The sequence below is a fragment of the Siphateles boraxobius genome, unplaced genomic scaffold, assembly GCF_051911475.1.
Source record: "Siphateles boraxobius isolate OS27281-9 unplaced genomic scaffold, OSU_SipBor_1 204, whole genome shotgun sequence".
NCBI lineage: Eukaryota > Metazoa > Chordata > Actinopteri > Cypriniformes > Leuciscidae > Siphateles > Siphateles boraxobius.
The window spans coordinates 2,890,913-2,963,001 of record NW_027508816.1 but is presented as its reverse complement, the minus strand read 5'-3'; the positions used below and the strand labels follow the sequence as shown (position 1 = coordinate 2,963,001).

General features: G+C 40.7%; 3 protein-coding genes across 4 annotated transcripts in view; 2 read left to right on the top strand and 1 right to left on the bottom strand.

The window, feature by feature from the left end:
• The window catches only part of LOC143745493 (uncharacterized), a 14,811-nt gene extending 2,617 nt beyond the window's left edge, over positions 1-12,194 (top strand). For both annotated transcript variants that reach the window (XM_077237623.1, XM_077237622.1), the window contains exons 2-3: positions 1,464-1,509; positions 8,588-12,194. In XM_077237623.1, coding sequence (XP_077093738.1) covers positions 1,478-1,509; positions 8,588-10,283 — 1,728 coding nt within the window. In that variant the 5' untranslated portion in view covers positions 1,464-1,477 and the 3' untranslated portion in view covers positions 10,284-12,194. The remainder of the gene's footprint in view (positions 1-1,463; positions 1,510-8,587) is intronic.
• Positions 12,195-20,805: 8,611 nt separating this feature from the next.
• Positions 20,806-44,873, bottom strand: cutc (cutC copper transporter homolog (E. coli)). The gene is made up of 9 exons (XM_077237628.1): positions 44,666-44,873; positions 42,976-43,045; positions 42,766-42,825; positions 37,771-37,980; positions 33,992-34,027; positions 33,786-33,919; positions 32,465-32,492; positions 32,273-32,378; positions 20,806-21,092 (listed from the first exon to the last, which is right to left on the bottom strand). The coding sequence occupies exons 2-9, from the start codon at positions 43,043-43,045 to the stop codon at positions 20,981-20,983; spliced, it is 756 nt and encodes a 251-aa protein (XP_077093743.1). The 5' UTR covers positions 44,666-44,873; the 3' UTR covers positions 20,806-20,980.
• An 8,090-nt stretch (positions 44,874-52,963) lies between these two features.
• fbxo28 (F-box protein 28) lies at positions 52,964-70,723 on the top strand. The gene is made up of 5 exons (XM_077237626.1): positions 52,964-53,261; positions 58,771-58,880; positions 63,546-63,684; positions 68,567-68,762; positions 69,547-70,723. Exons 1-5 carry the CDS (start codon positions 53,073-53,075, stop codon positions 69,981-69,983), a joined length of 1,071 nt encoding a protein of 356 aa, XP_077093741.1. The 5' UTR covers positions 52,964-53,072; the 3' UTR covers positions 69,984-70,723.
• Positions 70,724-72,089: the final 1,366 nt, after the last annotated feature.

Sequence of the window (72,089 nt, the reverse complement as noted above, 5' to 3'; positions counted from 1 at the left end):
TTTTTAGATCAAAAATAGTCATAATTTAGAAATAAAAGGCATTTTTCCTAGCCTGATTTTAGCCTCTGATTTGAACACTCTGTTTGAAGGGGCGTGTCTGCTGTGGGATTCAGTGTAAACGCGGCCACTGCTGTGATTGGCTGACATGCGTGCATATGAAATAGCTACATGTGAAATTCTCTCGAATACCTTTACTACTGCTATTATACGTTTTTACTAATACAGCTATCGAGATTAACGAATCGTGAGATGTTTTTAAAGTATTTAGATCTATTCCCATCACATAAAATGTTGCTGTGATGAGCATTGAGCAAGCAGATGACAGTGTGTTGATCGCGAGACTGAAGATCTTATCATTGCAATGCAGTTTCTGCACTCTCTCTAATGCTTTCACCAATGCAAACACAATGATGTACATACAGTAAGAGCTTCGTTGTGCAGTCACATGCGTCATTGATTTCATAACGAGTTGTCCAGATAAACTTGCGCTGTGTGAAAAATTGTTCTTTGATCGATTTCTGTAAATAATTTGTTCACAATTTAAATAAGATTATTTTTATCCTACTAAAAGAAACGATGTGAAGGTGATATTTTAGTCACTGGCTTGACTTACTGATGCATTAACAGTATTGAACGATTTAGAGAGAAAGATTACCTTTCTGAACTTGAATTGTTGCTTGGTAGCTCGATCGATTTATTTTCGGACGTTCATCGAGGCCAGCTCTGTATTGGCCCAAGTTGAGGAAACAGTCATCGGTGAAATGTTTGGACCATCCAAAACTTTGGAAAGTTGTATCGGCACATTTCCAGAGAAAATAAAATGAACCCATTGTTTCTTCAGAGGCTCGGATGAAGGAACTAAAAAATACTTTTGTGTTCATTTGTACATCCGAACACTGATCAACTGCCATGCTTCGCTCGTTTTGCAAGCCATTAACTGTTATAGCTCTCTATTCAACTTGTGTGCTTCGATCGGTCACACGCCATGATATCTCTCGATGATAAACTAAAATCTCGCGCGCGCGTGTTCGTACTTCATAGCTCGTTTTCTCATGGGCGGGTCAAATTCTCTGGGCGGGCAAAGCAGAGAGGGGGGAGGTAACCTTTCCCCTATATGACGTCATATAGGGGAGATTCAAGATCAGCCCGTCTGAGATCTCATTTTCTCACAGGCAGAGAAAGATAGCCAAAACTCGGTTTACACCGACTGAAATTTCTAGACACGAGGGGACCAAATACAGGCTAGGGGAACTAATATTAATGTTAATCAAACTCAGAAAGTGAAAATTTCATGTCAGGGGACCTTTAAGGCTTATTTGATTTGCACTTGTGGAAAGCACTGGAACTCCCCTTTCTAAGGTTGAAACTAAAGTTAGAGTTAATAGTTTGTTTGTAATCTAATGAACAATTAAATGTTTTTTGTGTGGTTTTTAAGCACTAATGTAAACCATCATACCTTACAGAGACAGTTTCTACAATGACTGAAGAGCAACATCCACAGTGTAAAAGGTTAGTGTCAGCATGTGTAGCATAATCTATGATATATATATATATATATATATATATATATATATATATATATATAACAGTTTTAATTCTTAAAATACACTTTAAAAGATTTCTTGGTAAAAAAAACTATAATAATAATAATAAATATAAATAACATTAAAGGGGTGGTTGACTGCTTTTTTTCTTTGCTTGATAGTGTTTATGGGGTGCAATATAACATGTCTTTGTGTGTGTTTTTTTTTAAAGCCCTATTTTTCATAAATTTCACCTTTATTGTAAGCCGCTTTCTCCTCTGTCATTTGAGCGACCATTGACTTCTTGATTCTATGAAACCACTCCCTCAGAAACAGGCAATGGGCTCAGATTGGTTAGTTGGGCCGGTGTGTTGCAATTGGCTAAACTGCGTAGTGCACGTTTTCCAGAAACTTCACGCCCATTACCTTTACGAGCAAAAGTTGCATGTGCTCCGGTCAAATGTAAATAATGGTGTCAATACTGCCGTATCACCTTGAGCCAGAATCAGACCCAGAAAGCGGCAATGAAGAGAGTCAAGCAGAACCTCCCCAAACACGGCTCTTACAAAACGTTTCTGAATGGTACATTTTTGTATTATTATTATTCTATTCTACTATTATTATAAGAATTCGATATGCTGTTACATGAAAATGCTACTGCTGCTTGTTTGCTTTTGAGATACGGTTTTCTCCTGATTAAATATTTAATATAACTGAATAAATTACTGAGTAATACCATTTTTTAAAATCATTGTTTTATCGATATAATGAACAACCGTTTATCTATTCACAAAACTTAGTTTACTCGAATGTACAATTTATATCTATAACAGTAATAAGTATGGAGATAAACAATACATAAAACCTGTAAACAAACCATACTGTACATGTAAGGATTACTCAGAGTCGGTAAGATCCATTTGCAGCTTTTATTTGATTAGACAATAGTAGAAGGGCTAGGCAAAGAGTACTCAGATAAACAGGCGTTGGGTCCAGGTCAGGCTGAGATTCGAAGCACGGTAAAACAGTCCAGGGTCAAGGGAGCCAGAGAGTGATCGAAAGCCAGGAAACAGTCCAAGGTCTAGGTAGCCAGAGAATGATCGTAGAAATCCGCAACAGTCCGTGATCTAAACCAGTAAGGGGAAACACGAGAATAAACGCTCAGTAAGTAAACCAGGGCTCAATAATACTTCACACTGAATGAGGGTAGAAAGCTGGTTAAATACACAAGCAAATAGGATACAGGTGTGAGGGCAATCAGTGGCAACAGGTGTGTGTGTGAGTCCGGATGGATTGCATGATGGGAGATGTAGTTAATACTCGGGAGACGGCTCCCTATGAGGGTGTGAAGGAGGTGATGAAGGAAACTCCTGCGTTACAGTACACTGATAACTAGGGGTGTAACGATTCATCGATGCATCGATGTATCGATTTATATTCCTATGATCCAACTACATCGATCTGTGCTCGGCAAATTGGCATTCCGTACGACATATATCGATCTAATATCGTTTTAAAAGGTAATCAATCGATTGTATCGATACTAGGAAATAACGTATTAGATTTAAGCACGTCAGACTTTATATGGACGTTTTTTCTTAGCACTTTTAATGATAAAGGCGTTAAACATTACTCGATTTAGTCTGCCTATATGTGACGTCATCGCCACGCGCCAGCAGCGGCGCAAAGTCAAAACATAGCATGGCGGAATACAGAGGAGATGCCGACGAGCGAGAAATCATCAAGCCTCCATTGCGGTCCAGTGTGTGGATTCCCTTACAAGAAACAACAGGAATCTAGGAAACTTTACCTGCACTGTCCAGTATCCAGGTATTTATTTCAGTCACACTGGTTGCATTTTTGGCTAAAAAGTTACTGAATCGATTTCAAGTCACTGAATCGTTTCGGATCGTATCGTTCTAAATGAACCAATATCGTCCTTGAATCGTATCGACAACCACGTATCGTGATACGAATCGAATCGTTGTTAAAACGAATCGTTACACCCCTACTGATAACAGCCGCTGAAGTTTGCTGTTGCGATTACATATAATCTTTTGAACTTTATACTTGTCTTATACATACAAAATAGCATCGAACTAACTGGCTACTATAAACAAACAGCGTTGGCATTGGTTTACGTTCTTGATCAAAACGAAAAATTACGTCATAAAGTATACATGGAAAATACATTTACAAAATTAGTACATAATTACAAATTCAGGTCCAAAATGTTTGTACGCATTTGTCATAGACACACGAAATAGCATAACTAAGTGGCTACTAAAGCCAGCGCTGGCATTTGTTTATGTCCTTGATAAAAACTAAGACATTACGTCTAAAATTATACATGCAAATACATTTAAAATGATTAAGTCTTACTTACAGGTTGTGGCCCAACAACTGCTGCCTCTGGTTTTAAAGTTGGAACTGCTTCATGTTTTAGTAACAGTTTGTTGTTGAATCCGGCATTGAATTCGTGGAGATTCTGGAAGCTGTCTTCTGTAAAATGCGCAGCACAGAGAGCTAAATTACGATTGTAATTTTCTGGAACATAATCAAACATAAATTGTAGCCATTGTTGACGAACTACAGCGTCCGTAGGAAGCCCGAACACAGAAGACCTGACAGCTGGGTGAAAATAACACACTTTTGACGGCATGGCTACTGCTCTCCACTATAACTCTTCCTCTTCGACAAACAACAACAACAACCTTTATTAAAGCACATTTAACACAATACAAATTGATCCAAAGTGTTGTACATAGTGCATAGCAGAACTACGCTATAAAAACCACAATTACAAGTTTCCAAAAGCTAAAGAATAAAGATGTGTTTTCAGAGTAGATTTAAAAATATCCAATGAAGGAGCAGATCTCACATGATAAGGAAGAGTATTCTAAAGCTTAGGCCCAGTGACAGAAAAAGCCCGATCACCCTTTAATTTGTAGCGACACCGTGACACATTTAAAAGCAAGTGATTTGAAGATCTAAGTGCCCTAGCAGGACAGTATGGCACAATAAGATCATAAATGTACCTTGGTGCACAGCCAGACATCGCCTTATATACAAACATAAGGATCTTAAAATCAACTCTAAACTTAATGGGAAGCCAGTGAAGGGATGCCAAAACAGGAGAAATATGATCCCTCTTTTTAGACCCAGTCAAAAGTCTTGCAGCTGCATTTTGAACAAGTTGTAATCGCGATAGTATAGATTGAGGAAGACCATAATAAAGAGAGTTGCAATAGTCTAATCGTGATGTTACAAATGCATGAATTGCAACTTCTAAATCTTTGCTTGAAAGAACATTCTTCAACTTTGCAATTGATCTTAAATGGAAAAAACTTCCCTCTAATAACAGCACTAATTTGTTTGTCGAAAAGTAGTGAATAGTCAAAGATCACTCCAAGGTTTTTGATTTGTTTGCATACTTTTGTTGAGAGAGGACCTAACTGGGCTTTCAGAGCAGGAGTGGAATCTGCCGGACAACCCAGAATTAAAACCTCTGTTTTATCCTCATTTAACTGCAGAAAATTATTTGTCATCCACCTCTTAATATCATCTACACATTCCAATAACACATCAAATGAAGCAGTGTTGTCAAGCCTTACTGGAAGGTAAAGCTGAGAATCATCTGCATAGCAGTGATATGAAATGTTATACTTATGAAAAATGAGGGCCAAGGGGAGCGTATAAAGGGAAAACAATAAAGGTCCCAAAATAGATCCCTTGGGCACACCAAATAAAACAGGTGCAGATAGCGAGGAACAATTTCCTAAATTTACAGAAAAAGTCCTCTTTTCGAGGTAGGAAGCAAACCATTGTAATACAGTGCCCTTGACACCTACCATATATTCTAGCCGTTCAAGAAGAATGTTGTGGTCGATGGTATCAAATGCAGTGCTCAGGTCTAACAAAACCAGCACAACACAAGAGCCTGAATCTAAAGCAAGCAAGATATCATTCGTTACCCTCAACAAAGCTAACTCAGTGCTATGTAATGACCTAAAGCCAGATTGGAACATGTCCAAAATATTAAAAGAATTTAAATAAAACTGGAGCTGTGAAAAAACGACTTTCTCTAAAAGCTTAGAGATAAAAAGGCAGTTATAGAGATTGGTCGATAATTACTGCACATTTCTGGATCAAGTTGAGGTTTTTTCAACATAGGATGCACAATTGCATGTTTAAAACTAGCTGGAACGACACCTTTGGCTAAAGAGCTGTTTATGATAGCGGTTACCATATGACTAATGGTAGAAAAAACATCCTTAAAAAGATGAGTCGGGATGATATCCAACTTAGAACCAGAACACTTCATAGTAGAGATTATATCAGCTAGCTGAGTTGGAGAGACAGGTTTAAAGTTTGACAGGCAACTCATAGGACAGGGCAGTTGCAAGTGACATGGTTCAGAGGGAACAATGGAGCTTCTAATATCATACATTTTTTGAGTGAAATGTTTTAAAAATTCTTCATAAAGCTCAAAAGAGGCCTCAGATAAAATATTCGTAGTCGGGTTTAGAATGGAGTCAATCGTATCAAACAGGACTTTTGGTCACTTTGCGTTATCAGAAATTAATTGAGAAAAGAAATTAGATTTTGCCTTCTTTTGTTTGATAGTTGACCAGACTTGATTTTAAAATGTCAAAAGAAACGTCTAGCCTATTTTTTTCCCACTTTCGCTCCGCTTTTCGGCACTCTTGTCTGAAAGCGCGGGTGACATCATTTAACCACGGCTGACCAGCAACCTTCATCTTTTTACACTTAAGCGGAGCAACAGCATCCATAGATATAAAGGATGCTTTATAAAATATCTCAGTCAAGCATTCAGTATCTGTTTCATTCAGAAAATTATAATGTGAAGAAAAATGTTCAGAAAACAAATTTGCAGTGTTTGAATGAATAGCTCGAGAGAGACATGAAGGCTGAGGGCAAACAGAAGACAGGAGAAAGCACTCAGATTCAAACAAAATAGGATAATGGTCAGACACACATGGAACAATAACCTCCAGATTTGAAATCAAAAAACCACGAGACAGTACCAAATCTAGTGTGTGACCCAAATTGTGAGTTGGACCACATACAGATTGTACAAAGTTCAAAGACTCTAGAATAGTTACAAATTCTTTGACCAACGTTTTAGAAGGGCAGCAGAGATGAATGTTAAAATCCCCAAGAATCAATAGTCGATCAGCTCGAGTCACCAGATCAGAGAGAAAATCAGAAAATTATTGAATAAAATCCTTATTGCATTCGGGGGGTCTGTAAATCATAGTACATAGCATAGGACCATTTAAATCAACTTTCAAAACTGGACTTCAAAACTGGAAAAGGTGTCCGTAGGCACAAACTTGCATTTGAAACAGTTTTTAAAAATTGTTGCAACTCCACCACCATGTCCAGAGGCCCGTGGAGAACTGAAAAAAGCACAGTCAGGAGGAGCAATCTCGGCAAGAGGCATCGAGTCACCCTGTTTTAACCAGGTCTCGGTCACAAATAAAGAGTCTAAGAACTGAGATGTAAACAAATCAATTAAAATAAAAGATTTGTTCGATATTGACCTGGCATTCACTAAGGCCATCTTTACAGTAGCAGGGCAATCAGGCTGCCGAGAGCTGAGAGGCGCATGTGTATGAGCAAACTAATGTTTCCAAGATTGACACTCTGACTCTTACCATTTGATCTGATGGAAGAGCGGCGATGTGGCAACCAGATGACCGGGATGGGATAATTATCCTGAGACACAGTCGAAGTCCTCACAAGGGGGTCACTGCGAGATCCACGATGGATGGATCTGTGGCGGCGTGTAATTCCCAAAGCGGCGCAGCGGTTGTAAATTCCACCGGAGAGACGGCAGAACGAATTTAGTCTCTGTAAATCCACCGAAGAGTATTTAAGCACCATATTTGGAGAATTATCCACACCAGGATCGAAAAACAGACCCCACTTTAAAGTACAAACAGTCGAACTCCAGCACACCAGTATGCAAATGATATAACACCACATTTCAATCTGGATTCACTCCTTCAAGTTCACCAAACAAGTCTCAATTGTTAGATCCACGAAATTAGGTCCTCCGACTCATTCAGCCATAGCAAGTGATGAAAGAATACCCAACAATAATCAGGTGAGATCTCCTCGATCAAAGGGCATAAAATATCCTCAAAATGAAGCAAAAAATTTTTAAATAATAAAACAATAAAACCGGAGAGCAGCGGCAGCCAAACACGCCAGCGTTCGCTCAAACCGGATGTCGGTCATGGACAATTAGCACCATCAGGAAAAATATCAGGACAAAGCCGCAGAAATATGGCCATGCCCCCTTTTTTGCATACTCCGGAGGGAGGGTTGATGTAAATTTATGGGTTAGTTACGTATAAAACCCGAGAAGTATCTCGTTGTAGTCCCATTCGAGTCGTTTTTGTAGGCATTAAACTTCCTGATTTTTAAAAGATGATATCTCTGCTTACGTTGAACTTTCAGCGCAGCAACTTTGCAGATACTGTTCATGCACCAACAGCAACATTACACACTATTTAAAATGAAAAAAGTGAAATCGCAAATCAACCACCCCTTTAAAATAATGAAATTCCATTATTGAGACATTATCAATTTGTTCTTGCCATCATTTTTGTCTTACCACTGTAGTAAGTATTGTGTGAATGGATATTGAGTTAGATCGTTACATTATCATTGTTGTTAGGCAAAATATTTACTAGTCAGCTAGTTAGAATTTAGCATGAACAATTCTTTACAAACGCCAAAAAAATGACTCATTGTTGAAACAAAGAAACCGTTTTGTTGAGAGGACTATGCAGAAAGTTTGCAATCAAAAAGGGAAAGAAATGCAAACCACACTGGCACATTCTAGCTATTCCTCTGCCCTACTTCTTCTTTGGTAAATAAGGAAGTTGAATTCACCAACATGATTTTAAATAAAAAACAAAAACAATGATTTGTTTGTGATTTAAACACCACTAGCAATCATACATCATTGGTTAATTAATAGTGGTTGAAACCATAACAGTTTGATGGTAAATCAATTCTCTCTTTTGCAGATCATGTTATTATGATGTCACACCCATTGATTCAGGTCCTCCAGCACTTTACCGCCTGAACACTAAAAGAAAATATATTAATGGAAATCATAAAAAGGTCAGACGATGGACATATGGACAAAAAGATGAAAACAAGCCAAACAAAGTCATACTGCTGATGGGAGAAACTGGCGCTGGGAAAACCACCATGATCAACACCATGATCAACTACTTACTAGAAGTGAAGTTTGAGGATGAAGAGTTTTATCAAATCACAGAAGAAATTGAAGAAGAAAATGAGGACGAAGAACAGGATCAAACAAAATCCAAGACATCTGAGATCACAGTTTATGAGGTGTTTGTTAATGAAAACCCAACATCTCTGACCATCATTGACACTCCAGGATATGGAAACACTGACACTGAAGGATTCGAGAAAGACAGAGAGGTTTCTGAATATCTTACCAAATTATTTTCAGATAAGGATGGGATTCATTATATTGATGCAGTGTGTTTTGTGATGAAGGCATCTCTGAATCGTCTCTCTGGAAAAGAGCTTTACATAGTTCACTCAGTTCTGTCTCTGTTTGGTAAAGATATAGAGGACAACATAGTGTTTCTATTCACACAGTCACATGAAATACCTCCAAGAGATGCTCTCAATGCCATTAAGAAAGCAGAAATACCCTGCAAAAGAGATAGGGGGGGAAAGCCCATTTTCTTTTTATTCAACAACCAGCAGAAAGCGACAAGAGACACAAAATATGAGCAAATTTACAAATCAACCTGGGAAATGGGAGAGAGAAGCATGAATCGTTTTTTCACACTCCTGGATGAAAAGAACAGAAAAAGTGTTAAGATGACATTAGATGTTATGAAAAAGCAAACACAACTTGAGGCCTGTATCTCTAATCTGATGGAGCTAATCTTGGAGAAGGAGTCAAAAATGGAACAACTGACTAATATTCAGGAAGCCATCAAACAGAACAGAGAGAAGATTGAGAAATGTGAAAACTTTGAGTTTACGGTAACAATAACTGTTAAAGAAAAGGTCCCCATCGAAGGTGCATGGTGGAGGAACAGTAACGCAACCTGTTGCTCCGTCTGTAAGGAGAATTGCCACATTTGGGGCTGCTGGTGGGCAAAAGATCCCTCAGAGTGTTGGGTCATGAAAAACAGCAACTGCACTGTATGTACAAGGAAGTGTCATCACAGCAAACACCGCAAAGAGAATAAAATATATGTCATGAAGACACAGGATGTCATTAAGAAATTTGATGATCTTAAAAAGGAGTATGAATGCACTGGTGGCGTGAATTTGAAGAGCTTTGACACAACTGTCTATGAAAACACTAAAAAGGAACATGAAAGAAGTATCGAAGAATCTAAGAAAAAAACAAGTGTAGAAGATATGCTGAACAGTGATCTGGAGAACATTAAAAAGGATAAATCCACACTGGTGAATGAAGCTTATGTCACCATTATGCTTCTGCCTAATATAGCATTAAAAGCAGACAATGCTTTCATGCTTCAAAATCTGGATTTCTTGATTCCCAGACTAAAGGAGGAGGGAATGGATCAATGCACGAAGGACCTGGAGGAGCTGCAAAACGCTGGAGAAAAGCAGAAAAATAAGGGGGCTCTTCGTCACGTAATGGATTTTAGCAGGCAAAACTTAAACCGATTTTACAGTAAGGTAACTGGTAAAAATCAATAAATGCAGTAAGTTTTAACATAATGAAAAAGCAGAACAGATACTGCTTCATCTGAGAACATAATTCACTTACAAAATAATTTTTTGTAAGACATACACACACACACAAACACACATCCTGTATATATTTCAAGCGAATAACGAACTGGTGTGATGTAATTTTGAACAAAATCAGGCCAATTTTTGTAGCTCTGCTGATCGAGAATATTTTATTTCGTTCAAACTGTCTATTTTTAGTTAGTTACAACAGTTTTTTCCTTCTACATTTACCTAGAATTTTGCTGTTCCATCAATGTCAAATGCCAATAAACGTTGAAAAACTTTACTCTTCTTTACTGAAAAACGAAGAAGAATAGACAAATAATTGACAGATGTATATGGAAGTACATGATTACGCAGTGCCTGCTTCTCCTCTCCCAGGAGTTAAAAAAGCTCTTTTTGTGTTTAGATGCCCTCCCTTATCGCCCTGACACTTGATTAAGCCTGTTTCTAAGAAAGGGAAGATTGAATCTTTGGATGACATGGTTGCGATGTTATCGTCAATTTCATCCCTGATCAACGAGCGCTCTGATTCTCTAGAGAAACTGGTGAATACTAATGCTATGATAATAGAGGGTCTGAAAAAGACGATGGACTTTGTCTCTGCTAAGTTAAAGACGCGAAAGTGAAAGTGGACCACCTTACGACTCTGGGAGCAGCGAATAGAGAACCGTCAAGCCCGTCTCTGAGACCCGGAGAGGCACTCGAGACGGTGGAAAATTCGGTTGCAAGGGGTTTCCGAAAAAGAGAAGGAGAACATCAGAGACAAAGTCGTCTGCATATGCAAATATACATTTCCCGAAGGAAAGGGCAAATTCTCCTTCGCCATAGACTCCCTTCACAGATTGGGAAAAAACAAGATCATGCGAGTAGCAAACCTGTCCCACGAGCTGTCATAATACAGTTCGTCTCACACATAGTCAGGGATGCAGTATGGAAGGCAGCGAAATCCTCTGCTTTTTTTTAAAGGAAAATGGGATGCGGTTTATGGAAGATCTTACGCTGGATAGAGAAAGAAATTGTGGCCTAAAGTAGAAGAAGCCGAAGCAGTGGAAGAAGAAAGAATAGTGCCAAAACTCAAATCTATGAACAGAGTTTCTGCCCTCCTTTTACTGTCTACATGAATTGCTTTCTGACAGTGGACAAATGTTTTAGTTTTTTCAGTGCATTTAAATGCATTAAGCATCCCTTTACAGTCAAGTTTCCAGTGCATGGTATGATGCATTACACTTTATTTCACAATCGTTCTGTTTTATGTTAATCTATTTGAATGTTTTGACGGTTATCTGTTGTATACTATGTGTTCAGCTGAGCTACGGTTCTTATGTTACGTTACTCTTTGTGCCTTTATTGCACTTGTTATAGTTGTTCCTTTTCTTGTTTATTAGAATATTTTGTTTCTGCTATCTCTCTAAATGCCAGGGGAATGAGAGTTTCTGTAAAATGTAAAGCTCTTTTTGGGAAAAAATATAATACTGATTTTTTTGTTTCTTTCAAGAGTGTCGCTCAACTGTGAATTACAATGGAGAAGTGGTGCTTGGTTTTCTCATGGGGCTGAACGTTCAACGGGTGTTTTGGTACTTAAATAATTTGCTGGTGAAATTTTGCAATTGCTATTGTGATCCTTATGGTCATCTTATTATCATGATTCTTTCTATCAATACTGACTTCTATTTTTTCTAAATAACATTTATCGATACAATACTTTAAATGAGAACCAGGCTTTATTTGATATAGCTCTAGATAATATGATAGAACGTGTGCCACCAAAAAAGACCCAGCCCAATATGTTGTTGAAGACATTTATGAGCAATATGATCTTATAGACATCTGGAGGCTTACAAATCTAAATAATAAAACTTATACTTTGTGTAATACTGATTTTTTCAGACAATATTTTTTGGACAATTTTTCTGTTAACGTCTTTCCAAACCCTAGTACTGACCACTGAAGGGGTGGATTTTGGAATAAACTACTGCTTCAATGTATATTTAATGAGTGCGAGAAGGGCGCCAATTTGTTTGGGTCGACATCGAACCTGGTCTGACCTAACATGGGATGACGGTAACGTTACCAAAATCTAGCGCTGCAACAACTGGCTAATAATAAATTAAAAAAAGGGAATATAAATTAGCTCAACTTACCATGTGCTTTTTTTTGTTGGAAAACAGAAGCTCCATATTCTTAGCCCGGTTGAGAAGCATCGCACAACCGTTAATTATTCAAATGCTAGTCGAAAGATAATTTGAATTTTTGAGTGACAGACAAGTAGAAGGGTGTAACATTTAAATTTTAGGCTCCGATCCTTATTTGTTACCCCCAGTTTTCTTTGTCCTTTATTATCTGCCCCAGACTTCCCCCAATTTGCCTTCCATGATATATTTATCTTGTGCATAACCCCTCCCCATACAGTGGGGATCGTTTGAGGGCTTTCAAGAGTACAGACGCGTATTAATATGCTGTTGCTGGATGGGCAACAAACGTTAAAGTGCGGCACCAAGGCCACCAAGGATTTATATTTAATCATGGGGAATGTAGGTATTATAAAAAAAATTCAAATGCATGATTTTGGTGGTAGTTTGCTCTGACTAGGTAGCGAGTTGTTAGCTAGCTAAGTGGCTAACAGCTGGTAGCTTGCCAGCTGTTAGCCACGGCTCACAGCTAGCTGTCATTAATCTGGATTAGGCCTGTCGCGATAGTCAATAAATCAATTAATCGCACGATTAAAAAAAATGAGCTTGATAATTTTTCCGGCCGCGATAATTTCCATTTGCATGCTTGTTTGTTTTCCTAGTCTCTCTCTCTTTCTCTCTCTACCAAAGAGACTGGATGACAACTCTGTTTAAGACATAACCAACATATTTTACGTGAATACTTTCCAAAACGGATATTTAAACATAATGTTGTGTGTATTTGTCCATTCAGACACGAAACAGAGCTCAATTCATTACTTGCGCGCTGTATAGGGCTCTATGGCTGCACGCTTCGGGTCGGGTGTGTGCAGACAGAAAGATGAGACATTATACAGTATGAGACATTTCTTCTATCCTTTTCTTTTGGTATAGAATAAAGTACCAGTTCGGGGTTCCTCTTTCGGCTGTTGTTGCAGCCAACTCCACAACATATTGCAGGCATTACTGAGACCGTCGGTTGTCAAGATGGCGGCGCAAAGCTACTGTGACGTCATGTGACCCGAACGAATTCGCTCCCGGCTGTCCCCTGCCTGCCAATATGGCGGTAAACAGAATAGGTCACGTGACGTCCGGAGCTCTATAGAGGAGAAAATAATTAGTTTTTTAAACCTAAAACCGTGTAAACTCATTGCATTAAACCAAATACACAAAATAATGTTCTTTTTAGAACCATCAAATGACCCCTTGGTAACACTTTAGAATACGGTTCCTTCGTTAATGAATAACAACACAGGAACAAATGAGTAACGCAATATTAACAATCTAGTAACTACAATTAACTAACAAGAAATTCTAATTAACGAATTAGTAAGTAATAGCACACAGATGAAAGTAGTAGTTCACTATTAACTAATCAATAACTACTATTTTTTTAATGTTTCCTAGAGAACTACTGAAAAAGTTTCATAATTCATGCAAAACTAATCAATAACTAATGCAGGACAAATGACTAGCACTACATTAACATTTTAACTGCTACTATAAAAAAATACACAAGGTTTATCAATATGTAATAGCATAGCAGACTTGATAATTTGGGAAATAATTAGCCTATGCTCTCTCCTAGAGAACTATTTATCAACTGAATAATTTTAAAGAAATGGATTTTTAAATGCAGTTGTCGGGACCTTACTTGTCCTGTGGCCAATTTTCCGGGATTCCTCTGGACTGGCATTGAATCACTAGAGTCACTGTGACGGCTGGAACATATTGAGTTAACAGCCATTCAAATACCATATACAGTGATTTTATTATTTAACCTACCTCACAAAAAAATCTGTTTTTATGTAGGCTATGTCTCCTAGCTCATATATGTGTGTGCAAATATCTTGTGAAGGATTAGAAGATTCTACACTTTAGGATTGGCTTTTCATTAGTAACTACTGTAAGAATCATGGTAACTAACTAGTAATGACTGAAGCGTTACTACATACTTCTAAAGGAATTACTATTTAAAACTTCACCAAAAACCTCAAAAGATTAAAATAATTAGTAATTCCTTTACCATAGTTACCATGATCTTCACTTTAGAATACGGATCCAAATAATTAGTAATTCCTTTAGAAGGATGTAGTAACACTTCAGTCATTACTAGTTAATTACCATGATTCTTTCAGTAGTTCTCTGAGAAGCATTAAAAAATAGTAGTTATTGATTAGTTAATATAGTGAACTACCACTTTCATCTGTGTGCTATTACTTACCTATTCGTTAATCAGAATTTCTTGTTAGTTAATTGTAGTTACTAGATTGTTAATATTGTGTTACTCATTTGTTCCTGTGTAGTTATTCATTAACGAAGGAACCGCATTCTAAAGTGTTACCGACCCCTTTAACCATCAGGTTCAGATGGCAGCGTTCACATTTATTCAAATGCACTAACAGAGCAATCGCACTCTCTGTGATTTAATTCAACCAAACCAGCCAAGTGTGAACACAGACTTAATCTGGTCTTATATACAGTCAAACCAAAATTTATTCAATCACCTTCAACATTTCTCACAGTATCACAGTTTATTCGCTATAGTTTAGAGAAAATGCTAAAAAAAAAATGAAAGAACTGAGTTATTAAATCAGTGGATATTTCACTGGTTTTGTCCGTCCTTCTGTTAGACTGTCTCACATGAATTATGTTGAATATCTGTCAGCTGTTAAATTTAACTACACAATTAGATAATACCAGTTTAGCTCAACCAGTCACCAAGCAATGCTTCATGTTGTTCAGTCTGTGGTGTAAAAAGGTGCATTAGTTATTAAAGAAAAAACACTGCAGCAAAACATGATCAGCTCAAAGTGTCCGAATCATTTTTGGTCCCAAATTTTGGTAGTCACTGTATGAAGAATTTTGGGTTATAATATGTCACAGTTTACTTTATTTTGCTCTCCTCCTACTGTCCTGCACCCACTTTTAATAAAAATATATAAAAATTATATCTGTTGTGCAAATAATTTTTGGTTTGACTGTATTTCACATCTAGTTATGTTCACACACCTATGTAAAGTTGTATTGTTCGTGGTCAATATTTTCTAGGTAACAACCAAAAAAAGTTTAAAAAGTGTGTTGAAAAGTGATTGCCTGGATGTATAGTTGTGTGGCCACTGTGACATCATCATCATCATCATCATGATTTCCATTACACGAGAGTAGATGTTAAAACTTCATGCTGATTTGTACTCGGCTTTCGCCAAGATAATCACCAACTAAGACGTAGCTTTACAGTAACCTATGCTTCTCCATCCATTTACGCTTCTTTCCATCTGGTGACGTGAATCTTCTGTCTGGTGTTAATACAGTGTATTGCGCGTCAGCACACACAACGGCTGCAACCACAGTGCTGTCCCCCCATAACAACCCTCTGGATTGAGCGGAGTAGGGAACATCTCTAGGGTCTTCAAGTGGGCACCTTCCGTCCTCAGTGTTTCGTCGACTAGCCCACGACACCTCAAGAGGGCTCGACAGTGACTCTGGCGTCCCAGAGTCACCCCCCTCCGTCCCCCACTCAACTCAGCCCAGGTTACTGACCTCTACTTCCCTCTTGCTGCTGAGACCTAACCACAATCTCACAATCTCTCCGCAACCCAACCATACGCGCCAACCCGTTTGACTAAGGCTGTCGAGCCCCACTGGTGCGTTAATATGCAGTTTCAGTGGCAACGGTTCCGTATGGCATACCACCTACCACAAAACACAATATCTGCCCATCCACCCGTCATTCACGCAATATACACAGGAACGTAATGACTGTAAATACTATACAACCTATACAAATAAACCAACAGTTGCTGCTGAGACCTAACCACAATCTCACAATCTCTCCGCAACCCAACCATACGCGCCAACCCGTTTGACTAAGGCTGTCGAGCCCCACTGGTGCGTTAATATGCAGTTTCAGTGGCAACGGTTCCGTATGGCATACCACCTACCACAAAACACAATATCTGCCCAACCACGCGTCATTCACGCAATATACACAGGAACGTAATGACTGTAAATACTATACAACCTATACAAATAAACCAACAGTTGCTGCTGAGACCTAACCACAATCTCACAATCTCTCCGCAACCCAACCATACGCGCCAACCCGTTTGACTAAGGCTGTCGAGCCCCACTGGTGCGTTAATATGCAGTTTCAGTGGCAACGGTTCCGTATGGCATACCACCTACCGCAAAACACAATATCTGCCCAACCACCCGTCATACACGCAATATACACAGGAACGTAATGACTGTAAATACTATACAACCAATACAAATAAACCAACAGACCTTTCAAGTTTTCAAGAATTCTACGAAACCGTAGCATGGCGGCCTGTACACAGCCAGCTAGAATCTTTACGTCTCAACCACAGCCAGTTGCTGCTCCTTTCTGCTGCTTCAGATAAGTTCTTTACTGTACGACGCAACTCTTGGCCACTGAATCCGACGTCTCTGAGGAACCGGGTTGTAGAGTGTGCCACAAAACCACGACAACCCACTTCCACTGGATAAACCTGGACTCTCCATCCTTGCTGTTCTGCTTCAGTGGCCAGATGAGCATACCGCAGTTTCTTCCTCTCATATGCCTCATCTACCGCATCCTCCCATGGCACTGTTAACTCTATCAGTTGAACAATGCGTGCTGATCCAGACCACAAAACAATATCTGGTCGTAGGTTAGTGGTGGCAATCTCAGGTGGAAAAATAAGCCGTTGATCAAGATCAACCAGCATCTTCCAGTCCCTAGCAGCTTCCAGTTGTCCTGGGCGAGAATTGGTGTTAGCACCTTTTCTTGGTGGTTGCTCGCCTGGGCGGAGGAATATTGTCTTCTGCGTGTAATGTTTTGCTAGAACAGGCGGCAATTTATTGGTCATACTACGCTTGCCTTCCAATGCTAAAGCCAAACATTGCAATACTTGGTCATGGCGCCAAGTAAACCGACCCTGGCTAAGAGCCACCTTACATCCTGTCAAAATGTGCCTTAATGTGGCAGGTGATGAACACAAAGGACAAGATGGATCCTCTCCTACCCAGAGGTTTAGGTTCTGCGGTGATGGGAGAACATCATATGTTGACCTAATAAGGAAACTGATCCTACTCTCTTCCATTGACCAAAGGTCTTGCCAGCCCATTTTGCGTTGTTCCACACTCTCCCATCTCATCCACTCTCCCTGCTTGGCCTGGGAAATGGCCTTTATACATCTCATCCTCTCCTCCTGCTTTCGCATCTCGTTGACTACCAGCTTCCTCCTTTGGGCTGGGCCTGCCTTGTGCCATTTAGGAGGAGCTAAACTGAGCCCAAAACCCCCTCTTCCATGCTGTACCTGTCCCACGATATCATCAATTTGAAGGTCAGCCTTTGCCTCTACTACAGATTTCTTTGCTGACCACTTTCTACCAGTTTTTACCACAGGGGCTGTCTCCCTTACACATTTGTCGCGTGACTCTGCTAAAGTCATTTCCAGTCTGACCTTGGCACACTTAAACTCCTCGGTTAAAGCAGAGACTGGTAGCTGCAATACTCCTTTACTATAAAGTCCCACTCTGCTGAGGCAGCGTGGAACTCCCAACCATTTCCTGATGTATGAACTTATTAACGCTTCCAGCTTATTCACTGTTGTCAAAGAAACCTCATACACAGTCAGTGGCCACAGCAACCTTGGCAGTAGACCAAACTGAAAGCACCAGAGTTTCAGTTTGCCTGGTAGAGCACAGCTGTTTATGCTCTTCAACCCTTCCACTGCTTGTCGTCTAACTTCTCCCACTCGAACTGTGTCCTTTAGATCCCCATCGTACCATCTCCCTAGACTCTTCACTGGCTTCTGAGAAACTGTTGGTATTGCCTCACCATTAATGAAGAATGTTTTATCTACTACCTTGCCTTTAATTATGGAGATGCTCCTTGATTTAGAGGGCTTAAATTGCATTCGTGCCCATTCAATATTATCTGTTAACTTCCCCAATAACCGATTAGTGCAGGCTACCGTTGTAGTCATGGTTGTCATGTCATCCATGTATGCTCTGATTGGTGGTAGTCGCATCCCAGAAGCCAAGCGCCCTCCTCCTACTACCCATTTTGATGCCCTAATGATTACTTCCATTGCCATGGTAAAAGCCAGTGGAGAAATGGTGCATCCTGCCATTATTCCAACCTCTAAGCATTGCCATGTAGTGCTGAATTCTGGAGTTGAGAAACTAAATTGCAAATCTCCAAAATAGGCTTTCACTAAATTTGTTATCGACATCGGTACCCTGAAAAAATCAAATGATGCCCAAAGAAGCTCATGTGGCACTGAACCATATGCATTAGCCAAATCCAGGAATGTCACGTGGAGCTCCTTCCTCTCCTTTTTAGCTGATTGAATTCGCTGCCAGATAACACTGATATGTTCTAAGCATCCTGAGAATCCTGGAATGCCCGCTTTTTGAACTGAAGTGTCAATGAAGCCATTCTTTAATAGGTAGGTTGACAATCTCTGAGCAATAATGCTGAAGAAAATCTTGCCTTCGACGTTTAATAGTGAAATAGGGCGAAACTGACTGATGCTTGTAGCATCTTTTTCTTTGGGTATAAAGACTCCCCCTGCTCTGCGCCATGCTCTAGGTACAACCTGCTTTTCCCAAGCCACTTTTATCAATTTCCACAGAATTCGTAGAACTCCTGAAGCACTCTTGTACACTCTGTACGGAACTCCATTAGGCCCTGGAGATGATGAAGCCCTTGCCTTTCTCACAACCTGCTCTATCTCTTTCCACTTAGGTGCACAGACCTCCATTTGGTATTCTGGTGGATTGACAGGTGGGATGTCTGACGGAATAGACATAGGCTTATGCCTTTTTGCATCTGTATGTGTTTCCTCCAAATATCTCTCTAGCTCAACCCTAGATGCTTTTAAAGTGCCATTCTTCTCACTGGTGAATAACTTCTTTGCGAATTTGAATGGATCTTTATAGAAATTAGCCCTCGCACGCTCCTTCTTTTTGTAGCGTTTCCGTAGGCGCTCAGCTCTGCGTAATGTTGCAAGCTTATCTTTTATGGCCCTTTGTAAGAGATTGAGTCCCTCCTTCTGACTTTGTTCCGCTCTTTTCCATTGCTTCCTCAGCTGTCTCCTTTCTCTAACTAACCCTTCTATTTTCTGCTGCCGTCTAGACAATCCAGGAGTAGTTTGTACTTTTTCCTTCCTTTTTTCCACACCAAACCTCTCACTTCCATATGCGTAAATGATGTCCCCAAATCTATCCAGCTTCTTTTCAACTGTACCAGTTAATCTTTCTAATGCAAAGCATAGATCTGTGTTTACCGTGTCCCATGCAGTTTTCTCACAAGCTCTTGGCCATCTAACTCCAGGCCTATGCCCGTTGAGGTTCTTTTCTCTCTTATGCTGGTTAGTCTGACCGGGTTCACAAGAATCAATATGTTCATCACTAACTGTGCAAACCCTCCTCTCCTCTATGACAGGGGTGCTGATATCCTGCGAACTGTGGTTTGCTTCCTGTCGCTGGATTTCATTCGACTGACTTGACTGACTTCGTAAGAAGTACTGATCAATGCGAGGCCCTTGTCCCTTCTCCCTCAAGCATTTCATTTTCCCTTGATGAATCTTCAAACCCCTGACCGTTGTCGCCTTGCTCCAGCCACAGACACAAGCTTGGAGTTCAATGGCTTTGCTAACTGCAGAACCTGAACTAGTCTTTTGTGAAGTACTCTCTATACTCATATCCGTTTCCATTCCAAAGTCGTTAACCATGTTGTCCACCATTGAGTCATCTTCCGCCCCTGCTCTCGCAGACTCTAGGGGTATTTTCCTCTTAAATTTTTCAGAAGCCTTGGGCGGGTGTCTCCAGCATCCTGTAAACACAGAGCTGGATACTGCCGACAAGGGTAGCTAACCCTTACCAGCCCCATTGGGGTCTCTTTCCTCCTGTCAGCTGTCTCTCCAGGCTGTCACAAGGTCTTTCCCTTGTTGCACGCAGCACTATTCACCGCAGTCACTGGACGTATCCAGATCTTCATGATTTCCATTACACGAGAGTAGATGTTAAAACTTCATGCTGATTTGTACTCGGCTTTCGCCAAGATAATCACCAACTAAGACGTAGCTTTACAGTAACCTATGCTTCTCCATCCATTTACGCTTCTTTCCATCTGGTGACGTGAATCTTCTGTCTGGTGTTAATACAGTGTATTGCGCGTCAGCACACACAACGGCTGCAACCACAGTGCTGTCCCCCCATAACAACCCTCTGGATTGAGCGGAGTAGGGAACATCTCTAGGGTCTTCAAGTGTCATCATCAAGAGTGCGTACAAAGAGAATCAAAAGTATGTGGAGATTTTATTTCACACCTGCAAATCATCACAATGTCAAAAGCTAAAACTGTCATTTTAAATCGCTACAGAGCAGTTTCACAGTCATTTCCTCATTGAAGAAGAAGTAGAAGCGTTTCCGTCTTCTATCACGGTAGGAGTGCTGAAGGATCCTCCACGGGTGCTAGAGTGTGTTCCTCGCGATGGCGTTCAGTGTTCGTACTTTAGTCACGTCAGCCACTTTCACTGCATACTCTGGCACAGACAGAGAGCCTCCCATACTGACATTACAGTTCCTGCAGAGGAACAACACACAACAACAGTCCTTACAAAGACATTCAAATAAGTTAAAACAACTCAAATTCAAGATAATTCAATCTCTCAACAACAGTTCCCACAATCTTAGAAAACCTGGATTTAGTAAGAGATAGTGAAACTTATTGAAATTGTGATTTCTAGACCTGAAATAATTGAATGTAAATGAATAAAATCTTTAAACGCCATAAGTTAGATACATTGGTAAGTCTTTACAATAAGGTTTCATTTGTTAACATTAGTTAACTACTGTAACATAAACTAACAATGAGCAATATATTTTACAGCATTTATTAACCTTTATTAACGTTAGTTAATAAATATTTTGCATGTTAGGTCACAGAGCATTCAACTTTCAATACATAAAATGTATTAGTAAATGCTGAGATTACCATTAAGATTAATAAATGCTGTTGTTCATGCTAACTAATGTAGTTAAAGTTACCCTGTGGTAAAAATCCAGCTTTTAATGTTGTTTATATGTCTATGTGGTGTTTTTAATATCCTTTAAGACAAACCATGTGTAAATTCATAAGTCGACAGTATTGCTGAGTATTTCCTCCTTAAAACTGCAGTGAACCAAAGACAGTCTCAAAAACACGCTTTGAAATCGCTGGTGTTTCTGACGTCACAAACTACCTTGTAACCAATCAGATCATTGTGTGATCGTCAACGAGTGGATCTCTGAGTGAGTGAGTGAGTGGAGGCAGGGCTCATTTGCATATTCATAGAACCACGTATACTAAATGAAGCAAGGGTGTCGAGTTACATTCAAGATATTTTAAGGCATTTTTAAGGCATGAAGAACCAAACCCCAATCCTAACTCCAAATCTACAGTAAGTACATGTATCTAAATATTATTACTCACTCTGTACTTAAATGTATAATAACACCGTTATAAAGTGTATAATAAAGTGTAATCAATCCTTCTTAATCTTTATCACAAACGACTGGAAAAGACATTTAAATTCATTGGTCTTAAATTCAAACTTCTAAAATGAAATTGTTCAATTTTTGTATCACGTTGGGTCACTTATATTACTTCACAGACTCTTGGAGTGTCCATAGATTAACAGAACAGTGAGAGTAGAGTTGTTGTGGACAGTGAGAGTAGAGTTGTTGTGGACAGTGAGAGTAGAGGAGTTGTGGACAGTGAGAGTAGAGTTGTTGTGGACAGTGAGAGTAGAGGAGTTGTGGACAGTGAGAGTAGAGGAGTTGTGGACAGTGAGAGTAGAGTTGTTGTGGACAGTGAGAGTAGAGGAGTTGTGGACAGTGAGAGTAGAGTTGTTGTGGACAGTGAGAGTAGAGGAGTTGTGGACAGTGAGAGTAGAGTTGTTGTGGACAGTGAGAGTAGAGTTGTTGTGGACAGTGAGAGTAGAGTTGTTGTGGACAGTGGAGTAGAGTTGTTGTGGACAGTGAGAGTAGAGGAGTTGTGGACAGTGAGAGTAGAGGAGTTGTGGACAGTAGAGTTGTTGTGGACAGTGAGAGTAGAGTTGTTGTGGACAGTGAGTTGTTTTTGGACAGTGAGAGTAGAGTTGTTGTGGACAGTGAGAGTAGAGTTGTTGTGGACAGTAGAGTTGTTGTGGACAGTGAGAGTAGAGTTGTTGTGGACAGTGAGTTGTTTTTGGACAGTGAGAGTAGAGTTGTTGTGGACAGTGAGAGTAGAGGAGTTGTGGTCAGTGAGAGTAGAGGAGTTGTGGACAGTGAGAGTAGAGTTGTTGTGGACAGTGAGAGTACTCCCCAGTACATACCCCAGTCTACACACCTCCCCCCAACTTCGCAATACCTCCCTCTACGCACTTCTCCCCCAACACCACATTACCCCCATCCTTCTCAATACAATCACCGCCCCACATCACTACAGACCAGGTCAGAGAACAGCTGAGGAGGCTCCGGCCCAGGAAGGCAGCGGGCCCGGATAAAGTGTGTCCAAGACTGCGTAAGACCTGTGCTGCAGAGCTGGGGGAGCCGCTCCTACGGATCTTCAACCTTAGCCTGCAGCTAGGGAGAGTGACTACCCTCTGGAAGACATCCTGCATCGTTCCAGTTCCTAAGAGGAACAGACCCAGCGAGCTGAATGACTTTTGACCGGTGGCACTCACTTCACAGCTGATGAAGACGTTGGAGCGGCTCCTCCTCAGCCTCCTCAAACCCCAGGTACAGCACGCCGAGGATCGCCTGCAATTTGCGTACCAGCCAGATGTTGGTGTGGAGGATGCCATCCTCTACATGCTACACCGGGTCCACTCCCATCTGGATAAGGGGAACGGCACAGTGAGGATACTCTTTTTGGACTTCTCCAGTGCCTTCAATACCATCCGGCCCCCTATACTTCAGGACAAACTGATCAGGATGGGAGTGGACCACTTTCTGGTAGACTGGATCAGAGACTACCTCACGGACAGGCCACAGTATGTCAGGCTGAAGGACATCATGTCTGACACTGTGGTCAGCAGCACTGGAGCCCCTCAGGGCACAGTGCTGGCCCCTCTTCTCTTCACCCTGTACACCTCGGACTTCTGTTAAAACTCTGAGCTGTGTCACATAAAGAGGTACGCGGATGACACAGCCATCGTTGGGTGCATTAGGGGTGACAGGGAGGGGGAGTATCGGAGTCAGGTGGGGGACTTTGCTCTCTGGTGTCGCACTAACTGCCTACAGCTCAACACCTCTAAGACAAAGGAGCTAGTCGTTGACTTTGGGAGGTCCAGATCAAGTCCGCGACCGGTCCTGCTGGAGGGAATTGAGGTGGAGGCAGACAAATCATACAAATACCTCGGACTGTGGCTAGATAACAAACTGGCCTGAACAACACACACGAGTCACCTGTACAGAAAGACACAGAGCAGGCTGTACTTCCTGAGGAGACTGCGCTCCTTTAACATCTGCAGCAAACTGCTGTGCATGTGACCAGTGTCCTCTTCTACACAGTGGTGTGCTGGGGGGGCAGCATATCCAAGAAGGACACCAACAGGCTGGATAAACTGATCAGGCGGGCCGGCTCTGTGATCGGCATGAAGCTGGACTCACTGGTGATGGTGGCAGAGAGGAGGACACTGGACAAACTGCTGGACATTATTGACAATGCCAGCCACCCTATGCACACCATCATCAGCACCCAGAGGAGCCGGTTCAGTGGAAGGCTGATCCTTCCCAAGTGCCGGACTAACAGACTTAAAGACTTCTTTGTCCCTCATGCCATCAGACTCTACAACTCCTCACTTGGGGGGAGGAGAAAATAAGGGTAGAGAGGACGATACGGACAATACATACATACACACATACATACACACCTGGACTTACATTAATACCTGGTCACTTTATCACTTTAACACTGGACTCAACACTGACACTTTTTAAAATATTTGATGGTCTTTTTTTGTTGATATTCTGACTAATGTTATTATTACTATTTTTATTATTATTATTATTATTGTACTGTCTTTTTTTATATACTATTCTCCTTCCTCCTTGCTAAAACTGCTGCTGGAATTTTCAATTTCCTTGCGGGGGTCATCCCAAAGGATTAATAAAGAGAAGTCTAAGTCGAAGTAGAGTTGTTGTGGACAGTGAGAGTAGATGAGTTGTGGACAGTGAGAGTAGAGGAGTTGTGGACAGTGAGAGTAGAGTTGTTGTGGACAGTGATAGTAGAGGAGTTGTGGACAGTGAGAGTAGAGTAGTTGTGGACAGTGAGAGTAGAGTTGTTGTGGACAGTGAGAGTAGAGGAGTTGTGGACAGTGAGAGTAGAGTTGATGTGGACAGTGATAGTAGAGGAGTTGTGGACAGTGAGAGTAGAGTAGTTGTGGACAGTGAGAGTAGAGGAGTTGTGGACAGTGAGAGTAGAGTTGTTGTGGACAGTGAGAGTAGAGGAGTTGTGGACAGGGAGAGTAGAGGAGTTGTGGACAGTGAGAGTAGAGGAGTTGTGGACAGTAAGAGTAGAGTTGTGGTGGACAGTGAGAGTAGAGTTGTTGTGGATAGTGAGAGTAGAGGAGTTGTGGACAGTGAGAGTAGAGGAGTTGTGGACAGTGAGAGTAGAGTTGTTGTGGATAGTGAGAGTAGAGTTGTTGTGGACAGTGAGAGTAGAGGAGTTGTGGACGAGGAGTTGTGGACAGTGAGAGTAGAGGAGTTGTGGACAGTGAGAGTAGAGTTGTTGTGGACAGTGAGAGTAGAGGAGTTGTGGACAGTGAGAGTAGAGTTGTTGTGGACAGTGAGAATAGAGTTGTTGTGGACAGTGAGAGTAGAGTTGTTGTGGAGAGTGAGAGTAGAGTTGTTGTGGACAGTGAGAGTAGAGGAGTTGTGGACGAGGAGTTGTGGACAGTGAGAGTAGAGGAGTTGTGGACAGTGAGAGTAGAGTAGTTCTGGACAGTGAGAGTAGAGGAGTTGTGGACAGTGAGAGTAGAGTTGTTGTGGACAGTGAGAGTAGAGTTGTTGTGGACAGTGAGAGTAGAGGAGTTGTGGACAGTGAGAGTAGAGTTGTTTTGGACAGTGACAATAGAGGAGTTGTGGACAGTGAGAGTAGAGTTGTTGTGGACAGTGACAGTAGAGGATTTGTGGACAGTGACAGTAGAGGAGTTGTGGACAGTGAGAGTCGAGGAGTTGTGGACAGTGAGAGTAGAGGAGTTGTGGACAGTGAGAGTAGAGTTGTTGTGGACAGTGAGAGTAGAGTTGTTGTGGACAGTGAGAGTAGAGGAGTTTTGGACAGTGAGAGTAGAGGAGTTGTGGACAGTGAGAGTAGAGGAGTTGTGGACAGTCAGAGTAGAGTTGTTGTGGACAGTGAGAGTAGAAGAGTTGTGGATAGTGAGAGTAGAGGAGTTGTGGACAGTGAGAGTAGAGGAGTTGTGGACAGTAAGAGTATAGGAGTTGTAGACAGTGAGAGTAGACTTGTTGTGGACAGTGAGAGTAGAGGAGTTGTGGACAGTGAGAGTAGAGTAGTTCTGGACAGTGAGAGTAGAGGAGTTGTGGACAGTGAGAGAAGAGGAGTTGTGGACAGTGAGAGTAGAGTTGTTGTGGACAGTGAGAGTAGAGTTGTTGTGGACAGTGAGAGTAGAGTTGTTGTGGACAGTGATAGTAGAGGAGTTGTGGACAGTGAGAGTAGAGTTGTTTTGGACAGTGACAATAGAGGAGTTGTGGACAGTGAGAGTAGAGTTGTTGTGGACAGTGAGAGTAGAGTTGTTGTGGACAGTGAGAGTAGAGTTGTTGTGGAGAGTGAGAGTAGAGTTGTTGTGGACAGTGAGAGTAGAGGAGTTGTGGACGAGGAGTTGTGGACAGTGAGAGTAGAGGAGTTGTGGACAGTGAGAGTAGAGTTGTTGTGGACAGTGAGAGTAGAGTTGTTGTGGACAGTGAGAGTAGAGGAGTTGTGGACAGTGAGAGTAGAGTTGTTTTGGACAGTGACAATAGAGGAGTTGTGGACAGTGAGAGTAGAGTTGTTGTGGACAGTGACAGTAGAGGAGTTGTGGACAGTGACAGTAGAGGAGTTGTGGACAGTGAGAGTCGAGGAGTTGTGGACAGTGAGAGTAGAGTTGTTGTGGACAGTGAGAGTAGAGTAGTTGTGGACAGTGAGAGCAGAGTTGTGGACAGTGAGAGTAGAGTTGTTGTGGACAGTGAGAGTAGAGTAGTTGTGGACAGTGAGAGTAGAGTTGTTGTGGACAGTGAGAGTAGAGGAGTTGTGGACAGTGAGAGTAGAGTTGTTGTGGACAGTGAGAGTAGAGTTGTTGTGGACAGTGAGAGTAGAGTTGTTGTTGTGGACAGTGAAAGTAGAGTTGTTGTGGACAGTGAGAGTAGAGGAGTTGTGGACAGTGAGAGTAGAGGAGTTGTGGACAGTCAGAGTAGAGTTGTTGTGGACAGTGAGAGTAGAGGAGTTGTGGACACTGAGAGTAGAGTTGTTGTGGACAGTGAGAGTAGAGTTGTTGTGGACAGTGAGAGTAGAGTTGTTGTTGTGGACAGTGAAAGTAGAGTTGTTGTGGACAGTGAGAGTAGAGTTGTTGTGGACAGTGAGAGTAGAGGAGTTGTGGACGAGGAGTTGTGGACAGTGAGAGTAGAGGAGTTGTGGACAGTGAGAGTAGAGTTGTTGTGGACAGTGAGAGTAGAGTTGTTGTGGACAGTGAGAGTAGAGGAGTTGTGGACAGTGAGAGTAGAGTTGTTTTGGACAGTGACAATAGAGGAGTTGTGGACAGTGAGAGTAGAGTTGTTGTGGACAGTGACAGTAGAGGAGTTGTGGACAGTGACAGTAGAGGAGTTGTGGACAGTGAGAGTCGAGGAGTTGTGGACAGTGAGAGTAGAGTTGTTGTGGACAGTGAGAGTAGAGGAGTTGTGGACAGTCAGAGTAGAGTTGTTGTGGACAGTGAGAGTAGAGGAGTTGTGGACACTGAGAGTAGAGTTGTTGTGGACAGTGAGAGTAGAGTTGTTGTGGACAGTGAGAGTAGAGTTGTTGTTGTGGACAGTGAAAGTAGAGTTGTTGTGGAGAGTGAGAGTAGAGTTGTTGTGGACAGTGAGAGTAGAGGAGTTGTGGACGAGGAGTTGTGGACAGTGAGAGTAGAGGAGTTGTGGACAGTGAGAGTAGAGTTGTTGTGGACAGTGAGAGTAGAAGAGTTGTGGATAGTGAGAGTAGAGGAGTTGTGGACAGTGAGAGTAGAGGAGTTGTGGACAGTGAGAGTAGAGGAGTTGTGGACAGTGAGAGAAGACTTGTTGTGGACAGTGAGAGTAGAGGAGTTGTGGACAGTGAGAGTACAGGAGTTGTGGACAGTGAGAGTAGAGTTGTTGTGGACAGTGAGAGTAGAGTTGTTGTGGACAGTGAGAGTAGAGGAGTTGTGGACAGTGAGAGTAGAGGAGTTGTGGACAGTGAGAGAAGAGTTGTGGACAGTGAGAGTAGAGGAGTTGTGGACAGTGAGAGTAGAGTTGTTGTGGACAGTGAGAGTAGAGGAGTTGTGGACAGTGAGAGTAGAGTTGTTGTGGACAGTGAGAGTAGAGGAGTTGTGGACGAGGAGTTGTGGACAGTGAGAGTAGAGGAGTTGTACACAGTGACAGTAGAGTTGTTGTGGACAGTGAGAGTAGAGGAGTTGTGGACAGTGAGGAGTTGTGGACAGTGAGAGTAGAGGAGTTGTGGACAGTGAGAGTAGAGTTGTTGTGGACAGTGAGAGTAGAGGAGTTGTGGACAGTGAGAGTAGAGGAGTTGTGGACAGTGAGAGTAGAGTTGTTGTGGACAGTGAGAGTAGAGTTGTTGTTGTGGACAGTGAGAGTAGAGTTGTTGTGGACAGTGAGACTAGAGGAGTTGTTGACAGTGAGAGTAGAGTTGTTGTGGACAGTGAGAGTAGAGTTTTTGTGGACAGTGAGACTAGAGTTGTTGTGGACAGTGAGAGTAGAGTTGTTGTGGACAGTGAGAGTAGAGTTGTTGTGGACAGTGAGAGTAGAGTTGTTGTGGACAGTGAGAGTAGAGTTGTTGTGGACAGTGAGAGTAGAGGAGTTGTGGACAGTGAGAGTAGAGGAGTTGTGGACAGTGAGAGCAGAGTTGTGGACACTGAGAGTAGAGGAGTTGTGGACAGTGAGAGTAGAGTTGTTGTGGACAGTGAGAGTAGAGTAGTTGTGGACAGTGAGAGTAGAGGAGTTGTGGACGAGGAGTTGTGGAAAGTGAGAGTAGAGGAGTTGTGGACAGTGAGAGTAGAGTTGTTGTGGAGAGTGAGAGTAGAGTTGTTGTGGACAGTGAGAGTAGAGGAGTTGTGGACGAGGAGTTGTGGACAGTGAGAGTAGAGGAGTTGTACACAGTGAGAGTAGAGTTGTTGTGGACAGTGAGAGTAGAGGAGTTGTGGACAGTGAAAGTAGAGGAGTTGTGGACAGTGAGAGTAGAGTTGTTGTGGACAGTGAGAGTAGAGGAGTTGTGGACAGTGAGAGTAGAGGAGTTGTGGACAGTGAGAGTAGAGTTGTTGTGGACAGTGAGAGTAGAGTTGTTGTTGTGGACAGTGAGAGTAGAGTTGTTGTGGACAGTGAGACTAGAGGAGTTGTTGACAGTGAGAGTAGAGTTGCTGTGGACAGTGAGAGTAGAGTTTTTGTGGACAGTGAGACTAGAGTTGTTGTGGACAGTGAGAGTAGAGTTGTTGTGGACAGTGAGAGTAGAGTTGTTGTGGACAGTGAGAGTAAAGTTGTTGTGGACAGTGAGAGTAGAGGAGTTGTGGACAGTGAGAGTAGAGGAGTTGTGGACAGTGAGAGCAGAGTTGTGGACACTGAGAGTAGAGTAGTTGTGGACAGTGAGAGTAGGGTTGTTGTGGACAGTGAGAGTAGAGTAGTTGTGGACAGTGAGAGTAGAGGAGTTGTGGACGAGGAGTTGTGGAAAGTGAGAGTAGAGGAGTTGTGGACAGTGAGAGTAGAGTTGTTATGGAGAGTGAGAGTAGAGTTGTTGTGGACAGTTAGAGTAGAGGAGTTGTGGACAGTGAGTGTAGAGGAGTTGTGGACAGTGAGTGTAGAGGAGTTGTGGACAGTGAGTGTAGAGGAGTTGTGGACAGTGAGAGTAGAGTTGTTGTGGAGAGTGAGAGTAGAGTTGTTGTGGACAGTGAGAGTAGAGGAGTTGTGGACAGTGAGAGTAGAGTTGTTGGACAGTGAGAGTAGAGGAGTTGTGGACAGTGAGAGTAGAGTTGTTGTGGACAGTGAGAGTAGAGTTGTTGTGGACAGTGAGAGTAGAGGAGTTGTGGACAGTGAGAGTACAGTTGTTGTGGACAGTGAGAGTAGAGTTGTTGTGGACAGTGAGAGTAGCGTTGTTGTGGACAGTGAGAGTAAAGGAGTTGTGGACAGTGACAGTAGAGTTGTTGTGGACAGTGAGAGTAGAGTTGTTGTGGACAGTGAGAGTAGAGTTGTTGTGGACAGTGAGAGTAGAGTTGTTGTGGACAGTGAGAGTAGAGGAGTTGTGGACAGTGAGAGTAGAGGAGTTATGGACAGTGAGAGTAGAGGAGTTGTGGACAGTGAGAGTAGAGGAGTTGTGGACAGTGAGAGTAGAGTTGTTGTGGACAGTGAGAGTGGAGGAGTTGTGGACAGTGAGAGTAGAGGAGTTGTGGACAGTGAGAGTAGAGTTGTTGTGGACAGTGAGAGTAGAGTTGTTGTGGACAGTGAGAGTAGAGTTGTTGTGGACAGTGAGAGTAGAGGAGTTGTGGACAGTGAGAGTAGAGGAGTTGTGGACAGTGACAGTAGAGGAGTTGTGGACAGTGAGAGTAGAGTTGTTGTGGACAGTGAGAGTAGAGGAGTTGTGGACAGTGAGAGTAGAGGATAGAGAAGTTGTGGAAAGTGAGAGTAGAGGAGTAGTGGATGAGGAGTTGTGGACAGTGAAAGTAGAGGAGTTGTGGACAGTGAGAGTAGAGTTGTTGTGGACAGTGAGAGTAGATTTGTTGTGGACAGTGAGAGTAGAGGAGTTGTGGACAGTGAGAGTAGAGTTGTTGTGGACAGTGAGAGTAGAGTTGTTGTGGACAGTGAGAGTAGAGTTGTTGTGGACAGTGAGAGTAGAGTTGTTGTTGTGGACAGTGAGAGTAGATTTGTTGTGGACAGTGAGAGTAGAGGAGTTGTGGACAGTGAGAGTAGAGTTGTTGTGGACAGTCAGAGTAGAGTTGTTGTGGACAGTGAGAGTAGAGGAGTTGTGGACAGTGAGAGTAGAGGAGTTGTGGACGTTGAGAGTAGATGAGTTGTGGACAGTGTTGAGTTGTTGTGGACAGTGAGAGTAGTGGAGTTGTGGACAGTGAGAGTAGAGGAGTTGTGGACAGTGAGAGTAGAGTTGTTGTGGACAGTGAGAGTAGAGTTGTTGTGGACAGTGAGAGTAGAGTTGTTGTGGACAGTGAGAGTAGAGGAGTTGTGGACAGTGAGAGTAGAGTTGTTGACAGTGAGAGTAGAGGAGTTGTGGACAGTGAGAGTAGAGTTGTTGTGGACAGTGAGAGTAGAGGAGTTGTGGACAGTGAGAGTAGAGGAGTTGTGGACAGTGAGAGTAGAGGAGTTGTGGACAGTGAGAGTAGAGGAGTTTTGGACGAGGAGTTGAGGACAGTGAGAGTAGAGGAGTTGTGGACAGTGAGAGTAGAGTTGTTGTGGACAGTGAGAGTAGAGGAGTTGTGGACAGTTAGAGTAGAGGAGTTGTTGACAGTGAGAGTAGAGTTGTTGTGGACAGTTAGAGTAGAGTTATTGTGGACAGTGAGAGTAGAGTTGTTTGGGACAGTGAGAGTAGAGGAGTTGTGGACAGTGAGAGTACAGTTGTTGTGGACAGTGAGAGTAGAGTTGTTGTGGACAGTGAGAGTAGCGTTGTTGTGGACAGTGAGAGTAAAGGAGTTGTGGACAGTGACAGTAGAGTTGTTGTGGACAGTGAGAGTAGAGTTGTTGTGGACAGTGAGAGTAGAGGAGTTGTGGACAGTGAGAGTAGAGGAGTTATGGACAGTGAGAGCAGAGTTGTGGACAGTGAGAGTAGAGGAGTTGTGGACAGTGAGAGTAGAGGAGTTGTGGACAGTGAGAGTAGAGTTGTTGTGGACAGTGAGAGTAGAGGAGTTGTGGACGAGGAGTTGTGGACAGTGAGAGTACAGTTGTTGTGGACAGTGAGAGTAGAGTTGTTGTGGACAGTGAGAGTAGCGTTGTTGTGGACAGTGAGAGTAAAGGAGTTGTGGACAGTGACAGTAGAGTTGTTGTGGACAGTGAGAGTAGAGTTGTTGTGGACAGTGAGAGTAGAGGAGTTGTGGACAGTGAGAGTAGAGGAGTTATGGACAGTGAGAGCAGAGTTGTGGACAGTGAGAGTAGAGGAGTTGTGGACAGTGAGAGTAGAGTTGTTGTGGACAGTGAGAGTAGAGGAGTTGTGGACAGTGAGAGTAGAGGAGTTGTGGACGAGGAGTTGTGGACAGTGAGAGTAGAGGAGTTGTGGACAGTGAGAGTAGAGGAGTTGTGGACGAGGAGTTGTGGACATTGAGAGTAGAGGAGTTGTGGATAGTGAGAGTAGAGTTGTTGTGGACAGTGAGAGTAGAGTTGTTGTGGACAGTGAGAGTAGAGGAGTTGTGGACAGTGAGAGTTGTGGACAGTGAGAGTAGAGGTGTTGTGGACAGTGAGAGTAGAGTTGTTGTGGACAGTGAGAGTAGAGTTGTTGTGGACAGTGAGAGTAGAGGAGTTGTGGACAGTGGGAGTAGAGGAGTTGTGGACAGTGAGAGTAAAGTTGAACACCTGAACTTCATGCTGGAGTCTCTGCTGGAGCGAGCGGAGCAGTGAAACTCCTGAGCGCCCGAGCCCTCGAGGATCCTCTGAAGGTTTCTCTCGTTGATTCCCCCGCCTGCACACACACACACACACACACACACACACATCAGCAGGAGCTCGTTTGGACACTGCACGTGTTATTACCAGATTCAAACATACCTGGCATTATTGCTATTCTGCCTTTTGCCTAGTAGAGTAAAGAGAGAAAAGTAATATTTCGTCATAAAAGCAAAAATAATATAATGCAAACAAGTCAAAATATCAATTCATAACAACTTCTGCGCACAACATTTTCAGGACACTTGTCATAAAGCTACTCTATGGTTGTCTTGTGTGTTTGGGACAGTCTTCATGCCTGTGATGCTCTGGTCGATCGCCATCGAAGGACGAAACTTCTACTGAACGCCTAGATCAGGGCTGTCAAATAAAAATTTGAATTTTTAATATTCATCAAATTAAAATATTCGTTGTGTGTGTGTGTGTGTTTATCAGCTGAAACACTGAACAGAAAGCGCTCAGCGTGTGTGTGAATGTGTGTGTGTGTGTATGTGTGTGTGTATATGTGTGTGTGTGTGCGCGTGTGTGTGTGCGCGTGTGTGTGTGTGTGTGTGTGTGTGTGTGTGTGTGTGTGTGTGTGTGTGTGTGTGTGTGTGTGAGAAAGCGCTCAGCACTCGCTCAGATCAAGGTTAAGGTGTTTTTGATGAACAGTATGTAGATGTAGTGAGTAGAAGTGAGTGTTTCTGAAATACAGTTTGCTGTTGTGTGTTCATGTAGTAGCGTTACACTACACTGTGCTTAGAAGTGTGTTTTCTCAGGTTACTGATGCACTTACACAGTTTTATGCACTATTGTAACCTAATTTTACTTGCATGCACATTAAGGAAATTATATTTTATTTAAGAACAATTGTTTAAAAAGTCAATGTCATTTAACTTTACTAAAAGCGGCGATGCTTGATTTGGTTTATATTTGCTTATTGCACTCGCTTGCGCCCTCTTGTGGACACAGGAGACAATACAGTACTTTTTTCCTCTAACATTAAAGGTGCAGTCTGTAAGGATGACACTAGTGGTAGAAATAGGAACTGCAGTCCAAATCAAAATATCAGAGATCGTTGTTTCCCCGCCTCCTCAGACTCGACGCTCACACAGGTCGCCAGTTTGAAGAAAACACAACAGAAGCGAGCGCAATGGACAATGAATGAAAAATTGGCAAATTACCAACATGCATTATCACGCAGATCAAAAACAAAGATTCCAGCCTGGAAAAATAACTGGTAGAAGTGTGTTGCAGAGAAAAGAGTGTGTGAACCTAGCATGTTTCCTCAATATATGCAAACATATTATGGTATTTTTATGCTTTAGTAGAGTGAAAAAGTTACATACAGCACCTTTAAGTAAGTAAATTTAGAATTTGAATTTAATTAGATTTTAGCTAATATTTAAAAAATTAATTAGTAGTAGTCCAGAAGAAGTGTCACCTGTTCCACCAGTCGTTTGATCAGAGGCAAGCCTTCCAGTGCAGAGCTGTCACAGCCACTGGTCAGAACCCTCTCAAAGCCCAGCGAAACCAGAGCCTCCAGCGCCGCCACTGGGTCCTGCACCATATCAAAGGCTGCAGAGACAGAGCTCTTCAGAGACTGATCATCCTTCATTCATCATCGTGTTCAATAAAAAGCAGTTTTACCTCTGTGGAATGTAACCGGTAACGGCCGACAAGCCGCTGTGGAGATAAAACATCCGACGGCTGTTAGATACATATGCATTACTAAAACATGATATATGAACTTTACTTTGGGAGCAAACATTTTAAATAATTGGTAAAAGAAAAATGTATTTAAAAAACAAACATTTTCTCTCTGATAACATTGGGGAAAGAAATTATCAATTCAAATTGAAGATAAAACTTGGCAATTTTGCAAGAGATTTGGAAATATGCTCAAATGAGAGAACTCTGTAATCATACAAAAACAATCCAGTAATACACATCCATCCATCCATCCATCCATCCTTCCTTCCTTCCTTCCATTCATTAAATCATTAATTCATTCATCTGTCCTCATTTATCCATCCATTCATCCTTCCATTCATCCCTCTATTCCTTTATCCATCCATCAATCCTTCCATTCATTAACTCCATCCATCCATTATCCTACTATTCATGTATTCATCCATCCATTCATCCTTCCATCTATTAATCCAACCATTTATCCATCCATCCTTCCATCCATTCATCCTTCCTTCCATTCATCCAGCCATTTATCCATCCTCCTTCCATTATTCCCTCCTTCCATTCATTCATCCATCCATCCTTCTATTCATCCATCCATCCATCCTTCTATTCATCCATCTATTCATTGCTTTATTCATCCATTCATTTAGTTATCCAACCATACATTCAATCATCCATTGATCCTTCCATCCATCCATCCATCCAACATCTATCAATCAATCCTTCAATTAATCCGTCCATCTATTCATCCATCCTTCCATTCATCCATCTATTCATTGTTTCATTGATTCACCCATTCACTTAGTTATCCATCCATTCATTTAGTTATCCATCCATACATTCAATCATCCATTGATCCATCCATCCATCCATTCATTTGGAAATATGCACAAATTATACATTTCTGTAATCATACAAAAGCAATCCAGTAATACACAGACAACATTCATCCATCCATCCAATCACACGTTCATCCATTACGTCAAAGTCACAAATAAATGTATATAATCTATTAATGACAAAACTAAATAGATAGCAATTTCATTGAGTTCAAAGTAAAGGGACAACAAGATGAATCTAATTTTACTAATCAAAGAGCGAGACCATTCCATCCATCCATCATTCCATCCATCCATCATTCTATTCATCTAACATTCCATCCATCCATTCATCTATCCATTCATCTATCCATTCATCCATCCATTCCATTAATCTATCCACTCATCCATCATTCCATCCATCCATCCATTCATCTATCCATTTATCCATCCATTCCATTAATCTATCCATTCATCAATCATTCCATCTGTCCATCATTCCATTCATCCATCATTCCATTAAAGGAACACGCCAACTTTTTGGGACTTTAGCTTATTCACCGTATCCCCCAGAGTTAGATAAGTCCATACATACCGTTTTCATCTCTGTGCGTGCTGTAACTCTGATTGACGCACCCACCGCTAGCCTAGCTTAGCACAAAGACTGGATAAGTCCCAACTAATCCCAATAAGTGACAAAATAACGCAGACATTTTCCTATTTACATGTTGTGATTTGTATAGTCACAGAGTGTACAAATAACAAGGTCATATGAGACACAGACATCTTTTAACCGTATAATACTGGGAACTATATTCTCAGAAGGCGAAGCACTGCTACTTGGGCGGAGTGATAACCGCAGCACCTGAGACGCACCGTGCTGAGGAGCAGAGAGTTCGCTCAGAGTTGGAGTAATAGAGTCAGCAATTACTAGACAGTAAAAGCATAGTTTACAATCATGGGTGTTCGCTGTATTGTAAAGAGCTGCGACAATAAACAAGAGAGACCAGGTAATACCACGATGTTTCATAGAATTCCAATCAAAAACGCTGATCTGATGAATCAATGGCTTCTTGCTCTGGATATCGATCCAAACACACCTGAAGAGATCATCAAGGACCATCGTGTTTGCTCAGTTCATTTCACTGAGGACGACTATTTTGAGAAAATGGAATTTGCCACACGGACCATGAAACGTGTGCTGAAGGATACGGCCATCCCATCGATAGCACAGACGGGACAAAGTGGATCACCTGTGGCTGCGGTACGTGTTCCGTTATGTTTTTAGATGACTAGCCTACTGTAACAGTGCCATTAGCTAGATCCAATGTAACGTTAGTGACACTATTATATGAATAGGGTGGTCACTACTATTGCAGTTGTTCCCGGGCTCCATGTATCCCCTGTAATGCTAGTATTGTGTTGTCACGAAAACACTCTATTGCCCCAGTAAAAAATGAGCGGAGCTAGAGGTAAACAAGAAGAAACAGCGGTATGTGTCTCAGGTGCTACGGTTATCACTCCGCCCAAGTAGCAGTGCTTCGCCTTCTGAGAATATAGTTCCCAGTATTTATATGGTTAAAAGATGTCTGTGTCTCATATGACCTAGTTATTTGTACACTCTGTGACTATACAAATCACAACATGTAAATAGGAAAATCATCGCGTTATTTTGTCACTTATTGGGATTAGTATGCTTGCTGCAGCCATTTACATCCAGTCTCTGTGCTAAGCTAGGCTAGCGGTGGGTGCGTCAAACAGAGTTACAGCACGTACGGTGATGAAAAGGGTATGTATGGACTTATCTTACTCTGGGGGATACGGTGAATAAGATAAAGTCCCTAAAAGTCGGCGTGTTCCTTTAATCTATCCATTAATCTATCCATTCATCCATCAATTCATCCATCATTCCATTAATCTATCCATTCATCTATCATTACATCCCTCCATCATTCCATCCATCAATCCATTCATCCATCATTCCATCAATCCATTCATCCCATCCGTCAATTCATCCATCATTCCATCCATCCATTCATTTATCATTCCATCCATCCATTCATCCATCATTCCATCCATCCATAATTCCATCCATTCATCCATCATTCCATCCGTCCATCATTCCATCCATCCAATCATCTATCCATTCATCCATCTGTCCATCATTCCACCCATCCATTCATCCCTCATTCCATCCATCCATCATGCCATCCATCCATCCATCCATCCATTAATCTATCTATTCATCCATCATTCAATCCGTCCATCATGCCATCAATCCATTCATACATCCATTCATCCATTAATCTATTAATTAATCCATCATTCCATTCATCCATTCATCTATCCATTTATCCATCATTCAATCCATCCATCATTCCATTCATCTATCCATTCATCCATCATTCCATTCATCCATCATTCCATCCGTCCATCATTCCATTCATCCATTCATTCCATTAACCTATCCATTCATCCATCATTCAATCTGTCCATCATGCCATCAATCCATTCATACATCCATTCATCCATTAATCTATTAATTAATCCATCATTCCATTCATCCATTCATCCATTCATCTATCCATTCATCCATCATTCCATTCATCCATCATTCCATTCATCTATCATTCCATCCATCATTCCATTCATCCATAATACCATCCGTCCATCATTCCATTCATCCATCATTCCATCTGTCCATCATTCCATTCATCCATCATTCCATCTGTCCATCATTCCATCCATCCATCATTCCATTCATCCATTAATCTATCCATCCATCCATCCATCCATCCATTCATTTATCCATCCATACATTACTTCATTCATCCTTAAAAAATGACTTTTCCTGTTTGGTCCGGACCAAAAGAACCCAGAGCTTTGGACTCCAGAGAAACTGCAGTCATGTTTTACCCATCAGCTCCACGCAGAGCTCAGTGTCCACTCGTCCGTCTCCAGTCAGCGCCCCAAACACCAGCCCGTCGGCCCGGTGCCTCCTCATCAGCTCCATGTCCCTCTTCATCACCTCCACCTCCCAGTGCGAGTACATGAAGTCTCCTCCACGGGGCCGGATCATCACGTACACCGGGACCCGCACGCTCTCCTTCACCACCTGCAGCAGACCTGAGCACACAAACACACACACACTGAGGATCATCACGTACACCGGGACCCGCACGCTCTCCTTCACCACCTGCAGCAGACCTGAGCACACAAACACACACACACTGAGGATCATCACGTACACCGGGACCCGCACGCTCTCCTTCACCACCTGCAGCAGACCTGAGCACACACACACACACACTGAGGATCATCACGTACACCGGGACCCGCACGCTCTCCTTCACCACCTGCAGCAGACCTGACCACACACACACACACACACTGAGGATCATCACGTACACCGGGACCCGCACGCTCTCCTTCACCACCTGCTTCACACCTGAGTGCACACACACACAAACACACACACACAGAGGATCATCACGAACAACAGGACCCACACGCTCTCCTTCACCACCTGCAGCAGACCTGAGCGCGCGCGCACACACACAGACACAAAGGTGGCTGTGAAGCCCAATCCGGGAGCCACACGTCCTGCCACAGTTGGGAAATGTGAATGCTGAGTCTGGGTATCGATATAGTTGTGGCTGTGTGCGTTGGTGTCTGCGCTGATGTAGCTCAGTTCTGTGTTGAGCGCGCTGTAATTCGATCTGTTGGGCACCCAGATCGTATGCAGAACTCAATGCCTGACGGTTGGCAGCTGTTGTTTCCAGGACTCCAGGGTTGATGCCACAGCTTTTCAGGGTCCCCTTGAGGTGGTCCTTGTAACGACGCTTCTAACCCCCAGGTCTCCTGTTGGCTGCGTATATCTGCCCATAGAGAACTTGCCGGGGTGGGCGGTGGGAGGGCATGCGGATAACATGTCCAACCCATCGCAGTTGCCACCTAGCAAGGATTGCCTCCATGCTGCTGGAGTTGGTGCGCTGTAGGATGTCCATGTGGGGGATTACGTCTTTCCATGTGACACCTATGCACTGGAGGCACCTGATGTGAAAGCCCTCAAGACACAGAATATGCCTGCGGGGTGGAAACGCAGACTGACTGGTAGATGGCCGCTTTGGTCAAGGTAAAGAGATCTTTATTAACAAAGACTCGAGATCGAAGTCTGCCAAAGGCAGAGGTGGCGAGATTAATGCGTGCCTGGATCTCATTGTCTATGAGGCAGGTGAGTGTTAGAATGCTTCCAAGGTAGCAGAAGTGCTGAGCAACCTTTACTGAATTCAGGGGGAGTGGGGGTGGGGACCATGGTCTGTGCAATGATCTCTGTCTTTTGGATGTTGACTTGTAGGCCACAAGCTTGATAGACTGCGCATACAACATCCAATGTGTGCTGCATTGCAGTAGGGCTTTTGGCTAGGAGGGCACAGTCATCTGCGTATTGCAGTTAATGAATTGTGATGGCGGTGCACTTGGTGATGGCTTGCAGGCGGCAGAGGTTAAAGAGGTTCCTATCCAGATGAAACTGTAGGCAAACATCCTCGTCTGGGCTGAGGGAGTTGCGGGAGAGGAGGGTGACTGCTGCCAGAAAGAGGTTGAAGATCACTGGAGCCAGTACACACCCCTGTTTCACTCCAACCTGCACAGGAAAGGAGGGGGATTGAGATGTACCCACAATCACACAAGCCTGCATGCCAACATGAAACTGTTGTAGGATGTACAGAAATCTTGGTGGCACCCCAAACTTCTCCAGAATGACCCAAAGGACTTGACGGTCAATGGTGTCAAAAGCCTTTGCCAGGTCGATGAAGGCAATGAACAGGTCTTTTTTTCTGTTCTCTGGCCTTCTCCTGCAATTGGCGCAGGACAAAGATCATGTCGGAGGTGGACCGATCCTTCCTGAAGCCGCACTGTGACTCAGGAAGGATCCTTTCTGTGATGCTCTTGGTAAGACGGAACAGCATGACCCTCGTTAACACTTTCCCTGCCACAGAGACCAGGGATATACTACGACTGTTTCCACAGATGGACTTTTTCTTTTCTTTTCACCCTTTTTCTTGTGGATGGTAACAATGTGTGAGTCTTTCCAGCCTTGTGGAACAGTTTTTTGTGCCCATATTATCTGGATGAGTTGGTGGAGGTTTTTGGTGAGCAGGTACTCGCCTTTCTTTAGAGCCTCTGCAGGGATTCCATCGGGACCAGCAGACTTATTGTCCTTGAGGCTGTGTACTGCTGCGAGGACTTCTGAGAACCTGGGCGGGTCATCAAGCTCATGCACCGGTGGGAGCATTGGGAGGCGCTGCATGAACGTGGGATCAGTCAGATTATTTTGATTGAGGAGGGTGTTAAAATGCTCAAGAATTACTTGTTTCTCCTTGTGCAGTATTCTGCCATCTGCAGATCTGATAGGGGTGATTCTGCGTTTTTGGGGTCCATATAGTGATTTTATTGCATTGTAGAAAGCTTGAGAGTTGTTGGTGTCTGCATAGCCTTGGATTTAATGGGCTATCCTAAACCACCAGTCACTCTATATTATGCGAAGCCGCCGTTGCACCTCAGCACAGATATTGCTCCAGTGTGAGCGCAGAGAGGGAGATTGTGGATTGGAGAGGTGAGCAGTGAAGGCTTTACGCTTCTCCTCCAGTAGGTTCAGTATTTCGAGGCACTATTCCTGGTGACGTTTGGAAGTGATACCAATTGTGTCAGTAGCGGCTTGTTGTATAGCTGAGCTAAGGTTAGCCCATACGCTTTCCGCTGTATTGTGTAGGGGATGAATGAGAGCGAAGGAAAGGTTATTAGCCAAGCAGCGATGGTACAATTCAGTGATGTCAGGGGATTTTAGGGCTTGGGAGTTGAGCCGTATTGAGGTTTGGTACCTAGCGTGTTGGGGTCGAACCTTTAGGTGTATCTTGGATCTGATCAGCCGATGATCTGTCCAGCACTCCGCACCACGCACCACGCATTGCTCAGGTGATGGAGATTTCATGTAGAGCTTGTTGCCAGGTTATAATGTAGTCCAGTAGGTGCCAGTGTTTGGATCCGGGGTGCATCCATGATGCTTTGTATTTGTTTTTCATTTGGAAAGTTGTGTTGGTTATGACCAGTTTGTGCTCAGAGCAGAGGGAAAGGAGTCGCAGGCCTTTCTTGTTTATGTTGCCTAATCCATGTTTCCCAATTACCCCAGACCAGAGCATGTTGCTGGCATCTACTCTGGCATTGAAGTCTCCCAGAAGCACAAGTTTATCAGTGTAAGGAACTTTGAGGAGAGCTGTGTGAAGTGACTCGTAAAAAGCATCTTTGAACTTCTTCAGCATCCAGAGTTGGTGCATAAGCGCTTAGCAGGGTTGCATATAGACCCTTCGCAATCGGAATGCACCAGGTCATCAGCTGCTCACTGACAGGAGACTCTGGAATGTTCTGGAGCAGTCTGCTTTTGATAGCAAAACCTACTCCATGTAGACGGCGGGTATCTTCTGGATGACCCTTCCAGAAGAAGGTGTATCCTTTCCTATTCTATTGGCGAGTCCTCTCCTGCGAGCCGGATCTCACTTAAAGCTGCAATGTCAATGTTGTATTAGTTAAGCTCGCTCGCAACCAGGGCAGTGCATCTGCAGGGTCTGTCAGTTCCATTCTGTAGCCATGTAGCCAAGATTAATAGTTTAGACTTATATTTTCGACCGCGTAATGGGATGCCTTGGCGACAGCGGTGGGCCGCCCAGGAGTGTAGGGAACAGGCAGTGTTTGGGTCACCTTTTCTAAACCCTCCCCTCGGTAGGGGGTGAGCACTGCGTACCCTGAAGAGGGCTGCTCAGTCGCACAAGAAGCTGCCAAAGGTGGACGCTGTTCCAACCCGTCCACATAACGACCATCACGCTTGTGCCGCCTCCGTGCAGGGCTCAGGCTAGAGGCTGCCAGTCTGATCCAAGACCTGCCTCCGTCACATTTACTCTGTCACCGAAGGGCTTGTACGGTGAAGTGACAGCATACGCAGAGAGTGGATTTAATGTGAAGATAGGGGTGCGCAGACCCTAACCTATATCCACAGCTTCACTCCAGAATGCAGTTTCCAGTGGCAGGAGATGAACTCTAGACAACCGGATGGACGGTGGAATTGCAGGGGGCTGCCTCTTGCGTTTCCCCAACACGACCTTGTCTTGAGGAGATGAAATGCTGACGGAAGACGACCCACAGAGCAGAGAGGCAGTCTTAGTTGATGGCGGACTGCACTCGCCATGTCGAGGAGTATCATTGGCATAAATGGAGTTTTTGCAGCGGATCTAGTGATGCCACACATCTTGTCCCTCCATACCTGATAGACCTCCCCTGTTGGTCCACGGCTACTTATTCGACTGGTGACCACCGCACGGAGCCCCCAGCTTATTTCGTAGCTTACTTTCATATCTGAAGGGTTGTCCATTATCCGCCACCTATTGACGTGGTTTGTAGCTGTCAGCTCTGCCCCAACACACACACACACACACACCGAGGATCATCACATACACCGGGACCCGCACGCTCTCCTTCACCACCTGCAGCAAACCTGAGCACACACACTGACTAACTCAACCAGGCCCCGCCCTTTATTCTGCGTATGAATTATTGAAATGAGGAATATTGTGATGTGTTCGTTCCCAGAAGAAACTCAAGACTACAATGGAGGCGTTTCAGGGAGTTCGGAAACACTGACTAGAGAATAACTGGAGCTTTTTCATGATCAAACAGCAACATTACACACTAAAGACAGAGTAGGTCCTCTTTATTGTCTGTGGTTTAAAGAACCCCTCTGAACTGATGGCAGAATGTGGTATTGAAGTCTCAGATCTGTGTGTGTGTGTGTGTGTGTGTGTGTGTGTGTGTGTGTGTGTGTGTGTGTGTGTGTGTGTGTGTGTGTGTGTGTTTGTTGACCTGTACTGGGCGTCGTCCCTCCCTCCAGCAGGTTACAGCACAGCTCGAGACGACCTGCTCCTGAACACACACACACACGATAACACATGACAGCTACCCAAAAAACACTTACAAAACACTCAACAGAAATGTGCAATGTTCAATGCCACCAATCTGAAGATATATATAATTTTCACTAAACTATATTCAAGAATGTGTGTGAACTTGTACCTCCCCTCTCTGCATTTATGGCTGACTCGACTGAGTCCACACACACCTCCATCAGGAGACCGTCACACATCTGAAACACACACACACACACACCTGCTGGCTTTCCACTGCAAAACTGACACACAAGCTGCATATTACACCGCAAATACATAAACTGAGAAGAGTTGGCATTCACAGTGAAACCAAAAATTATTCAGACACCAGATATCATTTTTGATATTTTTTTTACTAGTGTGTGCAGGACACTATAATTCATTTATGTAAGTGAGGAGAGCAAAATAAAGTAAACTGTGACATTTTATATCCAAAAATTCTTCATACAGTGACTACCAGTAAAAATGATAAAAATTTGGGACCAAAAATTATTCCGACACTTTGACCTGATCATGAATAGTTTTTACTTTAATAACTAATGCACCTTTTTACACCACAGACTGAACAACATGAAGCATTGCTTGGTGATTGGTTGAGCTAAACTGGTATTATCTAATTGTGTAGTTAAATTTAACATCTGACAGATATTCAACATAATTCATGTGTGAGAGTCTAACAGAAGGACGGACAAAACCAGTGAAATATCAACTGATCTGATAACTCTGAGTTCTTGTCATATTTACCATTTTCTAAACTATAGTGAATAAATTGTGATAATGTGAGGAATGTTGAAGGTCTCTGAATAAATTTTGGTTTGACTGTATCGTATGTATTCACACAGGAACTGTTATAGAAGTTTGAAGCAAGAAACAATATAAAAATATTACAATATAATAATATGCTCTGTAATGACAACAACCAGGTTTAAGTCTGATCTGATGCTGCAACATTTACAGCTATCAGGAAACGTTCCCACAACGTTCACAAATGTTTTGCAATGTTGTGTGAAACGTTCTTTAAATTACATGTATAGAACATTAATATATTAATAATATTTGATATGCATTTTCATGATGCTGAGAGAAAACGTTCTTAGAAAAAGATTCTTGAAACATTTTAATGAATTTGAGGAACGATCTCGTAACGTTGAGAGAAAACGTTCTGACAACACATCTTGATGATGTTTATTTACTTGAGGAAAGTTCTCATAACGTTGACGTATTTAAAACATCGACATTTTCGAAACATTTTTATGATATGAATTGCACTTAAATATTCTCTATGTTTACAGAAAATCTCCCTAGAACAACATTATTATGTTGTTGACTTAAATGCCAACGTTCTTGGAATGTCACAAATAAACATAAATAACGTTGAACTGCGAGTAAAAATAAGTTTGTACTATCATTAGCGTATCCATCTAAATAGTGAATCACGAAAAGAAAAGTAGACATTTGTCAATCACTTCACGTTTTCAGAAAATGAATGTGTTAGCTAGATTTAGACAGAAACAAAGACTCAGACTTTATAGTGTCAGTTCAGTCTTGAGTCTACAGAGAACGGGGATTTAGTGATCCACAATCGTTCGGTATAATCAGAGACCACTAGCACTGAAACCACTTTATAAGCTGCCATACTGTACGGCTTTGGGGTGTTGGAACATTTGGGAAATCAAATAAAAGCAAATGATAGAGTCGTGTTAAAATGTCATACATACTACAATGCCTCCTGAAATGTCACGTTTATGTATTATTTCTGAAATCATGAAATGCTCGTGTTTGTTTCACATGTAATGACCGATCGTGTTCTCTGTTACCTCGCGTGAGCGTCCAGCGCCGGAAGCGTTTCTTACTGTCAAACTCTCGCGAGATTCACACGTCGAGATGCAGTAAAGTATCCTGCAGAGACTTGTAAACTAAACTAACTAGTTTGCTAAGAGTTCGGGTAAACTCACCAGACGTTATGCAGCTCGTGAGTGAGTGTGAGTGTGTGTAGACAACTCTGTTTAGGCGCGTCGCGTCAAAACCTCATATCAGTGACGCCTACAACAGTTGTTATACCAAAAGACGGAACTTCCCAGCTAACAATATGTTCTTAGAACTTTTTTCTAACGTTCCCATTAAGTTAAGAACGTTATTTCTGAATGTTCTTTTCTTTATGTTATTTTTTTAAACGTTCTTGGTTATGCGAACGTTAAGGACACATTTCATTCATTCTGCAAACATTTTGGGAATGTACTTTTGAATCTTCTCTGAACGTTGTGAAACAAGTATCAACATTTGAAAAATTAACATAGAGCTAAAACTTTCCATGAACGATAAATAACGTTTTTGTGCTTACGTTTTGTGAACACCATTAGAGACTAGATAACTAGATAAACAAAAGTTATGTAAAATATCCTAAATTAATTAGGATATTAAAGGTGGGGTATGTGATTTGGAAAACGACCGGCAGATTTTGAAAATACTAGAGTTGTGACGTTCGTGAACGAACCGATTCTTTTGAACGGCTCATAAACATGAACGATGGGAGCCGAGTCGCGGCTGGAGGGGAGCCGTTCTTTCTGTCGTTCTTTTTTTCCTATGCGTGTTTCACACAGATGCACACAAATTAGCTCCTCAGTTATAGGGGAAGGGGCGCACCCAGCGCAGGGGTACTACTGCCTAACAGCATGATGATAGTAGTTGTGCATGCGCGCCCATCCTTTACGTGAGTACTCCAATGGAAAAAAAAACCTACGTGCCTTTGTCATTGGGTAGGAGCGGAGTTGTGCGCGCTGCCGTCAAGCTGGCTTCTTAAAACTGACTAAATATTTAAAAAGAGCCAAAAGAGCCGTTTTTTTTAATCAAAATGTTCTTGTGTGATAACAATGTTCTTGTGTGGAAGTGTTACTGTTTGTAGTAAAAGCTGATTTGCACAGAAATTCATTGCAGCCGGCTTTGTTTTTTATGTTTATTTGTGAGTAGGTATTGTATGAATAACATAAGTCAACATAGCTTTACACATACACACACTTTGTACTAAAGGTGAATCCAAAATAGTGATGTCACTTTCTAAACAGAGGGATGTTGTGCAACCCTATGGTATATAGTCCACACATGACAAATGAGGTAATAATCTATATTTCAGAAAAATTCAAACTCATATATTGGTGTGTGATATCTGAGTTTAAATTATTTGACTACAAACATTCATCATTATTTGACTACATCATTCCTCCCAGTGATTATTTCCAGGATAAACTGAGATGCCCTCAAGCTGGCTTCTTAAAACTGATTAAATATTTAAAAAGAGCCAAAAGAGCCGTTCTTTTGAACGGCTCTTTGTAAGGAACGGATCGCCAAGATCCGGATCCCCTCAAAGAGCCATAAATCCCATCACTAGAAAATACACAATTCAAATGGTCCTACCAAAGCCCTTCTATGGAAATCCTGGCCACTCACTATTAAGTCCTCTTTTACTGAATTTTGGTTGTAGTTCCACCTGAGTTCCACTGGGGGGCGATCGTCCGAGTGCGAAATGAATGGGAGTCTATGGGGCTAGACGGCTAAATTTGTCTCTTTCACCCTATTGCCATTGAGAAATCTCATATTTGAATGTATTTTTTGCAAGTTCAACATGGGTTATAGGTCAAAAGTTGAATGAACGAGTACTTATGTCCTTTTGATTTTTTACAGGTTGAGTTGTTGTTGCCCATAACACGCTAGCATTCTGCTAATGGACGCTGACCAGATATACCGCCTGATGGCATCGTGGCATCCGAAGCGAGACCAGAATGTTAAGGCGGACTTAACCGTTCTAGCACGTGTATTTACTTGTGTCAGCGTTGTTGTCGATGCCTCGAGAGAAAAGAAAGTGCAGATCGCGAAAGCACCAAAGTGACTGAAGGATTGCCGTAAAGCTGTTCTATGGTTGTGCGATGTGTATGACGTCATTGACATTTTAAAAGACTTTTTAAAGCAAATAAGTGACTCCAAAAAATCTAACACCCAGTAATCTGAAAACAACATTCAAATTACTAGACAAAAAATTATATCCTGAGAAAAGTGGATTTTGAGAGGTATAGCTCCATAGACCTCCATTCTGCACTCGTCCTGTGAGCGCCCTCATATGGACCCGAGTGGAACTGCAACCAGTTCAGAACCCGGAAGTTTACTGAGAGTGAAACTTCTCCCCATATTAGACATTCTCTGTTCCTACCTTCTTTCCTCCAACGCTGGCCCTGACTCCACCCATTCGAAGAGAATAGACGCGCAATCATGCACGAGCGAAAACTCAGATGCGCGAGAGAGTGTAATGTCGATTTACTACTAATCATGGAACCGGCTTTACTGACGATGCGCATGCGTCACGAGCTTTGAGTATGCGCACAAAGGGGGTCACGCGCGCTGGGGGGAGGGGGGTGTGGGACGACCGTTTGATTGATGAACTTACTGTCCAATGATTCTAGGTGGTCTTGGAAATGATTGGCTGGAGTTTTTCGAGTCCTGCCCGTTCCACACATGATTAATTTTCATTTCTGTGCTTCTAACTCAGTGGCTGTGAGTGGGTTAGGAATAGGATTTCAAGTTATTTTGAAAAAATGGACAAAAAAGAGTATCAAATACCCCACCTTTAATATAACACCATTAAAGTCCCCATGAAATCAAAATTAAATTTTTTTGCCTAATTAGTATGAATGTTCGCCTCACTGTTATAATCTACTGTGTCCCAAAACAATGACAAAATTCAGATTTAGAAGATATAAGCATTGAGAATTTTCACTTCCGCCAATATATTCAATTATTTTGATGACATCACTCTGCATTTCATTTTCTCATTAGATTTTCAGTCCAATCAAATGCTCTCTAGAATCTGAAGCTCCGCCCCTACATTATAAAAAGACGCCGAAGCTGCGGCTAAAATCAGTCACTTGTGTACATATTTAAAGGGGTGGCAAAACAAATTTTTTCGAAGGCTTGATTGTGTTTGTGGGGTGCACTGTAACGTGTTCATGCTTCGTTTTTAAAAAATTTAATTATTTTTCAATATTTTACCTTTATTCTACACTGCTCTGTCCCTCCTTGTAAAAACGGTCTGATGGTTTCCGGGTTCTATGAAGCCAGTCCCTCAAAAATACACAATGGGCTCAGATTGGTTAGCTGGCCCAGTGTGTTGTGATCCGCTAACCGCCTAGTGCACATTTCCCGGAAACGTCACGCCCCTTACCTTTACCGGTAGTTTGTGCTTTGGTGTATTATAAACAATGGCGTCATTAAAACCAATCGGACCTGGGGAAACGTTAGTGAAGATGATCGAGCAGAACCTGTTCAAGAACGGCTGTTAAACAACGTTTCAGAAAGGTTTATTTTTTGTTGTTGTTTCATTACTTTTTAGATACGCTGTTATTTAATTGTACTAATTATTATAGTATTGCTGTTTGCTGTAGTCCTTAGAAATTGATTTCTATAAAAGCAAAAATCTCCCTTTGCTTTGAACTTTGAGCGTTGTAACTTTGCAGATGTTGTTTATGCTCAAACAGCAACATAACACACTAGCTAAAGTTAGAAAAGTGAAATTGTGTTTTACCACCCCTTTAATATTTTCTACATGGTGAATAACACATACTAGTGCACTATATAGACTGGTGTTACGACCCATCATGGTCTCTCCTATGTTGCTCCTCGGACAGTGTAGAATGTGTAGTTTTATATGATTAATGTTAGAAGACTGTGTGTGAGCAAATGACTCACTCATTCATGTGGATGTAAATGCGGATTGTGCTTGTGTTCTTTGAAACTGTAGCAATTTTTTTTAAATATGTTAACGCAAGGAAAGAATTATACGGAAAAAATTGATGCAACCACTTTTTCCATATGGTCGCTCTTTTTGGACCACAGGAGAAAGTTTTTAAAGGGGACATATCATGAAAATCGGACTTTTCCCGAGTTTAAGTTCTATAATCGGGTCCCGGTGCTTCTACCAACACAGAAAACATGAAAAGTGAAACCCAGTAACTTTGTTTTGGTGAGTCTTTCTCTACAAGCATGTCAAAAAATAAGCCAATCAGATTTCCCTCCTTCTGATGTATGAAGGGGATCTTATTATAATATTACCGGCCCTTAATCTGCACGTTTATAATATTACCGGCCCTTAATCTGCACGTTTATAATATTACCGGCCCTTAATCTGCACGTTTATAATATTACCGGCCCTTAATCTGCACGTTTATAATATTACCGGCCCTTAATCTGCACGTTTATAATATTACCGGCTCTTAATCTGCACTTTATAATATTACCGGCTCTTAATCTGCACGTTTATAATATTACCGGCCCTTAATCTGCATTTTATAATATTACCGGCCCCTAATCTGCACGTTTATAATATTACCGGCCCTTAATCTGCACTTTATAATATTACCGGCCCTTAATCTGCACGTTTATAATATTACCGGCCCTTAATCTGCACGTTTATAATATTACCGGCCCTTAATCTGCACGTTTATAATATTACCGGCCCTTAATCTGCACGTTTATAATATTACCGGCTCTTAATCTGCACTTTATAATATTACCGGCTCTTAATCTGCACGTTTATAATATTACCGGCCCTTAATCTGCATTTTATAATATTACCGGCCCCTAATCTGCACGTTTATAATATTACCGGCCCTTAATCTGCACTTTATAATATTACCGGCCCTTAATCTGCACGTTTATAATATTACCGGCCCTTAATCTGCACGTTTATAATATTACCGGCCCTTAATCTGCACGTTTATAATATCACTGGCCCTTAATCTGCATTTTATAATATTACCGGCCCTTAATCTGCACGTTTATAATATTACCGGCCCTTAATCTGCACGTTTATAATATTACCGGCCCTTAATCTGCACGTTTATAATATTACCGGCCCTTAATCTGCACGTTTATAATATTACCGGCCCTTAATCTGCACGTTTATAATATTACCGGCCCTTAATCTGCATGTTTATAATATTACCGGCTCTTAATCTGCACGTTTATAATATTACCGGCCCTTAATCTGCATGTTTATAATATTACCGGCTCTTAATCTGCACGTTTATAATATTACCGGCCCTTAATCTGCATGTTTATAATATTACCGGCTCTTAATCTGCACGTTTATAATATTACCGGCCCTTAATCTGCACGTTTATAATATTACCGGCTCTTAATCTGCACGTTTATAATATTACCGGCCCTTAATCTGCACGTTTATAATATTACCGGCTCTTAATCCGCACGTTTATAATATTACCGGCCCTTAATCTGCACGTTTATAATATTACCGGCTCTTAATCTGCACGTTTATAATATTACCGGCCCTTAATCTGCACGTTTCTAATATTACCGGCTCTTAATCTGCACGTTTATAATATTACCGGCCCTTAATCTGCACGTTTATAATATTACCGGCTCTTAATCTGCACGTTTATAATATTACCGGCTCTTAATCTGCACGTTTATAATATCACTGGCTCTTAATCTGCACGTTTATAATATTACCGGCCCTTAATCTGCACGTTTATAATATTACCGGCTCTTAATCTGCACGTTTATAATATTACCGGCCCTTAATCTGCACGTTTATAATATTACCGGCTCTTAATCCTCACGTTTACACACACCAGCCTGCATTCGGTTTCTCGAGCGACAACAGTGACCAGTTCTAACACAACGGCAGAAGATCCAGCAAAGCCTGAAACTGTTCTGTCGTTGAGCGCAGACGAGCACTGAACACTACTGACCAGAACATGTGTGGTGGCAAACAATTTTACATCACTTAATAAGAGACAAACATGTACCAATTGTCTTTAAAGGTTATTTATTTCCTTGCAAGGAAAGGCCAGGGGTCATACAGTCATACAGAATAGCTGCAGTGTGAGACAGAGAAGGGAGGGCATCCTTTCTTCTTTATAGTTGACTCCCTCTTTGTCATCATGAACAACATGTCCCATAACAAACACATTGTTGCATCCTACTACTAATGTGTAAAAGGCCCTTTGTCTCAGTCATACAGTCACACATTACTTTTTGTCAAGTCACGTATAAGGTCATACACATACATTCTACACAGATAAGGGTTAATAGTTCTTTGTTCCATCAATGTAGAAGAGAATCATGGGACTCCACATGCAATCCTCGTGCATTTTACTACCTTACAATGAATATTAGAAAATGCACATATATAGAACATATTAAATTGCTTCCACACATGTCACCGCTTCCTTATAAACAGCTCAGGAACTGTGGACACTTGTGTAAAAGTTCAACATGATGATGAGATGATCAGTGTAACTCCACAACAACTACATAAATGTCTCCACTAACATTCAGAAACTCTTCCTGAGTCTCTCCGTAAGGCTGCACTCGCTACTGGTTATTCTGGGATTCTGGATGAGTGAGATCGGCCTGTTTTGTTATTGCCGGAGTTTCTGAAGCTGGTGTAAAGACTCCGCCCTCTTCTGAACGGAGGCGGAGCAAAGGCTCATTTGCATTTATAGGGACACACATTCTAGGTGTTTCTCAATGTCAAGGAAGGATCCTCGGAAGCCGTTATTTCGAGCATGCTACGTCATCGACATCCGTCGAAGGACTGTTCCAATGTCGAGGATCCTCAGAATTTCAACCAAGGACTGAGTCCTACATTTACATTACATTTACATTTATTCATTTAGCAACGCTTTTATCCAAAGCGACTTACAATTTCTGTATATGTCAGAGGTCGCACGCCTCTGGAGCAACTAGGGGTTAAGTGTCTTGCTCAGGGACACATTGGTGTCTCACAGTGGATTCGAACCCGGGTCTCTCACAACAAAGGCATGTGTCTTATCCACTGCGCCACCACCACCCCAATGGTGACGCCTTCGTTCGAACAATATCCCGTACACAGGAAAGGATGCATATGTGTAGCCTTCGCGCTCTCAAATCACCCACAATCCTATGCGGCAGCTTTGCTATCTTGATCAAAAAATGAAAAATGTCAGACGTTAGCGGAGTCGGAGCAATAACGGGGCACTATGCTTGTACATGTAAGTTACCATACATTTGTTATAACCGTTGTACATATAAGTTAAGTTTAACGTTTAAGTGCCAGTACAAATTACTACCGTATTGATATTACAAATTATACAAATATATACAAATTACGTTATTGATGGCTAACTGAACCGGACCTGTCATTTAGCTTGGTTGCCGTCACCGGCATTTCTTTTATAAATAACTAGTTAAGTTGTACAAAGTAATTTAACATGATTAGCAGAAGAGAATTCTTTTAAAAGCATTTAAAATCCTACTGGCCCCAAACTTTTGAACGGTAGTGTACATCATAACTTTTTGATCTTTTTGAATTTTTGCAGCGCCAAAAGCGGACCTTTTCACTGACGTAATGACGCAATGACGTGCACTTGCTAGCCTGTTCCATTTACGTGTTCTCCGAATGCTAAAGAGAAGCCTCGCCTAGACTCTGAAGGAAATGACTTGGAAGGATCAATCCTGCCAGGGAAGTATCCTTGACATTGAGAAACGGCTTCAGGGGACGCTTGTGAAAAGGGGCATCATTTGTCACCTATACAGCAGGACCCGGATTTGAGGATTTTATTAATTTTTTCACCACAATATGTGGTGTCACCTATACAGCACATACAGTGGTTTGCTTTACGGTTTATTATTATTATAACATTTACGAATGACATTATAAATGTATATTTTGATTATGTTCAATAAAATAAAAAATAAACTCTCTACATGGCTCTTTTTTATTTATTTTTATTATTATCCAACAAACTTTAGTAGTCTACAATATAGCATATAGATTTTACATATTACTAAAAAAACAATAATAAAAAAACAACATCTCAGAGTGTACAAATTGATTGATAAATCAAAAAAGTGTAGGCCTTCATTAAAGATATGACAAGTCTTTCTTGCTTTCTTATTGACAATGTTCTCCAGACTGGTGCAATAATCCTTAGTTTCCTGAAGAAAATGAATAAAAGTTGGCTCGATAAAATTAAAATAAGATTGTGTTGGCTTGGTTGTGTCCGCCATAGATATCATATAGAGACTAGACATAGACATCATATAGATATCTATGGAGACTAGATTTATGATGTCTATGGTGTCCGCGTCACGAGCCCGCAGACAGCCTCCTCACTTCCGGCCCGCGAGCTCAGCTGTGTGTCGTCACGTCCTGTGTCCTGGAGCTCAGAGAAGATGGCGGCTGTTGCAGTGAGCTCTGACGGAGGCGTCGCGTCGCTGGACTCGGACTCGCTGTCGCCGCGCGTTCCCTCTCCGCCACCGGACCAGCCGCACCAGAACAACGCGCTGTTAGGACTCCCGATCGTGGCCATCGACACCATCCTCAACTTCCTATCGTACGACGAGATCAGTCTTCTGCGGCTGGTGAGGAAAACAATGAGCTGGACTGCAGTGGAACGGGCTGCGTCTCAACACTCGGCCAGTGCACTGCAGTCTCGCTGCCTAGTGAGCGAGTGAGCGCGCGCTCCCTACAATCACGGCATTTCCGACCGTGTGATAGTATGGAAGATTGTTCCCGCCACGGATTTTTAAAATATAAAATTACGACTTTTAAATTGCACAATTGTAACTTTTTTTCCCCCCTCAAAATTTTGTTTGTATCCCAATTCTGACCCCCCCCCCCCCCCCCCGCCCACAAAATTGCGAGATATAAACTCATAATTACGACTTACGAGGTACAAACAAGTCTGAATTGTGTGAGAAACGTTTTCAATTGCAAGAAAAATAGAATTGTGAGAATACAACTTGTTTATTCTGTGGCCGCAAAGATTAATAAAAAGATTTGTGCGATTTATGTTTAGTGCCTAAACTCGTAATCGTGAGTTAAAGTATTTTTTTCTATTCCGTGTTGTAACAAGCTTCCATATGATAGTCTTTAAGTCAACAATCGTTGTTATTGTAAAAATATTACAATATCAGTGAAACGGTCTGCGTCTCAACACTCTGCTAGTTCACTGCTGTCTCGCTGCCTGTAGTGAGCGAGTAAGCGTGCGCTCCCTGGAATCACGGCATTACCGGCTGCGGTAGTAAGCTCGTTCCTGCCACGGATTTTTAAAAATTACGACTTTTAAATTTCACAATTTAGATTTTTTTTCCCACAATTTGTTTGTCACACAATTCTGTATTTTCCCTCTCAGAATTGCGAGATATTTTAATTTAAGATCTTGGGATCTGTGATATAAAATTGTGATATAAAGATTGTGATATAAAAATTTGCTATAACATTTGTAAAATATATATATGATCCATGTCTAAAAAAAATTTTTTTAGATGTAAATTCAGTTTATGACTTGGGATATTTGCAATTGTGAGATGAAAAGTTGCAATTAGGGCTGCACAATTAATCGAATTTCTAATTACGATTACGGATGCCACGATTACGTAATCGCTCAAAGCCGCGATTACAAAAGAAAATCCATTCCCTGGTGTGTTTAGAGCATAATTATGTTATGAGAGGTGAATCACGACTACTTCAGAAAACCCAGCACAATATAACATACCAGGCAGTGACGTAAGTGTACGCTGAAATAAAAAGACTTTCACCTCAGAAAAACGGACTTTACTGTCCTGTCAGCCGGTATACTGTGCTCGTAGCGCGCACTCTTCAGTTGCACGCGCAAATGCGGCGGCGCGCTCTGTGTATCGCTTCACTGTATAAAGTGCAAAAGAAACTACGAGCAATGTCGTTACAATGTAAATTAGTAAGTGACGGCATAAAAGTAAAATACCAATAAATCACGTGTAAGCTGAGAAGGATTTGCATGCAGGTATGATTTTCATTCTATTCACCAGGAGCTGTTTCATTAACAGTTCTTGTTAGTATTGTGTATTCACCATGGTAACTGTCGTTTCCATAACCCAAAAATGCCCCTTTATTTTCACTTTGTGTTATTTTTTATATTTTTAAATGACTGTGGTGGCTCATATCAACATTGTATTAACAAAAACTAGTTTGGGACTGCTATTTAATTGCTTTAGCAGCATAGTCCTAATGTTTATCTATTAGTAGTCTTCACTATTAGTCATTCTTACAATTGATGTGTATGTTAAGTAAAGGGGGACAGTACTTGTGTGTGTGTTAATTTTTTGTGTCAACATGTATTATAATACGCCTATATATATTCAGTGTAAATTGTGATAATCCTAATTAATAATCGCAATTACAATTTCAAGGGAATAACCGGCAATTGCGATTTTTGTGATATTTGTGCAGCTCTAGTTGCAATTACCTTTTTTTTTTATTGCTTGGCCACAAAAAAAAGAAAGTTCAGCTAAGTTCAGTCAGTATATAAATAGGGACATAAACTCAATTGTGAGTTAAATTAAAGTAATTTGTTTTATTCTGTAGCAGAAACAAGCTTCCATATGATAGTCTTGAAGTCAACAATCGTTATTGAAAAATATCATCGATGTTTTGGATGTATGACTGACTGTTAATTAGATGAAACTAGGGCTGCAACAACTAATCGATAAAATCGTTTATAATCGATTATGAAAATCGTTGTCAACGAATGTCATTATCGATTAGTTGGTCTGCTTACGTCACGGGGAGCGTTTACTGGTACGCACACACACGCAAGGTCTCTCTCCCTCAGGCGCTCTGCCGAGCGCGCGCGCTACACGGTTTGGAGCAGTCTCTTCTGTCTCGCATGCGCGCTCTTGCTTGCGCGCTCTAGATTTCGGGAGTTTGAACTAATTCGCGGGCATCAGGGAGCCGCAATCAATATGCGGGAGACTCCCGGGACTTCCGGGATGTCTGTATTTTGTCTCGAGCATCAGGTTGCGCAATCAGTTCGCTCGCAACGTAAGTGATGGATTAAAATAGCGCTACCGCAGAAATAGGTTAAATTAAAACGGTGTTTACAAAGTGAAGCACTAAATATAAAGGCAGTTAATAACAGCAGCAGTAAAATATTGTTTTTTAGTCACTGTACTCAGTGGTTTTCAGCGAATGCTTGTGCACTAATGCATAATTTCTCCTGTCCTTTACTCAAGCCTGTTAGCTTGCTGGGTAACGTTACCTCCATTCCGTTCTCTTTTTATAGCATTTGTCTACTAAGTTTTAATTGTTTTTCAAACGTGATCTACTGCGGCTCTACATTCACACAATTGTTTTCATTCTTTCTATATTTATTTAATCAATTTATCCTTATATTATATTCTTTTATATATTATATATATATAATATATATTATATTCTTTATCCTTATATTCCTTATATATAATTAATTTTAAATAAAAATTAAATGAATTATATATTTTAGATGTTTTTAGTTTGTTTTTAGTTCAGATATTCACATCTGAACAACATGTCTGTGTAAATTTGTTTTAACAAAAATTGTGTTAAAACATAATATGTTGGATATCATTTTTTTAACAATAATCATGTTTGTCAACTTGCCATCAGCAATTATCATTAAAAACAATGCAATATTGATATTAGTAAAACTCAATGTGTGGCTTTTGCACTTTTTAAAGTAGACTTTTACACATAAATACCCTGATTTACGGTTTTATTTAGTTATAATAAAAAAAAAATCTAATTTAATTTCTATCCGATTAATCGAAAAAATAATCGTCCGATTAATCGATTATCAAAATAATCGTTAGTTGCAGCCCTAGATGAAACATATTTGATTTTCCGGTTTTATGGATAAGCTTTATATGGATTTATTTTTTTGTATTCCTCTACTTAAAAAAAAAAGTCTCGAGTCGATCGTCACACATTTGCGTTCCCAAACACCAGCATCCGAACGTGAATGTTTTATGAGCAGTAGAATAATATCTCTCTTTTTTAGCTATGAGAGAGAACCATATTCATCTGCAGAGCCAAAGCACAACCAAAACAATGTTCTTCCACAAAATGCATGCAGTTTTCTCTTTTAACCACTAGAGCAGGGGTTCTCAAACATTTTGGAGCCAGGGACCCCTTACGGGGGAAAAATATTTCCAAGGACCCCCTCATATTTATAACAGTGACTGAGCCCAAAGTTAATGTGGGAGCGCTTAATGAAATGTTTTGACACAAATAGTCTTCACCCAGGGTCGTATGCAGGGTTTTCTATATAGTGTACTGAGGTGCCAAAAGTGATCTTGCTAGGGGGTCCAGATCCCCCCCCCCCGCCCCCGCCCCCCGAGGAATTTTAGATTTTCTTGATCTTGAAAGGTGTTTTTAAGGTGTTTTTAAGGCCAAAAAATGGGATAACTATAGCTTTAAAAGCATGTCAGTGGGCAGTGGAATACATTTTTTGTCAAGTAGATGACAGTTTAAATTTTACAATGAATGATCCACATACAAAATGGAAATGCAGAATGTATAAGATTATTGTTCACATCACATCAAAACACAATCACATATTCCAAACAGGAATGGCCTTAAATGAGAAATGTTTCAAGGATTATTTTGCAAAGATGTTAAATTCCAATATTTGAACACATTCGAGGTACACAAATAGTAGGCCTATAGTACAGTAATAATGGCAAATTATGTTTAATAGGTGCTTGTGTTGTTAAATTGAGCTTATATCCACTGTAATTAGCTATAAAAAAAAATAATGTTAATTTCATCCTGGACACAGTATGCTTCTCTTGACCTGTAGCTGGGAGAGCGGGGAACAAAGTAATGCTTTTTGACTTTCTCAGTTTGTGTAAATTCACTTGGGGTTCAGAGTATTTATTTTTTCCCACATTAATTTCACACGTGTCTAGATCTTGTTTAGCCTACATCTTATCTCACACTTTATGACCGAATAACTGAAGCGTCATGCGGAAATGCGCATTTTGACATTGACGAGCGCTGGTAGTCTGCTGAAACCGCTCAGATGAGAAGGTCAGTTTATCATCGCGATGTTTAATATCCTTGCAGCGCCAAATTAGAGTTTATATTAGGAAATTATTTCAAAACTTTCATTATATAATAGGCTACACATTAAAAAAATTACAGAGGTCCAGACCTGCACGTATCAGCATCTTCACATGTGGAGAAATGAGATTGGAACAACAGCAAGTCGACGGTATAATGATTGACCGTCACTGCCTTCATAGTGCACAACAGACAAATTAAATTAAGCAGAACTTTTTATAAGTTCGGTGAGTATTTTATTTTGATAATGAATAGGTTTTGATGTAAAATTAGCAGTGCTAGAATTGACATAGCCTATTGTGCGCGCACGCGAGACGCCGGCGCGAACACTTGGATTGTTTCCTATGCAGTGGAAACAAAGGAATACTCTTATTTATGGTCATACAGATAAGAGTACATCATTCAAAACGGCAAAATGTCAATTTTTTATTTGTGTGTACATTAAAAATGACTACAAAATGTCATGCCTTTTAAAAATAAAAAAAACAACAGGATGCCGGTTCTGCCGTCTCTGTCTGCTTCTGGCGCGCGTGCCCAAAAAACGACCAAAACACAGCGAATACTTGACGCACAGGCATAAGAAATATAGATAGATTATCTATCTATAGAAACCTTTAAAAGCATACTTTTTTATTATTTGACATTAAATGCATTAGGCCGATAAGTCACTTTGGAATAAATAGCAAGTTTTCAGATGATAAAGAAAACATGACTTATAGTCATGGAAAAACGGTAGGCTGTTATAAATTATTTCGCGGACCCCCTGGCTATCGTTCACGGACCCCCAGGGATCCGCTGACCCCACTTTGAGAACCACTGCACTAGAGGGACAAAAGTTACATAGTGTACCTTTAACCAAAAACCAGTGGAACATTGGACACTTCATCTTTAATTACGTGCCGAATGTAGTCGGGCCATCACAAAATATCCTTATAACAGTGAGAGTCATACACTATGCACATTAAGTGTGTATGTTGCATCATTTGATACCGAACTGTTCTTTTCTTGCAGGTGTGCAAACGCATGGATGTGATTTGTCAGCGCATGCTAAATCAAGGCTTCCTGAAGGTGGAGCGCTATCACAGTCTGTGCCAGAAACAGGTCAAAGCCCAGCTGCCCAGGTGAGACTCGTTAGCCTCATTATAACCCATTATTAAATAAATATTAATAAAAAATGCACTTTTATTTTAACGTGCAAACCACAGCATACAGAACAGATCATCAACGGAACCTGATTCACATCACATTTTCACGCATCTGCAGCACTTCTGACAGAGACAACAGAAAAACTGAATAAAATAATATACATAAAAAACATTAAATAGGCCTACACTAAAATATTTATTTAACTTAAATAATTAACAAATTAAGATGACAAAAAGAAAACACTCAATCCGTTTGAAGCTTTGAAAAACTGGCAATTTTTTTCCGACAGAGTTTTTTTTCCGGCAGGCCTACCTCAATCCACACCGTGTCTAGTTTTTATTTAAAAAAGTAACATGTCTACATGATGTGGGGTTATTCTGGAGCGCATCTCCGGCACAGATGTCCGGGAACACGCAGATAACGTCTCGCTAGAGTGGCTAGCTTCAGCAAGCGCTTTTCATTTGCTCGTGGATGGCGCATTTACGTTCCCTAGCATGCACAACAACAACACCTGTGTGAGCGCGAGAGCAGCCTGTCAGCCTCCGATGACGATTTAGCAATTTCACAAACAGCTTGAGTGTTCAGCGGGGCTGCCGACGCGCGTCTTCTCTCGCGCGCGTTTAGGAGTCGGGACATGACTGAATGGTCTCTTGCACAATCGGGCCATCAGTGCATCGTAACTAAAGTTTATCATTTTCAAGTCTTCTTAATTCTTATCAGTTTAAACATTTAAGTGGTTTTAAACTATCCAGTAAGCTACTCGCGCACTCTCTGAGAGAGCTGCACTGCGTGCATACAGTAGCCTACAGCTCTCGAGAAACTAAAGTTATTTTATGCGGATTATATGGCTTTAATGGGGGGAAAAACGCAAAATTGTGTCAAACTTCCGGTCTTGGTAAGTATACTCATAAACACAGTCGGTTATGTATAAAACGCATGTGACAGTGTGACAGACAGTATAATGAAAACAGCAATGGATCTGTGCACTAGCTGTAAAAGTGACAGCAGCCATAGGCTATGCGTCTGTCATTAATGTTGTCGTCAAAACAACAAAAGATAGCTTTAATTGTAATGAATGAGAACTATTAGCCTATGTATTTAATTTAATCAGGAAACAGAACTAAAAGACTATGTGTTATTTTACATTTGATTACTTTATTATGTTTCTGTAGTATTTCTGAATACTGGTGTTAGACCTACACACATTTAACATTTAATTCAAAGATTGAAATCAAGCTTCCTTGTGTTGTGTAAACTCTTAACAACAAAATTACCACTTGTAAAAACGCAATGAGTGAGCAAACATTTAGGCGAGATAAACATAATAAGAACATTTTCAACAACAACAAAAAAAAAAGTCTATATCGTCATAAATATCATTATCGCGAATATTTTTATTTATTAAATTATTTTATAATTTTGAGGCTATATCGCCCACCCCTAGTGTCCACACCGACCGACAACCGCACGTTCTCCTGAAAACACCGGATTCATCCGCAGTGCCGCGCCGAGGCACAACCCACGCAAAACTGATGACTCCAGATTACTAACTGCAGATTTCGAACAGAGATGACGATAAAAAGGGAAAACTACGGACTGCAGCTTTAATATATATTATTAAATGCGTTGTAAGTTGTATTTTGAAATTTGAGTTAAAAAAATTCTTTAGTAAAACATTCTAAAGATATTGTTTGATAAGTGCGATCTCTGATTGTAGTCCATGAAAACCAAAAAAGTAGTGCTAATTTCTTTTTACAGTGTCTGCACAAACCTTGAGTTCAGTTTTCACTCGCCCTCGTGTGCGGCCGCCATCTGCAGAACACAAAGGAAGATATTTTTACAATGTTGGAAACCAAATATGGGCGGAAAAACTAGACCACAAAATATTTTCTGTGTGATCCACAGAAGGAAGTCATACAGGTTCGGAATGACATGAGAGAGTGAACGATATCATTTGCTGTTTGGTATTTAAGAGGCTTTTGCTTTCATACAAGTAACACAATGTAAAATAATAGCAGAATCCACACACAGCACAACTATAACAGTAACAGCACAGAGGAACGATGTCATTGGAATCACTTTCAGAACGATCTTGAACGATAAAAAACATTGACTCGTCCAGCTTGTACTTTGACTGCAGCCGCTTCTTCGTTCAATACGTCTCAAATGATCCAGTTTACACACGTTTACACCAGCCTCATTATGAGATGAGATTCAGGCAGTATTGTGATTAAACTTTACCTCATGTAAACACAATACTTGGGCGTTTAAGTTCATAATCATTCATTTATTTCATTCATTCATGCATGCATGCAGAGTTTAATGGCATCTGTTCCTCTCTGGCGTGTGTTTGTGACGAACACGGGTGACGTTTTCATGTGTCGGTTCGTAAACGCGACGGTAAAGAAGACATCACATTTTTGTGCTGCTAAAGAAACTGAGTTCATGTTGACAAATTTGCGCAACATAGATATAATGCAGTTTATTGATGGCCAAAAACATCAGAATGAAGACACTTTTAGGCTTGTCAGTGTAAAAATCCAATACACACATAGAAATGTGTTTTACACTTGATTTTACACACACTTACTGTATGTGAGTTCATCATCTGTGCTGTGCATATATGAATAATGGCAATAAAAACAACCACATATCATGGCGAATGATCAGAATAATGAAAATTGTGGTTACACTTTATTTTAAGGTGTCACTGTTACAGTGTAATTCTGTATTTAATTACTGACTTAAATGAAACATCTATATATATATAGAGAGAGAGTTATGATTAGGGTTTGGTTGAGGGTTAGTTGCATGTAATTATGCATAATTTACTGTTATTACTATGGTAAGTACATGTAACCTATGTAACAAGGACACTGTAAAATAAAGTGTTACCAAAATTGCATGTAAACGGAAGTGAAGGGGTTTGATTGTGTAACTGGAAATAATCACATTATTGGTGCTCATGATGTAAACACAGTCATCGACAAATCATTTTCAGTTTTCTTCCTGTATATATAACGACTCAAATCACTTATTTCCCGGATTAACTTTTTTAACTTGAAATGTAAAACGTATCAAATTGAAGTTTCTTTTGCCACCAGGGCTGCATTTATTTATACCAAAAAAAACCCAGTAATATTGTGAATATATAGTGAAGTGTAATTTATTCCTGTGATCAAAGCTGAATTTTCAGCATCATTACTCCAGTCTTCAGTGTCACATGATCCTTCAGAAATCACTATAATATGATGATTTGATGCTCAAACATTTATGATTATTATCAGTGTTGAAAACAGTCGTGTACAATTATCTTCCAGGATTCTTTGATGAATAGAAAGTTCAGAAGAACAGCATTTATCTGAAATCGAAAGCTTTTGGAAAATTATACACTTCTGTTCAAGTTTGGGGTCAGTAAGATTATTATTTTTCTTTGGAAAGAAACTACTTTTATTCAGCAAGGGTTTATTAAATTGATTTATAAGTGACAGTAAAGACATTTATGTTACAAAAGATTCTATTTCAAATAAATACTGAACTTTAAAAAAAACTTGTATTTTAAATTGTAGTAATTTTTCAAAATATATATATTTTTTTTAATCAAATAAATACAGCCTTGGTGAACAGAAGAGACTTCTTTTAAAAACATTAAAAATCGTACCGATCCTTGTGAACGGCAGTGTATATGAATTGTGGTTTGAGTGCTTTTATGACTAAATCTGATAATGCAACAAAGTTTGTTTCTAGAAGAAAATAGCGTCACAGTCCAGCTTAAGTAAGTTCAGTAATGGTTCATTTTTGTTTTAAAAAGTTATTAATTTAGTTCATTTATACATTATTGCCGCTCTGGAGTAAACCGTGATGTCATCGTCCAGCTCAGTTCAGTTCTCATATAATGGTGTCAATGCAGGAGATCAATAATATTGTTGAATATTAAATTAAATTTTAAATTTAAGTCACCTTTATTTATATAGCGCTTTTTACAATACAGATTGTTCCAAAACAGCTTTATAGAGATAACAAGAAAATAATCTTATAATAATATTGTTTAATATAAAATTAAATGTACACTGAATATTAAGTGCGTTCATGTGATTTATCGGTTCATGTTCAGATCCTAAGTCGAGCTGAGTCCCTCAAAACACAAAAGTGTCTTTAAATCAGTTCTTGTAGTTTTGGGTTGATGTTGGCTAATGAAAGCTGTGCATGTTTGATAACACCGAATGAAACCGTGGTGTCAGGCCTTACTGGAAGGTTAAACTGAGAATCGTCTGCATAAGTGATATCAAATGTTTTATTTCTGAAAAATGCGGGCCAAGGGAAGCTTATAAAGGGAAAACAATAAAGGTCCCAAGATGGATCCCTGGGGTACACCACACATAACAGGTGCAGATGAGGAGGAAAAATGTCCTAAAGTTACAGAAAAAGTCCTGTTCTTGAAGTAAGACGCAAACATTGTAATACAGTGCCGTTGCCATACACTTGAGTCGCGCAAGAAGAGTGTTGTGGTCAATAGTATCAAATGCAGCGCTCCGGTCCAACCAGCACAACACAGAGCCTGAATCCAGAGCAAGCAACATATCATTTGTAGTTTTCTGTTGATGTCCGCTAATGTAAGCTGTGTCCTCTTCGCTCCTCAGGAGGGAGTCTGAGCGCAGGAATCACTCGCTGGCCCGGCACGCAGACATACTGGCGGCGGTGGAGACGCGTCTGTCTCTGCTCAACATGACCTTCATGAAATACGTGGACTCGAATCTCTGCTGCTTCATTCCTGGAAAGGTACGTGTGCTTTTCTGTTTGCTCTGCTTAGAAGTAGAGCTGGACAATTAATCATTAAATCATCACAATCTCGATTCAAACACTGATGTTATTCCTAAATGACAGCGATTCAGCTCTTTCTATTAAACCTGTGAGAAGTCCGATCACAGTGAACATTCAGAGCTGTCATGTACGGATATGAAACCGCTTCACAAACAGTCCTTTCAACCACACAATCATCATTTCTGTGTTACCATCATTCATATTATGACTGAAGTACTGGGATGAAAGATAATAGTTTGGATATAAACACTGATGTCAACGCTAGTGATCAAAATACAGTAAATCACCTTTTAAAAGTAATTTGATGCTTCAAATACAGATTGTATCATTACAACGTTACACCAGTAGGTGGCGACAAGAGATTTATCATTGAATAATTCATTCAAGAGATTTGTTCATCAATGAAGTGTTTGAGTCAGTGAATCATTGGGTTAAAACAACTGATTTATTTTTTATAATTCAAATCAATTAAACATTTTCATTTATGACTGCAGCCATATAAATTGTCACTTTGTCAAAAGCTCTAGTAAATTACGTTATTTTGTTTAGTTGTTTATTCAGAATCATGATTTATATTTGAAAAAAACAACAATTGTGATTCTGAATTTTTTTTCAGAGACGTTTTTTTCTAATTAGCCTTCATCAGAATGACAACCGTATGATAAACTATAATTACGGTAAAACGTATGGTTCTTTTCAGCGATTGGTTCACTTAATTTCATAAGTAATGAAAATGTTTTTTTTATATATATATATATAGTTTTAGAGCTACATCACATTAAAGAATTAAATCAAATCAGAGCTCAAATATTTTGTTATACTTGTATTTATTTGTGGCTTAATGTCAGAATATTTTATTATAATATTATTATTTTAAAATATTTACAGGTAGCTGTACTGCTCTTACTGATATTAAGTAAATATGATTATGGGTTTTCACTGCAAACTCAAAAATGCCGCGAACAGCATTACAGATTTGGAGAGAAGCCTCTGGCCATTCAGTCATTGCAGGTTGCTAATAATAAAAGTCCTACAAAATCAGTCGAACCGATGCAGTCATCCAACATGGATTAACATCCGCTTCTGTGGTCGGTCTTTCCCTTACCCGTCAGAGATCACCGGTGATCCCAGATTATCGCTATTCTACCTTATTATTCATTTAAACATCACACACTTATCTTATCTGGACAAAGTCGGCATCATTAGGAAGGTTTAAGACTCCAGCTTCCATATTTGACCACTGTTTATGATTAAACTGGTTTGCAGTGACATTAATTACTTAATTTATGCCAGGAGTGCAAAATAATAAATCTGTAATGTTCGTTATTTTGAATAGAAATCATCTCTCATAAATCAGTCATTCACATCATCTCCGGTTTATTTGTGTTCAGATACATGCAACATACAGCATCCGCCAGGGCTTTTTGTCCAATGGTCCGCATATTTGGAGAAATAATAATAATTATCACATGATAGTAAAATATTTCGTCATACAGAATAACATTTCTATTCATTTACCACTAAATTATGCGATCTGAAGAGTTCAAACAGCGCATGGAGCTAAATGTGTGTTCTCCCCTTCCTGATTCGCGTCAGATTTGACCTCAGAGCTCTATCATTTGCTGTACAGCTGTCAATCATCTCACGTCAGACTGATCTCATGAAATGGCGTATGTATGACACGCCAATTCGTATTTCCATTTTTGGCGTGCTATCAACACGCTTAATCGCTTTTCAGCGTGTTTATCAACGCCTTTGACTTAACGTTATATTACTGTATTATGTATATATAGATATATGACCTACCCCAACCCCGTCCCTAAACCTACCCGTCACTGGGGTTAATACCATTTATGAGTGTTCTCCTACCATCCTAGGAAAAAAAGATCGCTCCACAGATGTAGATATAGATTTTGCTTCGTTTCGCTCGGACATTTAACGGCGTACACATACACGCAAAAGATTTCGGCGTGGACATACACGCGGATAGCTCAAAATGCGTATAGATAACACGCCACTTGACTTGAAAGTGGCGTGTATGTTTACGCAAAGTCATGATGTCATGTTGCTCACGTGGTTCAACGTGACCTCTTCTGCATGACGCGTCATGTGTACACTTCCTCATTCTAACCTCCGTCGTAACAAAACTATAATAACATCTCTTCACCCTAATCAAGAAACTAATACATTCACATTTTAAATATATATATGGTTTGTTTGTGATTTCGGCGTATTTACATATACATAAGAAATGTTTCCAGAATGTTTGCTAGGTAAGGATAGCCCATAGCTTCATATAAAATGCTAAATGTAACATTTCAAAATCTTTTTTTGACTTGAAACCATTTTAAACCGCGACCGGAATGTGATACAAATACTCAATGGTGTTTTAAAGTGTAATATTAATCAATTAAATTGCGTCCTGTAGCTTCATGCTACTTGTAGTGCTAATGCACCTGCTGCAGAAGCTTTCTATTCCATAATATATATTTTTTTAAAGAATTCAAATATTTAAGCTTCAAGAATAGTTTTTCTTTTCTTTTTAAGATAATAGGTGGATTATTCATGTGTAGTGGGATGAGATGGGTGTAAGTTAGATGGCCAAGCATAATGCCAGAATAAAGGCTATAATGGCTGAATTCAAACAAAAGAATAAGGACAAAGAATGATGAAGATTAAGTCTCTTACCGGCAGAGGTGTGAAATAATCGCCGATTTACATCAATAGACCATGAATGGGCCAGTTCGCCTCGCCAGACATTAGTCAAAGACTGTAAATCAGTGTTTATAAGGCAATAAAATATTTGATATGCATCTTATCAGCCTTCTCTAAAACTTATCTAAATTCTACCTTGACATGGTTGTAAAATAGACTTCATAAAACACATAATTTGAACACCTCAGATTTGAAATGAAGCATGACCACAATTGTGGCTACACTTTAGCTGTGGTTATAAGTTGCAATCCTACATTCACATACTATTTTAATACATTTAATAAATATATTATTAATATTAGTCGTATTTGGTTTTATGTTTGAGCTTATATATCTCAATTTTAATAATAATCTGTTTAATTTTGAGTCTTGAACTGGAAACTATCAAGGGTTGGCTTTCTAAATATATGTGTGTTATGTGTCCATTCAGAATGACTTATGAGCAGAAACCTTTTTATTTTGGGTATGTCGTGAATGCATCACTTGCCAAAATTAGGGCTGACTTGAAAGGGGTTTGAATGGAGTTTCATGAGCATGAAATAATGAGCATTAGAATCAGGGTCATGTGTGGTTAGTACTTAAAGCCCACCTGTAGTCAATAATTGTATCCCTAAACTCATCTTTGATCACTAAAATTACATATTTAAGCGTTTTTCCTTTAAAAAAACTTCATTTCTTAAAATATCTTGAATGTAACTCGACACCGTTGCTTCATTTATTATGCGCGGTTCTATGAATACGCAAATGAGCCCCACCTCCACTCACTCACTCAGCTCAGAGATCCACTCGTTGACGATCACACGTTGATCTGATTGGTTACAAGGTAGTTTGTGACGTCAGAAACCCCAGCGATTTCAAAGCGTGTTTTTGAGACTGTCTTTGGTTCACTGCAGTTTTAAGGAGAAAATACTCAGCAATGCCGTCGACTGGTTTGTCTTAAAGCATATTAAAAACACCACATAGACATATAAACAACATTAAAAGCTGGATTTTCACAACAGGGCGACTTTAACGTTCTACACAGTCAACAAATGCAAACCTCCAATGATGTGTAAAACACTAAGAGGTTTCTGACAGAGGTTTCTTGTGTCTAGAAATGTGTTTGTCTCGGCGTGTTTGTTGGAAACAGTGAGCCTTTAAGGGTTAATTCACACGAGAATGAAGGGCTCATCGTCTCAAACAATCAGCCTTTGGTTCATCTGTAGCATCTTTAGTCATCTGACAGTAATCAGGGTCATAAAGAACGCTGTAATCATGCTAATCTTGTAGGGTGTGTCGTAGTTCAGAAAACTTTCTCGAGGAAATGTTAAAGCTCAGAAGGGATTATGCAAAAGTCTACAAAGCATGAATGGCAATAAGGCCTGAAGCAGTGAATGCAAATCAAGTGTTTGTCATTTGTGTGACAGAGATTGAGTTTTGCTGTAATCAGGTTTAAGAGATTTGAAACGAAACCGAAAATGCTTTTATTGGTAGCAGGGTGTCATTTGTTCTGTCTGGATGTCTAAGTAACAGCAGTATGTTAAAAGTTTTATTGAAAAAAGTTCTGTTTTTGTAATAAATATTTTTGTTTTGACTACCTCAGCGTCATGATTGCATTGATGTAGGCTATACTTGCAACATGCTAAAACAGGCTAGCAACATGCTAAAACAGGCTAGCAACATGGTAAAACATGCTAACAAATGAGCTAAAACTTGCTAGACGCATGCTGACATGTTAGCAACTGTTACCAACATAAAACATGTTAACAATGTGTTAAATCATAGTAAAACATGCTAGCAACGTGTTAAATCATGCTAGCAACACGTTAACTATGTGCTAATTCATGCTAGGGAAGTAAATCATGTTAGAAACATCGGTTAATTGTTGGTAGCACAAATTAGCACTGTTTTAACATGATTTAACACAGCTAAGTTATGATAGAAACATGTTTATTCGCGATAGAAACATGCTAGCAATTTGTTTAATTGTGCTAACAACATGCTATGTGTTAATTCAGGTTAGAAACATGAATTAGAAACAAGCTTCCCTTGCAACCACACACAACACTCTAGCAAAACTTGGTGATTTGCTCTTTATGAATTGAAAGACACACGTGTGATTTGACTTGTTTTCTGCCCCCTGTAGGTGATCGATGAGATTTACCGTGTTTTGCGGTATGTCAACTCCACGCGCGCGCCGCAGCGAGCCCACGAGGTGCTTCAGGAGCTGCGGGATATTTCCTCCATGGCCATGGAGTACTTCGATGAGAAGATCGTCCCCATCCTGAAGAAGAGGCTTCCCGGTGCCGATCTCTCTGGGCGCCTGATCGGATCCACTCCGGGTACGGCTGGCATTTAAAGACTCGCCACTAACTAATCTTCACATTATTATTTATTTATCCAAAACTCAAATGATTAGCAGAACATGAAGTTGACCCTCCGTTCCATTGGCTTTCTTCTGGATCATTTTCCAAAAACAGCACAATTTTTTTTTCTTCTCAGGAACTGTCAGTGTTTCCGGTAGCGCTTTTTCTCCCAAATCTCATATATTTGTAATCATTATAAATTAGGTCTCATTCGAAAGCGTAAACGCTCAAAATTCATCCTGTGAAATCAGTTTTGAAATTGGACATTGCATTATGATGCTTTAAAGTCTTTTAGCAGGCTCCTCCCCCTTGTGGGCGGTGTCATATTTAAAATTTTGCTGCACTATTTTGTAATCAAAACTTTTTGTAAACTTGACAGAACACGTATTGTTGGAAAGGTCTGAGACTTGAGGTTCCATATTTGGCCGCTGTTCTGTGATAGAAGTGGCAGAAATGCTTTCATTTGTGATGTGCTGTTTTTGCTAAAACGCCTAAACAAAATCCCATAGGAACCTCAATTTTTGTGATATCAACTTCAAATTTGGAACAGAGCTTGGTTAGACATATCTTTGATTTTCCACCAATTTTAGTCCAATTTCTTTTTTAAAATTTGTATTTAATATAAAATTAAAAAATGTTTAGTACATTTAATTTTCTTTACAACTTTTTTTACGCTTTCATTTTTCACAGCGCTTCAATTCCTCCCGTTTACACAGTTGTAAATGTCAGTGTTTGTAACCCGTTTGGCTCTGTCCCGCAGTGGCCGGTCCCTCCACCTCTCTGACCACCATGTCCCTGTTGGCCAAAAACACTCCGTCGCGGTCGGAGATGACGAAGGTGCAGCAGCAGGTGAAGGTGAACGGGGCGTCGGTGGCGGCTCTGCGGCGGGAGATGCAGGAGGTGCGTGTGAAGCAGCTGGAGCAGCAGAAGCAGCTTCAGGACCAGGAGCAGAAGCTGCAGGAGCAGTCGCAGGTGATCGGAGAGCAGAACGCCCGGCTGGCCGAGCTGGAGCACAAGCTCAGGGAACTGCTGGACAGTGCGGTGGGCTCGTCCTCCTCCACCCCTGCTCCGGCCGTGTCCTCTTCATCCGGCGCGGGTCCGGCATCAGCCGAGGGCGAGAACGGCCTGTTTCTCAAACGACCCCGCAAGTGCTCGGATCTCCCACGCCACTCCAAACGCCTGCGTAGCAAGAAATAGAGCGTCTCGTCTGTACTTGTGTTTTTTTTTTAAGTTTTTGTTTTGCTTCCTTAAAGCTATATCATTTTTTTTCTCGACTTACGATGACGCACGCGAGTATGACGCGGAGATGAAAAGCTCATTGGGGAATTGAAGAAGAAGAAAAAAAAACAGGAGAGGGGTATCTTTTTGTTTTATCAGAACACGTATTACACTAATATGCGTTGACTTCTGTTTCTAAAGGTTGAGGATTTGCCTTTAATGTTTACCCAACATTCATGCCAACATTGAGACATTGCAAGAAGCTTTAGTCAATCAACCGCAAGAACGTTTCGAGGAAAGGGTGAACCTGAAGAGACACCCGTAGCTTCAACCATAAAGTCATTCGTTTAATTGTGTACGAAGTTAAGACTTTAGATCCCCTTCTTGAAATGGAGAGCGCGAGGTGCTCGACACCTGACTGCTAAGTTATATTGTTATATAAATGGTAAATATCAGCTTTGTTCTATGTTCTGAGAGTGAATGTTTCCTCTGAGATGTGCCTGGACAGTATGAGCGAGTCGGTGGTCTTGCAGACGTCTGCAGCTGTAGCATACATGATTATATTGTTTGTCTGAAGATCTTTCATCACTGAGGATGGTGTCTTGTAGGTGTCAATGCCATGTTGTACCTGCCACTGTTTGTAGGTGTATAATTTACTGCAAATAGATCTGTGTCAGTGCAATAAAAATTGTGGAAAGCCTTGTTACTAGGAAAGTAAATAATTGATGTTCAAGTTCGTTTATGCCTCCAAGGCAAGTTTTTACTAACCAGATACTTTTACTTCGTCATTCCAGCAGATTGATTCAATGTGTTCCTGAAGCGCAATATGACCTTTCGTTCTTAATTCAGAGAGATCTGGCCTAAAGTGCTCGAGGAACAGAGTTTGAGCAACAGGTGAGGGTCATATTTGATGCTTTTACTTCAACACTGATGCGTATCAGGCGTATTTTCACATCAGTGTTTCAGTCATGGTTGACACCTTTATATCTCTTAAATGCGAGATATAAACTCTCATTTAAAAAGGTAATTGCTAATTCTCTCACAATTCAGATTTTGTTCTCGTAATTCTGAAATTTTCCTAAGAATATAAACTCCCAATTAAAGGTAATTCTGACTTTAACGCAATATTTTCTCAGAATAAAAACTCACAATTATGAGGAAAAAATATAAATTTCAAGATATAAACTCAGTAATTAAGACTTTTTATCTCAATTCAGACTTTTTTCTTGTGAGTTTTGGCAAGTCTGACTTTTTTCTTGCAACTGATTTTAACTCTCAATTCTGAGTTTTTTTTTGCAACCAAGTTTAATGCAAATCTGACTTTATTCACAATATAAACTGGCAATTATAAGAGAAAGTCAGAATTGTGAGAAAAGTCAGAATTCTCTTTTAATTGCTAGTTTATATCATGCAATTCTGACTTTTTTGATTTTTAAGTCAGAATGGCGAGATATAAACTAGCACTGAAAAAATTATTTTGACTTCTCTCACAATTCTGACTTTTATCTCAGAATATGAACTCAAAATTGGTTTCAAAACAACTTCCATAGATTAGAACCTGCAGCTCTGAACTTATTGCCAAAAAGCAGTGTGTCGTTTCTGTCATTAGATTAGCACACCAAACTTATGCAAAATGATGGTTTTAATAATTAACAGTTTTCTCATTGTTTGGTCAAACTCGCCTTACTTGGTTGCTCTTTAAACTATCACACGAGGAAGTGTTTCAACACTGGGGGAAAAAACAAACAATGACACTTGATCTGAAAGTAAACCTCTAAATGCATGGTATGCATATTTCCATGACACCAGGGATTAATAATGCGTTTAATTTATAATGTGCTTTTGTCAAAGCGCTACAAAAACAATAAACAAAGCTAAAAAAAGAAATACAGACATAATACAATAAATATAGTAAAATTACAATGGATGACGCAAAACCCTATAGAAATGCTAGATCAAATTAATCAGGATAAGCTATTTTAAAAAGATGGGGTTTTAACAGTGCTTAATGCGGGAACATTTCTGACAGAAACAGGAAGTGCGTTCCATAGCCTAGAGACTGCAAAAGAGAAGATTGTAATCTGT

Excerpts from the sequence above, each read along its gene's own strand:
- cutc (XM_077237628.1), bottom strand. The coding sequence starts at position 43,045 with ATGTGTGACGGTCTCCTGATGGAGGTGTGTGTGGACTCAGTCGAGTCA. Across the intron at positions 37,981-42,765 it reads AGGGACGACGCCCAGTACAG|GTCTGCTGCAGGTGGTGAAG; the intron begins GTCAACAAACAC and ends TTGTGTGCTCAG. Across the intron at positions 32,493-33,785 it reads TCAAACGACTGGTGGAACAG|GCAAAAGGCAGAATAGCAAT; the intron begins GTGACACTTCTT and ends TTACTCTACTAG.
- fbxo28 (XM_077237626.1), top strand. The coding sequence starts at position 53,073 with ATGGCGGCTGTTGCAGTGAGCTCTGACGGAGGCGTCGCGTCGCTGGAC. Across the intron at positions 53,262-58,770 it reads AGATCAGTCTTCTGCGGCTG|GTGTGCAAACGCATGGATGT; the intron begins GTGAGGAAAACA and ends CTTTTCTTGCAG. Across the intron at positions 63,685-68,566 it reads GCTGCTTCATTCCTGGAAAG|GTGATCGATGAGATTTACCG; the intron begins GTACGTGTGCTT and ends TGCCCCCTGTAG.